This window comes from Triticum urartu, chromosome 7A (assembly GCF_056163025.1).
Source record: "Triticum urartu cultivar PI428250 chromosome 7A, HENAU_Tu73, whole genome shotgun sequence".
Classification (NCBI taxonomy): domain Eukaryota; kingdom Viridiplantae; phylum Streptophyta; class Magnoliopsida; order Poales; family Poaceae; genus Triticum; species Triticum urartu.
In genome coordinates, this window is record NC_141879.1 from 710,655,024 (window position 1) to 710,711,286 (window position 56,263).

The window sequence follows — 56,263 nt, forward strand, 5'->3', positions numbered from 1 at the left end:
AATCCTAGCACTCCTACGAACCGCTGAAGCGGGATAAATCTTCCGCTTCCACTTGCATTTGGGTTTACATTGGTCCTCCATCCGGTCCTCATAACCGGGCTCAGTGGGTCTAGCTACTGCATCCTCTAGAGTTACATCCTCTTCCTCAGACTCAGAAGTGGATGGTGCAAGATCCGCACAAAGATTATCGAGCACTCTGACCCCAACGCATCAATCTCTGCATCGTTCATGGGTTTTACCGCTGCTAGGTTTCAAATTGTTTCTAAAGCGCGTTCCGCTTCCAAATCTAGGAGATCATTAATCGAGTTGGATATTTCACTATCATTACTCCCTAGCGAAACTCCTAATTGGTTTGTATTATTAATAATCTCCTCATTAGAAAAAATGCAAGATTGAATTAGAAACGTTGACAGACATACCAGTAGTGACCTCAATGTCACGAAGCTTGGCCGCCCTCATAGCGCACCTCTGCTGCATGTCATCAACCTTCGGGTGCTCCTGGATACGACAACTCATCCGTCGCCCCGCAGAGACCGGGTCTGGGATCCCACCAAAGGCAATGACCTCCTCCCGAGTAATACCTCTCGCTGAATCCCATGAAGGGTCAGCCAGAGTTACCAGAGGAAGCGACTGTGGGCTCCCAGACCCCACAGCCGAGTGCCTTAAACTGAGGTCCTGGGCCGCCGGTATGCCAGGAGAGGGGAGCGCGGGGACCGCCTGCCCGAGCACTCATCTCGCCCCAACCCTCTGGCCAGAGGGTGACACCAGTGCCGCAGGAGACGCGGCCTTCCTGACCGCCAAAGGGGAGGGGGGTCGAGGCCACCTGCCCCAGACCACCACCCCGCGCCACTGGAGAAGTGGCCACTCCAGACGCCGCTGGCGAAGAGGGGACCGAGGACACCTACCCCGGACCGCCTCCCCCACACCCGGCCGTCGTCGACGTCGCCGGCGCCAGGATACGAGGAGAAGAAGTTGAGGCCACCTGCCCCGGACTCCCTCCTCTAGAAGCATCCTCCATAATAAACGTCATCTCCCGGAATGAGACCGCTGGGAGAGCGGGAGAAAGAGAAGCCACCTCAGACTCCACCTCCCCTCCCCCAACTAAGGTCGTCGCCGAGGAAGTCCTCACCAAGCCTTCGATCATGGGACTATCGGCAGCAACAAACTCTGACACAGGAAGTGTGCGCTCAAACACATCATCAGATTCCACCCGGTCGCTCCAGAGTCTGGGAGGGGCAGAAGCTGGCTCAAACGATCCAAACCGCAGAGAACTCATAGGCACCGAGGATGATGGTGCCGTCCCGACCCTGGGCCCATCCCCGGGCAGCTGAGCAACATGGCCCGATTCGTGGGACACCTCTTGTCCAGCCTCATCAGTCAGTGCCCCTTGGCACCCGCGCTGTCATCACCCTCGTGCATATCCATATCAGTCCCATTGATCGCCTCAGCAAACAGATCTGCATCCTCAAACTCAATCTCGAGAGGAAAAACCTCTCCCCTGTAAGTCCAGTTGACCACATCAGGGACGAATTCAATATCCAGAACGCTCACTAGAAGTCAGGCCACCCCATGAGCGTGGGTAAAGGCCATATCCACTTTCTCAGTTTTTCCAACCATAATACCCAAACTGGCCACAACTCGAGCATCCTGCATTGGCTCAGAGGGAGCCTCGGAAAACCGCAACCAAACCTGAGTAAGGGGCTTGCCCTTTGGCTCCACTTCTTCCACTAGTGAAATTCCAGAATGCATTTAGTGCCAGGAACTCTGCACAACCCAAAGCTCAGCAATCTCTGCAAATCATCCATAGTTGGGAAGTCAACCTTGAACGCATTGGCCTCAATACTGACAAGCTCCCACTGGAAGTCACATGGAGCCAGTTCCTGAAGCCTCTGCACAATCTGAGCCTCAGAAACCTCTCCCTGGATAACTTTCACAATCCCAGTGGTCAAACTTTGTGTCTCCACCGGAGTCTCTCTCGCAGCCGGGGACTCAAAGAACATCAACTCAGCACAATATACTCCATACATTGTAAGAGCCGGAACCTGATCACGCAAAAACGGGCAACCCCCCGTGGCATGTACTGGCTTACCACACGAATCGCAAAGCTCCGCCACGCACTCAGCAATGAAGTGACCCTTCTCACCACATCGATAACATGACATCTTCTCCTTCTTACGCGCCCACTTGGACGCTCTCTCTGAATCAGTCCTGTCGCCTGCCTCAGCTGTAGCCCCAATCCCAGGTATCTCCGCGTTGGCCAGTGCCGTCACGACATCCATCGCCTGGCTAGGCAGGTCAGTCGTCTGAACGGGATCGGCTGCCACGACAGAGGCCGTATGGTCAGCAACGACCAGTGGAGGAGGCTATCTGTTACGGTACCAACCACGACCACCACCATGACCACCACGGGAACCACGGTAACCACCTCTCTGCCGGTAGTCCGGGCCAGAAGCTCCCTCGACAAAATCACCCAGAGGGCCGAGAAAAGGTCTCTCAGCAGAACCATCACTCTGCCAGGCAAAACCACGACCACCTCCCGTGGATGACGAGACACGGTGTTGGGCATCCCCATATGCATCGTAGCCATCGTTCCCTCACTGTCCCCGGAGCGGATCATAAGTCTCTCCAGCAACCGAGTTCTGCCTCGTCTGTGTTGGGCCCGAACGTTTTTGCGCCGGCCTCGCGACGTAGTGAGGCGGCGGCGTGGCACGTGGCTGAACTCCGGCAGAAGCGACCTGGTTGATCACAGCCGGCCTCGGGCCGTTGGCTCCGGCCCACTGCAGCAGTAGTCGCCGTTGTAGTCGGCCCTGCCGGCCGGGGTCCAACATGCCCACCTCTACCCGCCGGTGCGACGAGCGGCCTAGCCGTCACTGGCTGGGGGCCAGGAGGCATCCCGCCCCGACCCGCAGCGGGCGTTGGAGCGGCGGCGCCACGCCCAGCGCCCGCGGGCGGCGGCGGCTCAACCCCGACACTGCCACTCGCGACCACCGCCGGGGGCTTCTTCGCAGGAGGCAGTCCCGCTCCTCGGCCCGCCATGGCAACAAGAGGGAGGATCCGTCGCGCACGTGCAGAACCGCAAGACGGGAACCCCGGCGTCCCGTTCCGATGAACCCTAGCAGTCGGCGCAACTTCGTACGTAGGGCAAAGAACGCTCTTGTCTCTGCATGTATCGATGGACGCAATCCTGGTGGGTTTCGGAATAGCCTGGGCCTCATACCCAGCTATCTCCAGCCCAGCCAGTTGCGGCCTAGAAACTGACAGATTCGGCCCATCTCGGCCTAGAATCAAATTCAAACGGATGCCCCGAGTCGCCCCGATCCCGATCCCGGGGATCGACGGCGCGGTCGCCGCCGGCGGTTGTCCGGCCACCTTCCGGGGCACTTGCCTCTTCTAATAAGCTAAAGATGAGCTAGCAGAGTCTCATATATACGCCCAGACAAGATAAGGTCCACATGCAAGAAGAGTGAATCCTAACGACATGGCACATTAATTTTTCTCTGCATGTGACATCTAGTCTAGCTAGCTATATCATCATGCAAATGAAAATTGGTCTCAAAAGCTTACGGATATGTCATATGAACTAAGCATAGATCACTAACACGGCAGTAGTAAAACGATCGAACGCGTAGGCCCCTCCAACGGCAAGCTTGTGGGTTGTGACCGGCCTTGTCGCCTCTGCCATGGCTTCCCTCCCGTCCTTTTTAGCATCATCTACTTATGCTTGATCATCATATCTATCCATACATGGTGCTTTGAATTATTGTTTTCAGTGGTAAATAATCTATATACGCGTGGTCCTCGAACAACACATATCATGTCTGTCTCGTCCTGGACATCTCAAGTGGATTAACTTGAGGGAAATGATTAGCATCCCTAGCTCGGCTTGACTTCGCTTTTCTCCACCGAAGAAGAAACATATCTCCATCGCAACGAAAAGGTTAAAAGCTATCGCAAAATGATGTCGTCTTCAATTATCAGTTTTATTTTGCGAGTACATCATGTGATCCTTGTGCGTCTCAACCATACGTAGTCCGGTCCAACAATGAAATTTTTGTCCATGATCATGTTTGTCAATGCGTTTCAAACATATCTCTGCGGATTCAAATTAAGCTTGGACACTAGATCATGTTTCATCAGGGAAGAAACAAGGTTCGGTAATGGCCTGAAAATGCGTGAAATTTGGCACTTGTTTATTTATAGCGGGTGAAAATTATTGGGCTTTCCCCCTAAACATTTGTACATGGACATGTAGATCTAAGCTTCTTTCCTTTTTTTTTTACATTTGCAAGAATATTTTCAGCGTGCAGGAGCAAATGCTCAGGTGTGCATGCTCACTCAACTAACAACCCAAATAACTATAATTAACTAAATCAAAGTACCGACCGCTGAATCATGAAAGGCCAGCACACTGCAAGTGCTCACTTGGCTTAACAACCCATGCACATCTGAGGAGCAGGCATGTGAGGAGCCACGCCCGGCATCCATGTACACAGCGATCTGCCTCAGGTCACCCTGACAGCCTCGCATTTCTTTTCCCCCATCTCCCCGCCTTCCCGCTTGCACTTTTGTCTCGTGGATTCGCTGCTGGCCGCAGATCTGCACCGTGTACGTGCGTCGTGCTGGATCTCCATCCAGCATCCAGATCCATCGCTTGTACTGCATCCACGGGATCCAAGCCCCATAAAAACACACTGTGACACTTCAAGATAGGAGTGTACGCACGCTCTGGGTGCCGGTGCTGGTCTTCTACGACCACTGCAACTAATGTGTCACGCGTTTTGTGGCAGCAGCGGCGGCTAGCAGGAGTAATCCTCTTGCCGGCATGCATGTGAGCCGAGCCGTGCAACCAACTGCGTGCCACCTCTGGTCTGGCTGGCTGTCTTCCTTTCTATAAAGATCCCACACGCACGAATCATGAGCTAGCCACAGTTACAACTTACAAGTGAGAGGAGATCGTTCGGAGAAGAAGAAGCTCGCCGTGAGGAGAGAGGTCTTAGAGTGTGTAGAGTGGCAGAGAGAGAGGGATGGACTGGTACGCGTGGCTGTCGAAGGCGGGGCTGACGCCGGCGGCGACGTACGAGTACGGGCTGCTCTTCAGCGAGAACGAGCTGGAGCCCGGGGACGCGCCGGACTTCGACCACGACCTGCTCAAGAGCATGGGCATCGCCGTCGCCAAGCACCGCCTCGAGATCCTCAAGCTCGCCAGGAAGGACGCCGCCGCCGCCGCCGCGTCCCAGTCCTCCTCCTCCGCGGCCGCCCGGCTCGCGCGCAGGGCCGGCAGGTGCATCGCCCGGTGCGCGCGCCGGCTGGGCGGTGGCGCCGGCGGTCCCGGAGGGAGGCGGTACTCCTCGTCCTCCGTCACCGTGGTGCCGAGGATCTGCAACGGCGCGGCGGGGGACGTGGTGGTCCGCGCCGGCGCCGTGCGGCGGAGGAGCAGCGTCAAGAAGATGGTGCTCATGATCACCGACGGCGGCGTCGCCAGCGGCGTTGGCGGCGGCGGCGGCGTCCGGTTCTCGGGCTCGCAGAAGGCCAGCCTCATGTTCCAGGACTGCGCGTACGAGGACGAGGAGGACGACGGCGCCGGCGAGGAGGACGAGGAGCGGTGCTCCGACGGCGGCACCGCCGGAGGCCAGAGCGAGATCAAGTGGGACTCCATGTTCCAGGACCTCAAGCCGACGTGAGCTGCGTGCGCGACGACTGACGACGCCGAGCATGTCATTTCCTCTTACTCCCTCGGTCCCTTCTCATGATCGAGATTACTGTTTTCTTTTCTTGGTGTGCTAGCGAGAGTGTGGCCTCTGGCTTTGTCTTCTGTAAACTGTAAAATGACTGCGTTTGGAGTGATGAGTGAAGATCAAGAACGATTGATCTGCGCACCACATCTGAAACTATCTGCCCGCACACCACACCAACAGACCAACTGCATGGTGAATTTCTCTTCAGAAATACTCCCTCCGTTCCTAAATATTTGTCTTTCTAGAGATTTCAAATGATCACCACATACGAATGTATATAGACATATTTTAGAGTGTAGATTTACTCATTTTACTCCGTATATAGTCACCATTTGAAATCTTTAGAAAGACAAATATTTAGAAACGGAGGGACTAATACCTATTTTGGAACGGAGGGAGTATATCTGAAACTAGCTGCGATCACAGTGGATTCGCTTCAGAGTTCAGACAGGCAGTCAACCTCCATAACTAAAAGTAGTCGAGATTAGTCAGTTAGCCTACACCGAACTCAAGTACGCAGAAAGAGCGCACAACTTCTTTTTTTGGATCAACACAAAAGTGCAGAACTTGATGAGAAGCGACAACCACATCAATCAGACGACAACCGCATCAACTTATCTATCCCGTGTGTTCAACAGAGGACGACATCGTTATGGCTCCTTTATAATTGTGTCCTACTATTCCTCCAAAATTAATTGTGTACTATAGTCCTCCAGACATAATGGTGTCCTTGCATGTCCATCCGTACACACGGACAAGGACGTCAAAGCCATTTATACAAACAATTTCTTCCATTTACAGGATATCTAAGAGCCATCAGTTGGCTATCCTTCCAATTACTCAGCTCCCTAGAAACAGAGGACTAGGGGAGAGCGCTGAAAGTTTTTTCTTCGCACTGGACACCGTCTGTGTGGGTCTGGTCAGATCCTGGGTCATGCGTGACAGTATCAGAACCAACGTTCTATTACAACACATTGAAAAAAAATCAAAACATTTTGGAATTTTACATTTTTGTGAATTTCCACAAAGGGTCACAAAGTTTGAAAACATTAACGAATTTAAAGGATAACCGTAAATTTAAAAATTCTACATGAATATGAAAAAATAGTGAATTCTTAATTTTTTTCCATGAGTTTATTATTTATAAAAATCATCATAAATTTCATGAAAGTTTAGCACATTAAAAAAATGGTAAACTGTTCCAAAAAGTCATAACATTCACGAAATTAAAGTTGTTGTGAATTTCAAAAAAGGTTTCAACTTTAAAAAAACCTCACTAATTTAATATTTTTTTGTAAATTTCAAAATTCTGCATGAATATGAAGAAAATCCATAGATTCTATATTTTTATACAATTTTTATGTTTCTTCATGATTTTAGGAAGAAAAAAAATGAATTGTAGAAATTTTCACAAATATCAACCTTTTGGTTATTTGAAACTTTTCACATATTTTTTAAAAGATCGTAATTTTCTGAAAATATATATTAGTCTGAAAATATGTCCTTAAACTGTGTTACTGAATTTTAAAAAATACCATAAACCAAAATAACTGTTTATATTGAAATGGATCTTTCCTGCTATGGCTTGGCCAGGTCATGGGTGTCGCATTATAGTATTGGACAACCATTCTATTAAAACACATTTCAAAACGGTTACAAAGATTTAGGAATTTATTTTTTTGTGAATTTTATGAAATAGTCTCAAAAGTTCATAAACATTTATGAATTTAAACATTTCATAAATTTAAATATTCTTCACAAATATGAAAAAAAATCATGATTTATAAAAAAATCAACTGCTTTTATATGTTTTCCTTCATGTTTTAAAATGATAACGAATTTTGAAATAATGTTCAGGGATTAGAAAATGTTTTTAACTTGAAAAACGTTCATGGATCTGAAAAAATGTTAGCGGATATTTAATAAAAAATTACAAATTTGAATAAAACATTTACGAATTTGGAGAAATGTCCAAGAATATATAATAATTTCCTTAATTTGAAAATATTAATAATTAAAAAAATCCTTCAAATAAAATAAAGGAAAACATATAAGTGAATAGGAAAAATAGTAAAAGAACCAGGCTGAGAAAAAAATGGAGAAAAAACCTTCCCAAAATGGAAAGGACTGGCCTACATGGCCAACCCAATAGCGCTCGTGGGGGTCCGAGTTTGCTCCACCACCTCAACGGTATGCATGAAATGTAGATTGACCCAATAACTGTTGGGAGAAAAATAGAATTAATGCCAAAACCGAAATGCGGCACAGCAAAGCGCACGTTGTCCTCTAGCATATATTAAACTCACATGTCATATAAAACAAATATTATTGAACATTTTTAAATATAATCAAACATTTAAATTGCGAGAGCGGCGTTTTGGATCCCGAGCTATTCTGTTCCCGGTAATGAACAGTAAAAAATAATAAAAAATCCAGAAATCCTGATTGTTTACGTGGAAGATTTTTGAGTGTGTGATGTTCATCTCAATTTTCAGTGTGCTTGGACATCTTAGTAGCTCTCGGCAAAATGGATAAATAGTGTGAGTAGTGACTTGACATTCCGTTATAATTGTCTCGAAAAAATAGTAAAAAAACCACAAAAGGAAAAGAACATTGACTTCATTTAAGAAAACACTTTTTGGCAAAAACTGTGTGAATTGTGACATGTAATAGCAATAATTTTTATTTTTTCTGCCCTGAAGTCAACGCTGGTTTTTTATTCGTGAAAATTTATATATTAGTGCAAAAGTAAGTCATGTTTATTCTAGAAAAATCTTTAAACTTTTTGGAATTTTTCTAAACTTTTTTGACTTTTTCTAAAAAAATCTCATATCAGGCGTGTGTACACCGGGAAGGCTGGAACCAAAGGTCTTTTCCTTTGTTTTCATGTGCTCTCTTCCTCCTTTCTCATATATAATATTTTTATCTATAGAAGCACGCAGAAAAGCTGACTCTTGCAGACAAAAGTGCCACGTGACCAGGCTTATAGCCTACTATTATACTTGCTCCAAAGCACATAATAAAACATAAATGTGTGATTAAAGAATGTCATGTACTTCCTCCGTTCATAATATAAGAGCGTTTACTCTCAAGAAATTAGATTTGGGACCTGAAAAACCCAAACGACTTTAAAAAATCATCAGAAATCATCTTATTCACACGCAGATAGCTAATTAAGACGCACACAGAGTTGGAGCTTTGATTTCCTCCACAAGCCTGGTCGAGTCGGGGAGCTCAGGGAAGCAGTAGAAGGCGTGGACGGTGCCCAGGAACTCCGCCACGTGCATGTCCTTGCCCTTCCGCCGCAGCATGTCGCCGTACCGCCATTGATGTTTTGTTGAGCTGCCAAATTTGAAGTTCATATGTTGCTTTATATGGGAGAAACAAAAAAAAGACAAACATACTTGCATGAATCGCGATGCAAAAATCAATGACAAAATAGGGGGTGTCCTAAAGCTTATGCTCTATAATATGTTTACGACGCGGCCTCGCGGGCGTCTACCGGTCGCCGAGGGAGAAGAGCCAGCGGTTGATGGTCCCGTCGCGGTGCTGCGAGAGGCCAAAGGCGGTGTCGAGCGCCAACAGCTGGAGCCTCACCGTCCACTGCAGCACCGACGGGGAGCTCTCGTCGGCAGCCGTTTCTTGGTTCTTCGCCTTGGTCTCCATTTCTTCCGACTCCCGTGTCAAATTGAGCCCGCCGGGTCGGCAGCTACTCCCGCCCGGCGTTTATATATGGAAATGCAGTGAGACCAATTGGTTGTGGTTGGTCAAACACCCAGTCTAGAGTCGAGACTATGACTGCAATGAACAAATATATTTATGCTGTAGAAAATTTTGCATGAATTTTCACGTAAGATCTTATGAATATGGCATCGGTTAAGTTTTAGTCTACTAAGATTTAATGATTTGCTATAAGTTTTTTCTCACTAAAATCGATATATCGTGGATCAATAGATACGAGAATACAACTATTTCCAATAGGAATATAGTTTCAAGTATATTCAAGATGTATTCTTCTAAAAAAATCAAATGATTTATGAACTTCAATATTCCAGTCTTTTAGATTCCTATGATTATCATTATCATGGGAAATGGTGTTTGCTTGTGTTTAAAACCCAAGTTTGGTGCTTAAAGTTTTCTCCCTTGTCCCCATGAGTGACTCCAGGAAATAGGGTTTCCCTGCCTCCCGCTGACGTCGCCATTGATCTGCCTTGCCTCATGTGGTCTTAGGGCCATGGAGGCGCGGTGGATCTAATCCCTTCCTGATGGGAGGGTTGCTACTTTATTTCATAGTTTTTTTAGTTTGTTTAGGGTTTGTGTTCTATTCAAAAAGGCGATGCAGTGACGGCTCTCTAAAGATGTAATAAAGTTCTTGCCGCCCAACCCACATCCCGACACGTCTAGAAATATAGTCCAAGTCTTCACATACCCTTCCATGCATTGGTTGAGGCATGGTGTAAGTCTTGGCTTAAAAGTCTTGCCCTTCTACCCATTGGTTGAGACATATGGTCCAAGTCTTTGATTAAGTCATGCCATTTCATCCATTTGTTGGACATTTTTCGCAAAAAAAAACCATTTATTGGACATAATACGTTCCATGTTTGATATTAAGACTTGCCCTTCAATCTATTGGTTGATACATACAGTTCAAGTCTTTGATTAAGTCTTGTCCTTCTATCCATCTGTCGGGATATAGTATAGCCCAAAGATTTGATTAAGCCTTGCCCTTTTCATGCATTGGCTGATACATATAGTCCAAGTCTTTGGTTAAGTTTTGCCCTTTCATCCTTATAAGGACCGAACCTCAAGGCAAGGTTAAGGGCACGGCACTTCACCTCCAACAGTACACTAATAGAAAAAGGGTTTAATGTAAAACGCATTAGTCCCGGTTTGTAATTGAACCGGCACTAATATGACCATTGGTGCCGGTTCCAACGGCCAGGCAGGCGGCGCTCATTAGTACCGGTTCATGGCGAACCTTTAGTACCGGTTGGCCTTTAGTACGGGTTGGTGACTCCAACCGGTACTAAAGGGGGGGGGGGGGGTCTTTAGTACCGGTTGGAGCCACCAACCGGTACTAAAGGTGGTGCACGGTACTAAAGATGGTGCGCTGCCACCCACAGTGCACAATGTTTAGTCCCACCTCACTAGTTGAGAGGAGCTCGCACCGGTTTATAAGCCCCGCCGCAGCTACCGTGTCGAGCTCCTCTCTAAGCAGGCCTTTGTGGGCCTATTGCAAGTCTTCTGCCCTGTGGGGCCTACTGGGTCGTATGGGCCTGCACCCTGGCCCAACTAGAGATTGAGTTTCTAGTCGTATGCAGGCCGTGTTGGCCTAGTAGGCGAGCTGTTTTTGCTTTATTTCAAAAATAAAAATAAAAAAAATCCTTACCAACCGGAACTAAAGGCCCCCCAGACCACGGCGCGCCTTGTGCCACGTGGTTGCCCTTTAGCACCGATTCGTGCTGAACTGGTACTAAAGAGGGAGGGGGGGAGGGGGCGGGGGGCTTTAGTGCCCACACTTTAGTGCCGGTTACCGAACCGACACTAAAGGGCCTTACGAACCGGTGCTATTGCCGGTTCTGCACTAGTGGTAGTAGCCTCTCAACCGTCCCCGCAGTGTACACAAAGTATAAGGTTTGAAACCCAACCAAAAAAAAAATCTAGACAATGGATCACAAAACTTAAGAATTTTTAGACAATTTTCTCTAAAACTCGGTACTGTGTCTATATCCTAAAAACACATTGGTTTTGTTATATATAAATAAAAATAGTCTGATTATAAAAAAACAGAATCTGACCTTTACATCGCGCACGTACGTACGTGACCTTATATAATGGTCAGACTCATCTGCCTTTTACCTCTCGACAGGTACGTACAAAAGATAACAAACCACTTTGACATGCGCCATATATTTACCATTGGTCCACTTGGTGTAGGCGGACCCCAGCAAAGAGCAGCACGCCCCAGAGCGATCGACGTACTCCTTGCGCATACCAGCTCATCTCATCGATCATCGATCGCTAAAACTATATATGTAGAGGCTAGAAGAAGTTGCCGGGGGAAGAGAAGAGGACTTCGATCTTCATCACACCACATCATAGACAGACGAAATACTTTTGACGCCCAATTACACGAATCGATTCAAGTTATTTTACAAACCAAAAGTCCAAACGTAGGCAGGGGGCGGCGGCTCGGCCAGGCTAGTCGATGCAGGAGCCGCAGAGCCCGTAGCCGCCGCTGCAGTCGGGCCCGGTGCCGTCGCAGAGGCGCTCGGCGCCGACGAAGACCTTGGTGTCCCGGCTGCCCCGACGGCCCTTCCTCCTCCTCCCGCTGCCGTCGCAGGTGAAGATGATCCACGACATGACGGACATCCACAGTATGATGGCGCAGTAGAGCGTCTCCCCGCCGTCGCTCGCGCCCAGGAACTCCACCGGCGCCAAAGCCATTCGATCCGATTGATCCCTCTCCGACGGTCCAGCCTGAACTTGCTTGTCACGGCGGTGGCGCCGGCTTTATAGCCCCGTTGTCCGGTGGGGTTCGGCCGTTCGGGTAGAGCTAGCAAGGTGACATGACGCTCAGCCGCCACGGACGGAAAGGAACCGGTCCAGTTTTTCGTGCGGGACTAATCATTTTTCTTTGAGAGAGGGTGCGGGACTAATCAATTACATTTGTACAGTATCGAGCGTGCGATTGCTGGCCAAGTCAAGCCCCGTGACGGTGACGCTCCCTCGAGAGACACCCGGAACGCTTTCTAGTGAAGTCTGAAATAAACCCTGTTGTTGTACAGCTCGACGCAAATAAACCCTTACCTTTAAAACTCTGATGTTGGTACCCTATACTTTTTAATCTCGGACTAAATAAATCTTATGACGGTTTTATGAGTGGATTTGATGATGTGACAACTAAAGGCCGGGATTGCTGACTTTGACCATAACGATTTTCTTTGCCGAGTTGTATTGCTGCCAGATCGCTGCGTTTGTCAATGGGCTCGAGCCACAGACCATCTCCTCCTGCCATGGTGCGAAGCCGGCGCCTAAGCCCATCTGGTCGCTGCACGCGTCTGGCACGGACAGCTCCTGCGTTGCCTGCGAGAAGCCGGCGAAGGTCAGCGAGGAAGAGCGGACGGTGTCTTGCTCGTTGTCCACTTTCTGCTTCTCGAGCACCCTGCAGAGCACCGAGTCCTCCTGCATAATTGAAGTGCCGTGCCATGCATCCAGATTAGGAACACCGATCGATGCAATTGCAAAGAGGAGCTAACCTGGCCGTGAGCTTCGCCTGTCTACGTGCACCCAAAGCATGATTAGCAGTGTGAGTCAGTGAAAATACATACTTCCTCTATTTCAAAATATAGTGCGCCCGCGCTTTCTGAGATCAAACTTTGACCATAAATTTAACGAACGAGGCCGACTGCGGCGGGAGAAAAAGTTACATAATTTAATACTTTTTTCGAATACGAATTCACTGATATAACTTTTGCTCCCGCCGCAATCGGTCTTGGTAGTTAAATTTACGGTCAAAGTTGAAGCACGAGGATAAAGAAAGCACTACATTATGAAATAGATGGAGTACAGTATATACCGCGCACACATGCATGCATAAGCTAGCCTTCAGATCAGGCCTCATAACGTAAGTAGCCTTCAGCACATCACACACGAAATACGTTAACTGTGTCGGTTCGTACAATTTCCAGCACACAGCCCATCCATCCCAGCCATTTCCACTGCCATCATCTAGTTCCCCGTTTGGATAGGCATATAAGGTTGAAAATGGCCGGGATTGAAAAGAACAGGGTATAAACTTCAGGGATTTAGAAATAAGGGTTTATTTGCGTCGAGCTCTACAACTACAAGGTTTATTTTAGACTTCACTCAACGTTTTCCTATGGTGGCGACAAGGCGATCGGGCGATTTTCTGACCTCTTTCGGGTGCCCTCTCTTTCGGGTGTGCTCGCTTGGGGTGATCATGGTGGGACCTACTGTCCCTGCCCATCCTTTTTCAGATTTATTATCAAAGTTCACCGAAAGTAAAAAGCAGCTCAAACATAATAAAAATCACGTCGACATTCCGAAACAACTAATGATCATTCGCACCATCTGAATGAGCCGCCGTTGTCGCCTCTCCCCCGTCGGAGTCGGCTTGACCTTGTCGATTACAGCTGAAAAGTCTTCATGCACGTGCCCCTATGGATTAGCTTCCTGTAAACGTAGTCGTTGTCCTTAAACCCTTGAATAGATATGAAACAACTAACAACAAATCTCGCCATAGGACGAGAAACCCTAACTTCACTTCTCCAAGGAGACGCAACAATCTACAACGGAGCTCCATCGACTGCGTCTAGACGAACTCAAGGAGGAACGAAGACCGGAAGACAAACTCGAAGGAGAAGTGCCGCCATCCATCTGAGCAACGCATCTTTTTTTCCCCAACCTAAACTACTAACCTGAGCGGAGGCACCGGTATTCCTCTCCCTGCCACTGGCCACTAGAGTGACAGACAGAGGGGAAGTGAATCCATCAGCTCGTCGGCGAAGCTTGAAGAGGAGAGTTTGCCCTAGATGCCAAGGGATAGAGGGAAAAGATACTTCTCGTGAGTGCAATGCCTGTATGGTGCTAGCTAGTTTCCTCCTGCCCAGACTTGTCTTTTGAAGCACTCGGCTTCTTCAGACTTCCATGTTTTAACTGCGACGGCCGGAGGCGAGATTTTAGACGGGATAGGAGGCTGAATGACAATGGCAAGTCCAAGTAAAACTGTACAAGCAGGCAAAACGCGAACAGGGAGAAGCAGCAGGTGGAAGAGATGCTGGAAAAGTTGGATTTAGCTGATAAAGAAAAGGTGAAGCTGGTGATTGATGATGAAGTCAATGAGTATGAGGAGCAACTCTGCGCATTGGTAGGCAAAGTATTGTACCATAAAATTCTGCATGTTAACACAATTGCAGAGGCTCTACACCCTGCTTTGGGCAACCCAAAAGGTATGAACTTTAGATTAATATGTGACAATGTTTTTTTGCGGGGGTATATGTGACAATGTTTGTGTGGCAAGTTTTGAAAACAAGAGGGACAGAGATCGGATCTAGGATGGCGGTCCATGGTCTTTTGGAAAGCATTGTGTATCTTTGGAGATCTTCAACATTCGCTACCGATCGTGAGAGTTGAAATTAAATCGCCTGAAAATTTGGGCTTGTTTTTTTTGAAAAGGAGATCAAACCTCCGGTCTCTGCATCAATCGATGCATACAACCATCTTTATTAATTATTTTACAAAGGTCTGGTAAGAAAATACATCAAGCCACCCGAAGCCATCACTCACGCCTACAAACTCGATAATGTGGAGTGCTCTCATCCCCCACATCTAAAACCGATGTCATCGCCGGTCCGTCCAGATAACGTATTGGGACCAACAGCCGGTGCAGCAGACCTAAAACGCGCACCACATGCACATGTTTTAGAAGCCAGAAGCCGCCATCATCCTTGGACCGCTGATCCATCTTCAGGATAGAGATCCGCATCATCCTTGCCATTCTAGACATCCGTCGACGCCACCACAGTGCCCAACGGGGCACCGCCCTACGCCCAATCATCCATACGCGAAGACTTAGAAAGATCTATCGTGCGTAGCACCTGCCGACCAGACATGACACAATGTAGCACATGTCGGTCAGGCATGACTTGACATCTCCACCGAAGCTCTGTGCAAGACTTAGCCGCTCCACCTGCTGCCTCTGTCTTCCAGCGCTGCTCCACAAACGATACTCCCAAGAGAGTAACAATGTCGTAGTACCGCCATCATTCGATCTGGATGACCAGATCTTAGGGTTTCCTCTGAAGCAGCATGAGTGGGTCGACAGAAGTTACACGACGATGCCTTCATCAACGTAACGACGCAAAAACGTCGCCATCGTCCGCCATCGGCTCAGTTTTCACCGGCAACTCTGTCTCCCCAACTCGCAGTCGGGACTAGATGCCGGATCTAGAGATCCGACCACCCAGCCTCAGGCCAACCATCTCCGGCGGAGGAGGTGGCCACCACTGCCACGCCCAGGGCCGCAGCCCCCAACATTCTCGAGTTGCGGGTCAATCCCATGGACAACAAGCCATTGATAGAACGGTACACGAGGTTGCGGCCCGCCGAAGCCTATCTGGGCCCAGATCGAGTGCCGCGCTGGACCTGCCACCGTACGCTGCCGCCTGCCTCGCCGCCGCCGCTCCGCACACTCTGCCGTAGATCTGGCCATCACGGGCCGCCGTCGTTCTGACCGAAGCGCGGGCTGAGGAGAAACGTCGCCGCCACCACTGCAGCACGCAGGGTTTGCTTGCCACGCCCCCGGCGGCGGGGGGGGGGGGGGGGGGGGGGGGAGGCGCTAGAGTGAACGGGAGGAGGCTGGCGGCGGGGAGCGGGATAGGTGTGGCTAGCTTGTTTATAATAGCTGACATCATGAATCAAATTTGGGCTTGGTAGTTAATCTTCCCTTTAATTAATCTGTTTTGCCCTCCATGGCCTAGTAAGATTGCTGACATGGTTGGGAACGTGGTGCATACAGACGCGTGTGATTATGCATGGAATCGTCGAGGACTCGTGGGTGGATTAGTGTGAAAGAACCACTCATGCAATGAGTGCAACTTGAATCAGCAAAAACGAAAAAGATGGAGTTCTTCAATATTCAGTACGAAAACCTTTGAGCGAAGAAGAAAAAAGCCCAAGTGACGGCAAATGATGTGACGGGAGCTGTGGAGCGGCCCCACCTAGCTCAATGAGTTGCTTAGCATGGAACTGTCGCAGGCTTAGGAACCCAGCAACAGCTCGATAGATTCATAGTCTCGTGAGGCTAGAAGAGTCCGCTTTGGTTGTTTGTAACGAAGATCAAAGGGAAAAGAGCACGTTATTTGACCTCGAGGCTTGGCTTTGAGGTGTGTTACTCGGTGAGTAGTGGCGGATTAAGTGGGAATTTACCCTGTTTTGGTCAAAGGAAGTAGAGGTCACATTGGCAAGTTATTCAGACCAGCACACTGAGTTAAGGTTAAGAACATTGGAGGAGATAAAAGAGTTTGGTGCTTCACTGGTTTCTATGTGAAGTCTGTGAGAAGTGACAGAGCAGCTAATTGGGAATTGAGTCGGTGGCTTAAGGCTGAGAGTGATTTACCATGGTTATGACATGACGAAGGACCAATTCTCTTCATGGCTTTTTTGGGATGCTAGAATAAGCTGGTTGATATATATTTAGAAGCCCACCCAAAAATATATTTTTAGAATCCTACTAGTCAAGTCTTAAGTAGTAGACTTCTAAATAATAAATTTAGTTGATATTATAGAATAAGCTGGGTAGGGGGCAGTTTATTTCAGCTTATCATAGAAGCCAGCAAAAGAACTGACCTGGAGGCTTTGTAAGCATGGGACCATCGAGGGATCTAGGAGCAAATGGTTTCAATGCGGGGTTTTACCAGAAACGTGGGATCAAATTAAAGATGTTGTCATTATGGCAGTGCCCGCGCTTCCTAGCTCCTACCTTGTTGATGTAATCAAATGTTTTTAAAACAATACAGATGTAATCGGATGTTAATCTCTTAATAAAGCTCCCATAGTTAGATGCAAAAAAAAATATTATTTGCATTGTCTATAAATCCAAGGTTGCTTTCCATGACCGTCTAAAAAAATTGCTTGCCATGATACAAGAACATGTATAACATTTCAGTTGCAAAAAACATGTACAAGGCGATTTCGCATTGAGAAAGATGGTGGCCATGGCAAAGCTCAAGGCTGAAGCCCACGAGGGCGTTGCGAGCAGCAGCGAGTTGTGACATCAACGGTGAGGCCGAGCCAGGACCTCGCCGGAGATGGGGATGACGCTATGAGTGGTAGCAAGTTGTGAAGTCAAAGACGAGGTCAAGGCAGGACCTCGCTGGAGATGGGGACGACACTACGAACGGTAGCGAGCAATGTAGGTTTGGGTGGGGGTGGGGGTGCAATGGCTAGCCCCAAAAAAACAGATCAACCAGGGGATGGTCGAGGGTGGCTGCAGTGAGGGAAGGGCAGGGTGGCGAGGAGGCGTGGGGGCGCTGCCGGCCTCAGGTGGAGGCGACATGCGAATCAGCGGGTGGTGATGGGCGGTTCAGAGGAGGAAGAAGGCTGGGGATGAAGATGACCCAGAGCCGTCGGTTGAAGATCCAACGGCCCAAAAGAAGTGATTTTCACCAAAAAAAATTATCAGTCCACTTATACACAAAGTAATATTTTATAAACACTTTTCCACTTCTTCCCTCGTGTCCCCGTTTCTTCTCTCAATCTCTCATCTCCGTACACCACGGCGACGGGTGGTACAGCGCGGCGAGGCGCATGGATTCATCAGCGGTTCAAGCATTCGCCAAATGGGCACTCTTTCTTCTCCATCTCATTCTTTCCTCTCCCCCGTTGCCGCCTCCACTCGCCGGCCCTGGCTCCTCATTCAAAGCAGTTCAGATCTGTGGGAGCCTAGCCGCCGCTGCCCACGCTCCCCTCCGATGCCTCCGACGGTCCCTTCCTTCCCGTCGCTGTCGAGAGCAGGCCGCCACGGCAAGCCTGCTGTGCGCGCCTCCTGCTCCCCGGGGCCGTCGGCCGTCCGTGCCTCCATCCCCGTCGGCGTCCCTCATTGGCATGAGAGAGGAAATGTGGCATTCAGTAACTGCAAGTTGGGTACTTTGATTCCGGCTGTAGAATTTCAATCCACCAGTAACACCCAACGGCAGTGGCATCGTTCTGCGATTCTTCCATGGATGGGTTTCGTGCTTGTTCGCAGTTGCACAATGAATCCCTCTGCAAGCCTTATGTCTAATGAAACTGTGTCGTGGAATTGGATATTTCGTTTCCTTGGCTTGGCCTGGGGGGTGACGAAGCATCCATGTCAAGAATGCAGTGTACAGAAAGATGGAGGTAGCAGTATGTTCCTTTCTTTTCCTTTATGGAAATGAAGTATGTGTGATGCCTGCCAGATTCGGTCTTAAAGAAGCAACGTAAAGAAGCAAGGGGAGATCGATCACCAAATGGATCGGCGGTGGCGTTGTCTGCAAGGGCAAGCAAGGAACCATGGATGCTTTGGCAAAAGGAAAGCAACGGAAGATGCCTAAAGCAGCTCGTAGCATCACCACAACACCGCCCATCTTTCTTTTGAAACATATGTACTCCCTCCGTTCCGAATTACTTGCCTTAGATTTGTCTACATATGGAGATATCTAGCACTAAAATGAGTCTAGATACATCCGTATCTAAACAAATTCAAGACAAGTAATTCGGAACGGAGGGAGTATGTGTCTGCTCTCTCTCTCTCTTGCAGTGCATTCTGTTCCAGAGCTCTACAATATGGCAAGGTGAAAAATTCTGTTGTCTAAACCAAGATGATCGAGTGATCACATATCTCCACGTTGCCTGGGACTGGATTTCTTGGAAAGTAACTCTTCTTTCCTCTGCAAGTGTTCTTCGCTCCTCCTCCACTCGACGCTCTTAGAGGTAATGCAATTGCATCTTGTAACTACATACTACCTACTCTATTATATGTAAACTTGTGGTGGTCGATGCCAGAAGCTTCTTCCCTTACACGTACCCATCTGCCACACAATTTTACTGCTCTACCTTGAACTAAATACAGTATGTTCCCAAGCTTTGCCACCGGCTATCCCCAAGTGATATATTTTTTAGTTTCAGCAAGATGATTGGGTGATATATGCATCTCTGCTCTGGGGCTAGTTTTACTGAAATAACTTTTTCCTTTCTCTGCAAGTCTTAATTAGTTGCCTCCTATACTTGATCTTCCTCCCAGCTCTAGAGGCACTGCAATCGCATCTTGTACGGTATATACCATAATCTCGTCTTGTCATATGTTTTTCACAGCATCTGATCAGAGGCATCTTGCTTTTGTAGGGGCTGGAGAAATCTGCATCGGATGGATTAGATATGTTTATCCTGGTTTTCTTCGGCTGAAATTTGTTTTCTGTGAGAAGTTCAATATGTTCAGAAGAGCCCAGTTCACCTACCTCCTGGTTCGTATCTCTTCCCGTAGCTAACCTCACGAAATAAACCAGTGGTTAAATTATATTTGTGTGTTTCGATGTTGCTTTTGTCAATCATCCTAATGTTTAGACTACCAATAATACAATTTTGGTCTGCTGCAACCCACAGTACACTTCTACACACTTATATATAGTTCCGCTCGATTTAATCTTTAAAAATAGATGCATGCCTTGCCTTATCTATATTTCATAATAGTTTTTTTTTAGAAAAAGAAGGATGACCCCCGGCCTCTGCATCTGGAAGATGCATACGGTCACTTTATTGATTATTCTCGAGGAACTTACAAAGTATTACAACAATGTGTCTGAATCCACCATCTTGGCAGCATATGCCACTACTCATATCCAAAATGATGAAGGGATGCTAGTTGGACCACTACCCAAACCACTCACCTAAGCCTAACATCAAAAGCCGGAAGCCGAAACTCATTCGAAAGCCCCAACCGAGCCACATACCGGGTCTAGGGCACAATCCGGTCAGACGCACTCGTGTGTCATCGCCGCCATCTTCCACAGGTCCGTCTTCAGATCATATTGAGGCTTCTACCTTGTCTGGCCACTCTGCCATCGACGTCACCATGCCGCCGGACAGCAACCTCCTCCTGCGCGAGTCCATCTCCGTGCATCGGACGCCGAGCCTCCACAGCGCCATGCCGCCGATATCCGCCGCCATCAATGTGTGAGATGAAGCACCGCTCCACCATCCCCCCAGCCAGCACTTACTCCAAAAAGATGCCCCCAGGAGGGAAAGCGATAAAACGCTATCATCGTCCGATCCAGAAGACCCAGATCTAGGGTTTCCCCCAGAGCATCCCGAGCCTGATGACGCAGACTGCAACGACGATGCCTCAACAAGGGAACGACATCTAAGACGCCGCCATCGTCCGCCATGACCGTAGTCGGCGCGATTTTCATCGGCAGTTGCTCCACCAGACGTGCGCCGCCGACGTCGCTGGTCCCTTCAACCGGAGCAAACTCCAAAACAATTCCCTAAAGAGGGACTACGACGCAAAAGCGTCGCCATCGTTCGATCCCAAGGAGATCTAGGGTTTCCCCCGGAGTTGCCCGCGCTGTCAAGGACCAGACAAGGGTAGAATCCCGCGGATCTGGCCAGCTGCCGACGAGTCACACCGACCACCATGCCGATGGCAGACCGGCGATCAAGGCCCACGCATGGGCATAGATCCGGCCGCGCCGCCGCGAACCGATCCGGTCACGCCGCCGTCGTCCCTGGCGGCCGCAACGCACCAGATCGCGAGACCTCTTGCCGCAGGGAAGCGAGGTCGCCAATGCGCCGCCACCACCCGCCGTGGCGACCGGCCCGCCCGCCACGCTCCGGCCCGGGGACGCTATCCCGCGCCAGCCCCACCCGAGCGAGAGGGCCCGAGTCCCCGCCGCCGTCGGCGACGGCAAGGCTTAGCCTAGCCGCGCCCTTGGGCAGCGGCGATGAAGGAGGAGGAGGAGTGGGGGAGGTCCGACCGATGGGATCTGGGCCTCCCGGTCGCCCACGCGGGGGGGGGGGGGGAGGGGGGGCTCGGGAGGGGAGGGTAGGTAGCGAGTTAAACTAGATAAAGTAGAGTTGTCGGCGCGTTCCCGAGATTTGCTATCAGACCAATTCAGAATTGCTGAGGTTGATGGTGTAGCTCGAGAGACGCTGAATGATGGTGAAAGGACGGGGGCATATTTTCATAATAGTGCAACATTTATTGCTTTAGTTCATTTACATGCAAAATTCTACTCCCTCAGTCCTACAATATAAGATGTTTTTACAAGCTGTTGCAAAAATGTCCTACAATATAAGACGTTTTTGCAAGCTGTTGCAAAAATGTCCTACAATATAAGACGTTTTTGCAATTGCAAAAACGTCTTATATTGTGCGACGGAGGTCTGGGAAAATTATAGGATGGATGAATATTGTATTATGTATTATTCTGACCCTCGTAGGGGTATATATAAAGTACATCATAGAAAAGGCTTGGAGTACAAGGCAAGATATTACGTGTTTAAACTAAGTCTATCTCTATCTCTCCTTATCTCTACGTTTATACTTCTAACATTTTCTCTCAGTCGTAGCGGGAGTGGAGCGGCTGATTACGATTGAATTTAAAGTCTTGCTCTTCTGTCGTCTTCTTCGTTGCGCCATCATCAACTGCGTCTCTGATGGGTCAGCACCTAGTGCGGTGACTGCGTCCACTTCTGGTGCCTTCCTCGTGTCTCCTATGTTCCCTCCCGCAGTCACAGCGGGAGTGGCGAGGACGCTAGTGACGGCGCGGACGCTGTTGACTAGAGTTGTTGCCGATGAGTAATTACAAGCGTAGCCCTGTATGTTGATGTCGAGGTAGTCAATCATGATGTAGCAGTGGTCGAGGTAGTCGTGGTCGATGATGTAGTCGCCGCGGATGATGAAGCCGCACAAAGCCGGAGGCGCAAAAAGATGCGCTATGACGAAGCTGCAGACGTGGACGATACACCTTGTGAATGTCAGAGGGTGTCATCGGCGATGAGTCCATTGATTTTGCCAAGACCGGAAGAAGCCCATCGAGCACACATCGATTTTGCCAGAACCGTGTGGCTGTGTAGGGGTCGTCATTGTACTGATGCCGTGTCGATGCAGTCGTGTTATCGTAGATGACGCAGTCGATGCCGTTGTCGTGACGCGGTCCTACCGTCGTCGAGGTTGCGTCTTGCAGAAAAATCTGTCAGAGGAAGCTAGTCGTCCATCATCTTGTGGATGAGGCGGCGACGGTGTGTCGATGATGATGTTGGTGAAGACTTTGGCGATGAAGTGTCGGCGTTGGCGTTGCAGCGGCATGTCGACGATGATGCATCGCTTGAAGGCGTCCCTGTGGCGATGAAGTGTCGATGTCGTGTCGTGCCGGAGAAGTCGATGAAGATTGCATTCCGTTCCACACCGACCTGGCGTGTGGATGGTGCATGTTGAGATCGCTTCCCGTAGACGTGCTCGACGAAGTATATTGGCTTGTAGCCTGGCGTAGTCGTACAGCTTGATTATGCAGTGCAGACCGGCAGGGACGGATTCGGGGGGGGGGGGGGGGGGGAGGGGGGGACGAGGGGGGCGAGACCCCCCCCTAACGATCGCATGTTACCTTAATAGCGATTAGTCTGTTGCTAATTTTTCTCGCTAGGCAACTGCCCGTGACGTGCTTCGCCCCCCACCCCCCCCCCCCCCCATGCCAAAGCCCATGCAATGTTGTCACATGTGATTGCAGGCCAAAGGCCCAAATCCCTGGAAGAGAGAAAAAGGAAAGTAGCCCACCATGGAAGAGTCACGCTAGGAAGCAGTACGCATGGATCAGCCGTTCATGTCTCCTCTAATCTAAACCTAATTGCTTGGTTCCAACATGCTAAAAAAACGAAACTGCTCCTGCGATGAACCTGCCGCCGGCCATCTGCTAGATCTTCTACCAAATCTCTTAGTCGAGAAGGAAAGAGGACAGTAAAGCCCCGTTGTCGATCCAACAACGTAATCTTGCCGGCCGGCCGCACGGATGAGCAACCAAACGGGGAAAAAGGTTAGTCTTTATTTTTTAGAATTAGATTAGGTTGTCTTTCAAACCATAGAAGGTGTCAATTAGCTCACACGATCTGGTCTCAAATTCCTAATATCGCCACCGCCGCCCCCTTGTTGCCATCAGCCACCACCAGGAAACACTATTATTTGTGATCGTTATATCTCCTCTGCATCCAAACTCAAGCAAACGGTGATACTGTAATGGCCGTTGCTGATCTCTGTTGCCGGCTTGCCATAAGCGCGCGACATGTTCCATGGCAGCAATGGATCGTTTCTTGAGGTATAAACGGAGTATTTTTTTTACATTAACATATTATTAATTTGGTCTGATACGGCAATCCCCAATGCTTTAGTTAGCAGCATATGTAGTTACATGTGTTTACTTGGTGACAGATAGAAAGAATAAAACACATTGCACTTCTCAAACTATTTCCTTGAAGTTTGAACACTTGCTAATCGTATGATTATATAGGTAATTCTAGAGCTGAATTTACACCGGCAGTTGCAAGACATGTGTTATTTTCTCATTAATCAATTATTATATTTTTGCTATTGCAAAATATACAATGTGATTTTATATGAGACGATATATATACTAAAGTGTGTGCTAGTTATCTCTTTCGCCTCCCCTATATTCAAATCCTGGCTCCGTCTCTGCAGACCGGTCGGTGTAGTTGTCCAGCTTGATGATGCGCCGAGGGTCGGTGCAGATCGCTCGATGCAGTGGATCGCGGATGTGTAGTCACCGTATCGGCACTAGGATAGCTGCAAATCTCGTGGAATCAACTCTGACGCATGAGCCTGAGGAGATCGAAATCTGCGAGAGCTACGCCCTCCCGCGATCGGTCGCGCGTACTGCTGCCTGCTGACCGCCGGGGTCGTCGTCTCCTTCTGAGGGAGAGGCCGCAGTAGATCAGTGACTGCGTCCAGAACACTTGTCGTCCAGGCGCGTGAGCGCTGCTCGTTCGGATCGAAGCAGCCACCTGTGTTGCCGTAGTCCCGCGCCTCCGTGTACGTCGACTTGATGTTGAAGCCCTTACCCGCGGAGCACAGCGGTGCGGCGCCTGCGTTGCCGGTCGACCCTGCAGAAGGGCCGTGGCTGAAGTCCACGGCTATGCACGTAAGCACAGCGACACGGCGCCAGCATTACCGGTCGAAATAGTCGTGCGCCAGTGTTGCCGGGATCGAAGCCGCCTGAAGTCGCTTGTCAGTGTTGGAGTTATAGATCTCCCGTACGCGCGTACTGGTCTCAGATGGAGCCTATACATGCACGCATGTATGGGACGTGGACGTAGTTAGCCATGAACGATCAGATCTATCGCGTGGCAGGTCATGTCAAGAACTCGGAAGGCGCTGCATGCATGGGACGTCGATGGACGCGCAGGTTCGGTGATGGAGGCGCGTGTAGTGGCCGATGCAGGTGCGCGCGGGTTCCTCCATCCAGCGACCGTGCGCTAGACGGCGATGCGAACCTGCCGGCTGGCCCAGGGCGCTCGGAGTATGGCACCGGATCCGGCGGTGTAGATGGTCACCTATGATTTTTCACCGGATGTGAGGGTCGTCGAAATTTATTCGGTTGCTAAAGAAATTCTGATCTAATAGGAATTTTGAAATTTAGATCTAAACTAATTTAAAAAACCTGAAAGTGCGTTAAGTCGACTAGAGGGGGGGTGAATAGGCAATTTTTATGAATTTTTCACTTAAGGAAAAACTACTTGCAGCGGAATAAGTATTCAGATGCAAACATAACAGAACATAAGCATGGTCATCATGATGAAATGAAAACAAGTACAGAGTACAGAAAGCATAAACACAGGATAAACAAAATGAAGACAAACAAACTGAAGAAATTGAACTGAGGAAATAAAGAAAGTCTTCAGTCAAAGTCTTCAAACAGATATGAACAAGCACACAACACAGAAATGAGGAAATGAAAGGATTGAGGAAATAGAACCAGTTAACTCGGTGAAGACAATGATTTGGTAAACCAGTTCCAACTGCTGTGACAGTTGTACGTCCGGTTAGGATGGCTAGGTATTCAAACCTGAGGACACCCAGTCCTAAACACGCAGTCTAGAACACTCAGTCCTCACCGTATTCCCCTTGAGCTAAGGTCACACAGACCTCGTCCAATCACTCGTGGTAAGTCTTCAGGTGACTTACAAACCTTCACAGACTCGGTCACTCGGCAATCCACAATTTTCTCTTGGATGCTCTAGACCATGACGCCTAACCATCTGGAAGATACACGGTCTTCAAAGGTAACAAGCGTGGAATCCACGCAGAATCAATCTCTTCAGTGATGCTCAATCACTTTGGGTTTGAAGGTGTTTGGGTTTGGGTTTTTTCCTCACTTAATGATTTTCGCTCAAAGTCCTGGGAGGATGAGATGCTCTCAAATGACAAATGTCAGTTTTTTTTCGAAGTAGCCAACCAGCTAGTGGTTATAGAGGGCGGCTATTTATAGCCTAGGGAGCAGCCCGACATGATAAGACATAAATGCCCTTCAATGATATGACCATTAGGTGGAAGGATATTTTGCGACAGCTGGCGCGTAGCACAGCAACGGTCAGAAATTTGACTAACAAATTCCTCAGGGCTATCCTGTTTCTCACTTGTAGGCAATCCGCACCGGCGAATTCCTAACTCCTCAGTCAAAACAAATTCCTCAGAGATCAGAAGAGCTTCATCTCTGTCACTGAAGAAATTGACTAAACTGTATGAGATTTCCAATGGCTTCACTCGAAGGGATTGGTAGGTGTAGGATTTTGAGTTGATCATCACTTGGAAACTTTTCCTTAGTATTTCCTCGACCCCCTTTAATAGTACGATGTTTCCTATGACTCAAGAAAGAGAAAATGAAACTATGAAAACAAAAATCTCCACGCTTCATGTTCCTCGAATGAATATCAAGTCTTGAAGATCACACCAATTTCTTCACTTTTAAAGTCTTCAGAAAGTCTTCAAAAATCCAAAGTCTTCAGTGGAAGAACTTCATTTTTAGGGGTCAACTTTCTCTGTAAATATCAAACTCCTCAGAGACTTATAGACCTATGTACACTCATAAACGCATCAGTCCCTTAACCTATAAGTCTTCAATACACCAAAATCACTAAGAGGCACTAGATGCACTTACAATCTTCCCCTTTTTGGTGATTGATGACAATATAGGTTAATTTTCAACGGGGATAAACATATGAATTGTAAATGCTGATATTGAGGAATTTGATTGCAAGATATAGAAGAACTCCCCTGAAGATGTGCATAGTGAGGAATTAGCTTTTGAAGCAATGCACACTTGAATAGTATAATCATGGAGATCTCCCCTTATATCTTGTAATCCATACACGCATTTAACATATAATATAAAGAATTTGAAATGTATGATGAAATATGGTGACTGATGTAATTCGGCATGCATGCATTAACATATATGAGGAATAAGCATGCAGAAGAACACATCAAAAGTATCAGACCACCATCGGGTTTAAGTTTACAACTCGATCCAGCAAAGTCTTCAAAAGAACAAGAGTTGTAACTTAGAAGAAAAAACACCCATATAAGTAGACCCGCTTGAAGACTAAACTCAAATTTCTCCCCCTTTGTCATCGAATGACCAAAAGGGACGAAAAATGAGGACGAACGCCCCTGAAGAATATCATCACTGAGTCGATGAAGGAGCGCCAACATTGTTGGGGTCGGTTGTTGAAGTAGGGCATGCCGCAGTGTCGTTCAGGTCTTCATGTTCATCTGTTGCGCGTGATGAAGAATATGAGCTGGCTACCAAGGAAGGAACTTTAGTCTTCTTGAATTTCTTCGCCGGTGGCGGCTGAGACCATTCAAAGTCCTGCTTGAAACTCATTTGCTTCAGATCATCTTCACCATACAGATGTGACAGAACATCCCAGGTGCGACCGAAGACTTCATGGAGGTAGTAATGGTTTTTCTTCACTGCATTGTGTGTAGCAGTCATGTTGTAAAGAATAGAACCAAACTGACGCTTAACCCATTTGTGGTTGTGATCGACCTTCTGGTGAAGACTGAGGAGAAGCTCATGATCAGTCATCACCCTTGGAGCTGTGCCTTGAGGATTTTGCTTTGAAGCATTTGTGGCAGAGTCATGAGTGGCAGAGTTATCATTGGTGGAGTAAGATGCAGCTTTGCGGAACAGACCATCCAATGGACGAATGCTTCATCAATAATTGCAGTGGCCTTGCCCTTTTCATTAGATGAGGAATATGTCCGCTTAAGGACTTCAATGTGGGGCAAGTACCTGACATGATTCTGAAAATCAACCTTGTAGTTGAGTGAAGATCTTATTCTGAGGAATCTCATAATCCAAGGAGCATAAGGCTTCAACTCAAAAGGAGAGAGTACAACATTTGCTAGAGTTCTCATGAAGAAATCATGGTAGTTGATAGGAATGCCATGTATGATATTGAATAGCAGATTCTTCATGATGCCAACAACTTCTTCATCATTTGAATCGTGGCCTTTGATTGGACTCAATGTCTTCATCGGAATGCGACAGACAATTTGAGGAACAAACAATAATTCCTTCACAAGGAATTTGGTCCTTGGGGCTTGACCGGGCTTCGGCGGCTTCATAAACACTTGCATGTAGTGAGGGGTAAGTTCAGGTTCATTATATATGCAACAAGCGCCTTCAAGGGGAGGACTGACAGGCAGGGCATGAAGCAATTCAGAGGCCGGTGCTTTGAAGTGAGTATTCTCTGTCATCCAGTCCAATACCCAAGAGTTCACATCTTCAGCATCTCCGGAGATGTGCAGCGTTGCATAGAACTGAAGAATTAGTTCTTCATTCCAATCAACAATGTCAGTGCAAAAGTTGAGCAGCCTAGCATCATGAAGAACACTTAAGACAGACGCGAAACAAGGCAGTGATTCCATGTCCACGTGAGGAATATGCTCATGGTCGAAGATTTGTCTTTATTGAAAAGCAGCGAATAATAGAAGTTTGCTTGGCTGGCAGTCCAGAAGCGCTTCCTTCTAAGACGAGCAGAGTCATAAGAGTTGTAGTCCCTGAAGAATACGTGCTCGTGGAAGAAGTCATCAGCCTTGAATTTTTGCTTCTTTGAGAAATGATCCGTTGGCTTGGGGTGAGGAGTGTCAGTCAATTGCATCACAACCTCAAGAATCGCAATCTCAGGATCCGCAGGCTGAGGAATTTCAGTTTCTTCTTCAGTGGCAGCCTGGGTCTTCAATTCTTCAGCAGCAATGTCATCAACACTAGTGGCTGGAATCTCTTCAGCGATGGACGGAGTGGGGTGTGGTTCTTCAGAACCCATTTGAACTTCAGTAGTCACTAGGGACTGAGGAATTTGTTGCAGAGGAGTGAACGAAGGAGAATTGGGGTGCTGACTTTCCCAAAAGTCATCATTCAGTACTGGCGTTGTGCACCCAATGTCCACATCCTCATCCTCTCTACTTATATCTTCAACGCCGGCCTCTTCAGTAGTGAACTAAGGCATGGGCGATGAAAAAACCGGGGTTGAAGGGATTGCATCCACTTCAATTTCTTCATCCAACTGCTCTGAAGAAGCAGCAGAAGGGATGTCTTCATCAGATTCGCTTGGGATCACGTATTCTTCATCAAAAGGAACAGGTTCCTTTGATGGCATGCATGAGACTAGAACAACATCAATCGAATTGTCAAACGAGCTGGTCAATTTCTTCATATTCTTCGGAGCTGAAGAGTTTGATGAAGTTGATGCTTTCCTTTTCTTCACAGTTGCACGCTCCGCAGCCTTGGTATTGTTAGCTTCTGATGCAGAAGGAAGAATTGGACTTGGTGCAGGTGCAAGAGGAGCAAAGGAAATTGGGTCCATGTCTTCAGGCACAACAGATGTGGTTGCCCTAGTAGAAGCAGTTTCTTCAGGCACAGCGGTTGAAGTTTTAGCTGTCCTGGCAATTTCTTCAGGTACAACACTAGAGGTTGCCCTGGCAGTTTCATAAGTGGCTGGAATGCAATCATCAGCCCTGGTACTAGTATTTTCCTCAGCATCCTGATTATCATCAGCAGTGCTGGCATTTTCTTTAGTAGGCTGACCAGATGCATCAGCCTGAGGAATTTCTTGTTGCATTGGAGCAGCAACACTGGTAGTGAACTATTCAGTTAACTTTACAATCTGACTTTGGCTCCAAGCCAATCTGCACGATACGTGTCAAATTCATCACTGAGGTTTTTGATCTCAGTCTGAGGAGCAATGAGTTCATCAGTGGTCATTTTCACAATGTTTTTCTTCAGAAGGCGCTCCTTCTTGTATTGCGCCTTCTTCAGCTGCCTGGCCTTCTCGAACTTCCATTTTTCTTCGCCAATGAAGGCAGTCAGCATATGACTTTGACCAGGAGTGAGGTTCATCTTCGGCAGAGGTGTGTTGGGGTCCTTGTGCCACAAGTCAATGAAGTCTAGGATCAACTTGGGATCCAGCATCAATGTCACATTACTGCCTTTGGCTCTAGCGGCCCTCTGTTGTCTGTCTCTGATGATTTCAGCGAGTTCTTCATCGTCAGCTTCGTCATCATCAGACGGTACTTGGAAGGCGACCTGCTTCCTTTGAGGACTTGGTCTAGTGCCTCGTCCAGCAGTGGCCTTGGTCTTCAGCAGAGTGGGGCCAGTTGAAGAATGCAGTGGAGCTAATGAATTTGCAGAGGCTCCTGAGGCAATAGAGATGCATGTTGTCCTTTGACACGAGGCGAGATGCGCAGGTGCTGAGGATTTTGAAGGAGGAGCCGAGGATTTTGTAACTTGAGGAACTGGGGCGGTTTGAGGAATAGGCCGTGAGGGCATTGCAGGAGTTGGCCGTGAGGGCATTACAGAGGAGCTTGGCCATGAGGGCATTGAAGAAGAAGAGGCACTGGGCTTGTGTGCGGGCTTCTTAGGCATGGCCTTCTCCGGCTTGCTAGCAGAGGCCTCAGTAGTGGCAGCAGCAGCAACAGAGTCTTCATTGAAGTTCCTCACTGCTTCTTTTACTACTCTGCCCAACTTAGCTTAACGCTTGGCCCATTCATCAGGATAGTCCTCACCGCGCTTGAGACTAGTGGGATCAGCTTCTTGGCCAAGTTCCAATGAGGTCTTGGGCAAGGAGGGTGAAGAGTGAATTTCTTCATATATTTTGGAGTGACATAGTGATATTCCCTCCATTCATGTGCCCATCTCCTCTCTATCCTTTGGATGTGCACTTTGCGCTCATTCTTGGTTTCCTTTCCATGAGTGGCCTCATCAGGAGTGCAATAATCCTTGTAAATGTCATCAGGTATCTCAAAAGCTGTGTTGACTTCCATCTTCTTTCCTCCCTTCTGAGGTTTCTTGCCATCTGCCATTTTCTTCAGCTGAGGGTTTTGAACTATTGAGTTCTCTGAAGAGGTATGCAACTTTTCTTCGAGGAACGCTGCAAATGAGTTAAGTTGATGAGAACCTAGAGATTCAGCAGTGGGCATGTGTACCTATGAACAGAGTATAGGTGCGAAGAATTTGGAGAGGTCATATGCGTTCTGAGAAGTTTTTGCAAAACTAACAAGTTTGAGGAATTTTACCGGATGAGTCTTGAGGAATTTCACTAAGCGTTCTTTGACTTAGGTTTCAGAGCTGTACAGATTTGAAAATCCACACAATTGAGGAACCTTAAAGAAAAATGTTGCTTAGAGAAACAGATCAAGAATCGATGATATGTGAGGTGTTTAGTGTGTGAAGAGTTGAGGAATAAACACCTTTTGAAGATTTGAAGAAAACATCAGAATCAACAAGGGCACTAAAAGTACTTTTTAATTACCCTTGACGAAGAACACGACGAACTGTGAAGTGTAGATTTAGAAGCTCGTCAGTTCAGATCTTCCACGCCGTAACTTGGCAGAGAAAGACAGCTACGGCGGCGGCGGAGTGAAGAAATCCGCAGCCGGCGCGAGTACGACGGCGACGAGGTCGAGGCAGTGAAGCTCTTCCTCACCGGCGATGATGGAAGTAGCGGCAGCGCTAGGGTTTGACAGCTCGAGCGAGGGAGTGAGATCGAGCGGAGTAAAAGAACGAAGTGAGGAAGGGGAGGGGGTATTTATAGCCGAAGTGAAAAATTGCTCGCCCGAAGAAATTGGACGAACGTGCCCCTGACCCTTCTCATTCGCGTGACATGTGTCACCTAGGTACTGTGAGGTGGAGATCGTGTGAGATCGTGGGTGAATAGATAAGTATTATCGTGGAATGTGTAACGGTTTGAGCGGCAAAAGCTGAAAATTTAGATAAGATAAGTTTAAAGTTCCGTTCGCAATTTCTTCAGCTGACAAGGACACAGTGAAGATTTTGAACGAGTTTCAAATAGAACACGCATGAAGAATTTTTGAATAGACTGGGTTGAGTTTAGCATAGAGGGGGAAGGGTCCGATCACGTTCACTTAACATAACAAGCTACTTGAAGAAATAGCAATAAGTGAATGATGTAAAAATCCTCAATCTGAGTTTTCCTCATTGAAAGAATGAAAGACAATGCAAAGTTGAAGAAAAAAAGAACAACTGAGGAATTTCAATGAGGAAAACTCAGATTGAGGATTTTCAACTTTTGGTGGTGACGTGATCCACCGTATAAGAATGATGATTTCAGACACCACGTACAATTGTCGTAGGGTTCTAAGAATCAAATTCTTTATTAATTTCTTCACACTTAGAGGGTTAGTCTTCATTGATTGAAAAAAAGTTACTTCGTGTGTTGCACATCTAAGTCATCAATTGTGCATAAGTGTTAGGATGTGTGTCCTTTTCAAAGGACATTCAAAAATTCTAAGATATTTAGCTCACACCTCACCTTGCTAAATCTTTTCTCATCCAAGGGCTTAGTGAAGATATCGGCTAGCTGTTCTTCAGTCTTCACATGTTAAATAGAGATGTCGCCCTTCAACACATGATCATGAAGAAAATGATGACGAATCTGAATGTGCTTTGTCTTCGAGTGCTGAACTAGGTTATGAGTAATCTTTTGGCACTCTCATTGTCACATTAGAGAGGCACATTCTTCATGTTGACGCCGTAGTCCTTAAGGGTTTGCTTCATCCATAGCAATTGAGCACAGCAAGAACCAGCAGCAATGTACTCAGCTTCAGCAGTAGACAGTGATACGCAGTTCTGTTTCTTCAAGGACCAACAGACCAAGGATCGTCTGAGGAAATGGCATGTCCCAAATGTTGACTTGCGGTCCACACGATCACCAGCATAGTCAGAGTCTGAATATCCAATGAGATCAAAAGCCGAGCCCTTGGGATACCATAATCCAAGTGTTGGTGTGTGAGCTAGATATCGAAGAATATGCTTCACAGCCTTATGGTGTGATTCCTTCGGTGTATCTTGAAATCGAGCACACATGCAAACACTAAGCATAATATCTGACCTAGATGCACATAAATACAATAAAGGGCCAATCATGGATCGGTATACCTTTTGATCGAAGTCAATACCATTTTCATCAGTGCATAGATGGCCATTTGTGGGCATAGGGATTTTGACTCCTTTGCAATATTGCATGTCGAATTTCCTCAGTACACCATTGAGGAATTTCTCCCGAGATATGAATATGCCATTGTGTCGTTGACGAATCTTAAGACCTAAGAAGAATTTCAATTCTCCCATCATAGACATTTGATATTATTCACTCATCATATAGGCAAATTCACCACTGTAATGTTGGTCAGTACAGCCGAAAATGATATCATCAACATATATTTGGCACACAAACAATTCACCATCATAAGATTTAGTGAAAAGAGTTGGGTCAAGTGAACCGGGTTTGAAGCCTTTCTTCATGAGAAATTCCTTCAAAGTATCATACCACGCCTGAGGGGCCTGCTTGAGGCCATAGAGGGCCTTATTGAGTCTGAAGACTTTGTCGGGATGCTTTGGATCTTCAAAACCTGGGGGTTGAGCAACATATACTTCTTCCTCAAGCTTACCATTGAGGAATGCACTTTTCACATCCATTTGATATAAGATGATATCATGATGATTAGCATAAGCAAGTAATATGCGAATAGCTTCAAGTCTAGCAACAAGTGCAAAAGTTTCATCGAAATCAATTCCTTCGACCTGTGTGTAGCCTTGAGCAACAAGTCGTGCCTTATTCCTCACCACAAGGCCATTTTCATCTTGCTTGTTGCGGTAGATCCACTTTGTGCCAATCATATTGTGCTTGCGGGGATCTGGACGTTTGACCAGTTCCCACACGTTGTTGAGCTCGAATTGATGTAATTCCTCTTGCATAGCTCGAATCCACTCAGGCTCCTGAAATACTTCATCTATCTTAGTGGGCTCTGTGATAGAGACAAAAGCAAAGTTCCCACAAAAGTTAGATAAATGTGAAGCTCTTGGGCGTGTGAGAGGACCTGGAATGTTGATGTCGCTGATGATTTTCTCAATCTGCACTTCATTTGCAACGCGAGGATGAGCTGGTTGTCGTTGAGGAATGTGATCAGCATTTTCTTCAGCACCATTTTCCTCAGGTGCATTAACATGACGTTCTTCACGTTCCGGAACAACTTCTTCAGCAGATTCTTCGGTAGGAATGACATCCTTAGTAGCCTTGAACTTGATGGATTCCTCAGGAGGTATTTCATCTGTCACAGGAGGTAAGTGCTCTCTTTGCGAGCCATTAGTTTTATCGAACCGCACATCTACAGTTTCAACAACCTTGTGGTGATAGGTGTTGAAGACTCTGTAGGTGTGCGAGTCCTTACCATAACGGAGTATAAAACCTTCATGTGCTTTCGGTGCAAATTTAGAACTATGATGAGGATCTCTAATCCAGCATTTAGCACCGAAGACTTTGAAATAACTCACATTGGGTTTCTTGTCAGTGATAAGTTCATATGCAGTCTTCTTGAAGAATTTGTAAAGATATACCCTGTTGATGATGTGGCACGCAGTATCAATTGCCTCAGGCCAGAAGCGAGTAGGCGTCTTGTACTCATCAAGCATAGTGTGAGTCATCTCAACAAGAGTCATGTTCTTGCACTCCACGACGCCATTCTGCTAAGGAGTATAAGGAGAAGATAACTCATGAGTGATACCAAGTTCATTAAGATAGTCATCAAGACCAATGTTCTTGAACTCAGTTCCATTGTCACATCTAATGTGCTTGATCTTCACACCAAAGTTGGTTGAAGCCCTCAAGGAAAATCGTCTGAAGACTTCCTGCACTTCAGTTTTGTAAGTGATGATATGCACCCATGTGTATCGAGAATAATCATCAACAATGACAAAACCATATAAAGATGCAACATTAGTAAATGCGGCATAGTGAGTAGGGCCAAAGAGATCCATGTGAGGCAATTCAAATGGACGAGTGGTAGTCATGATGGTCTTTGAGGGATGCTTGGCCTTGGTCATCTTTCCGGCTTCACAAGCTCCACACAAATGGTCCTTGAGGAATTTTACACCCTCGATGCCAATGACATGCTTCTTTGCGAGCGTGTGCAAGTTCCTCATCCCAGCATGACCAAGTAGTCGATGCCATAGCCAGCCTTCTAAAGCTTTTGCAAGTAGACATGTAGCAGGTTGTGGTCCTTACTTTTGCCTTTGTCAGTGTAGGTGATATGCTTTAGATGTGATGTAGATAATACAGAGTCCATCAATAAGCTCCTATCACCAGTCATGTGATTTGTACATGCACTATCGAGGACCCACTCAGTGGCTTTGGGTTGATCATCTGCAGATGAATTAGTGCAACTTACGAACTCATATACTTCATAAGTGAAGAATATGATATCAATTTCATTAGATCAATTTCATCAAGCAATAGAACAGATAAAAGCAGTACGATGACGTGAGAAATGAAAATTCATTTTTTCATGATTAGCTTGCGTCCTTTCAAGCATATTCAGGTCTCCAGCAAATTCTTCAAACGATTAAGTTCGTCTGGAGACCTGACCCTGCATAAGAGATTAGTTCTTTTTTTTTCACCACCCACATCTGAAGGGGTGGCAAAGAGTTCATCATTCTGCGAGCTCCATAAGAGAAAGGTGGCATAGATGCCAATCCACTTTGTTTCACATAAGAGGGATTAGGGTAAGCATAAGAGTAAGCAGAGAAATTCTTCGAGAATTTATGAACATAATGATTTGAAGAATAATGCACATATTCATAATCCTTAGATCTTCCCTGTGAAACAGATGGGTTAGCACGATGATGTTTATATGAGGACTTTGATCCTTTTGAGGAATTTGATCCACATGAGGAATTTGGTCCGTAAGAGGACTTGGATCCATATGAAGAATTTGGTCCATATGAAGAATTTGATATGGGGTTCCTATTCTTCACAGGTGGTGTCATGATGACATTCACCTGAAGACTTTCAAGGCACCTTTTGGGAACCTAGATTTTCTTCATAGGAGAACCGTTCCTGCAGTTAGTGCCAACATATCTAGCAAATACTTCACCATTCTGATTTTTGAACAGTTTATAGTTGGAGTCAATTGACTCATCAGAAGAATATGAAGATTCACATGTAAAGCCAGATAGATTAGATGGATCCACTGAAGGTCCCTTTGCAGCAACCCATGAGGTTTTGGGATATTGCTCAGGTTTCGAGTAGATCCCATCAATATTAAGTTTCCTCTCAAAGGCAATACCCTCTTTCATAGGGTTCCTGTTGAGGATCTGCTTTTTAAGCACATCACAAAGAGTCGGATGCCCTTTGAGGCTTTTGTACATGCCTGACATATACAATTCCTTCAGCCCTGCATCATCAGTGATACTAGCAATGTCCTCAGATGAGGAATTAGTGATAGCAGAGGCAGTTGAAGAATTTGCAGCAATGGAAGTATTTGAGCATTCAGGTGAAGAATTAGAAGATTCACGTTCAATGCACTTCAAACATGGAGGAATAAATTCTTCCTGAGTAGCACTGATTTGTTGAGCAAGTAATGAATCATGCTCCTTCTGAAGATCTTCATAACTCACTCTTAACTGCTCAAGATCTTGCTTCCTTTGAAGAAATTCATAAGAAAGCTTCTCATGATCAGATAGGAGAGTGTCATGATGACCTTGAAGATTGTCAAACTTGGACTGAAGTCTCTGAAGATTTTCAGTCAAAATTTTAGTGTGATCCATTTCCTCGCCCAACATATCATCGCTTTTATCTAGCATGTTTTGAACCTTTTCCAGAGCCTTTTGCAGTTTCACAGCAATCTTTACAAGTTTATAATAGCTGGGTTTAAGGTTTTCATCAGATTCATCCTCACTTGATTTAGAGGAGGGATATTTGAGTACCTTTGCACATTTTGTCATGAAGCAATAGGTGGGAGAGTAGTCATCATCGCCGTCGTCAGTGGTGTTGGAGAGGTCCTTTTCCTCAGAGTTGAAGATGGACTTGCTGACGAATGCGGCAGTGAGGGCTAGGCTCGCCACACCAGAGTCTGACTCCTCAGATTCCTCCTCTTCCTCATTTTCCTCAGATTCAGCCTCGGAGTCCATTTCCTTGCCAATGAATGCCCGAGCCTTCTTGGAGATGCTCTTCTTGTGAGATGAAGATCTTGAAGGTTTTGATGAAGAGAACTTTGAAGATTTCTTCTTCTTCTTTGAATCCTCAGAACTGTAATGCTTGCACTTCTTCTTCTTTAATTCCTTTTCCCACTAAGGACAATCTTGAATGTAGTGACCGGGTTTCTTGCATTTGTGACAGAGTTTCTTCTTGTAATCATGGGATGAGGAATCTGATCTTAAGTCACCACTTCTTGAGGATTTTCCAAAACGACCACGTCTTAAGAACTTCTGGAATTTCCTCACGAGCATTGCTAGCTCCTGGCTTAGTTCTTCAGAGTCACCAAGGCTGCTACCAGAATCTTCACCTTCTGATTCAGAAACTGCCTTGGCCTTCAGAGCTCATGGTCTGCCATAGCTTGGTCCATAGAGATCTCTCTTCTCAGCAAGCTGGAACTCATGAGTGTTTAGCCTCTCGAGGATATCAACAGGATCAAGTGACTTATAGTCTCCACGTTCTTGTATCATCAATGCCAAAGTATCAAATGAGGAATCAAGCGATCTTAGCAATTTCTTCACCACCTCATGGTCGGTGATGTCAGTGACACAAAGTGCTTGTAGCTCATTTGAGATGTCAGTGAGGCGATCGAAGGTTTGCTGAACATTTTCATTGTCGAGTCTTTTGAAGCGGTTGAAAATATTGCAAAGAACGTCGACTCGAGAGTCATGCTGTGTTGAGGCTCCTTCATTTACCTTGGACAGCCTGTCCGGGATAAGATTTGCTATTTCCAAAGCACTCACTCTACCATACTACCCTTTGCTCAGATGGCCACATATGATGTTCTTTGCTTGAGAGTCGAGTTGCTTGAATCTCTTCACATCAACAGCGTTGATGGTGGGAGTGACAGAGGGAACGCCATTCTCCACAACGTACCAGAGATCGTTGTCAATTTCCTCAAGATGCATGTGCATCTTATTCTTCCAGTAGGGGTAGTCTGTCCCATCGAAGTTAGGACACCCAGCAGAAACCTTGATCATACATGCGGTCGACATAACTAAAACTCCAGACGGTTAAATCAAAATCACACACAACAATGGAGTACCTTGCTCTAATACCAATTGAAAGTGCGTTAAGTCGACTAGAGGGGGGTGAATAGGCGATTTTTATGAATTCTTCACTGAGAAATTTCAGGATGAAGAAATTCCTGAGTGAAGAACTACTTGCAGCGGAATAAGTACTCAAATGCAAACATAACATAACATAAGCATGGTCATCATGATGAAATTAAAACAAGCACAGAGTACAGAAAGCGTAAACACATGATAAACAGAATGAAGACAAACAGACTGAAGAAATTGAACTGAGGAAATAGAGAAAGTCTTCAGTCAAAGTCTTCAAACAGATATGAACAAGAACACAACACAGAAATGAGGAAATGAAAGGGTTGAGGAAATGGAACCAGTTAGCTCGGTGAAGACAATGATTTGGTAGAACAGTTCCAACTGCTGTAACAGTTGTACGTCTGGTTAGGGCGGCTAGGTATTCAAACCTGAGGACACACAGTCCCGGACACCCAGCCCTGAACACGCAGTCCAGAACACTCAGTCCTCACCGTATTCCCCTTGAGCTAAGGTCACACAGACCTCGCCCAATCACTCATGGTAAGTCTTCAGGTGACTTCCAAACCTTCACAGACTCGGTCACTCGTCAATCCACAATTTTCTCTTTGATGCTCTAGACCATGACGTCTAACCGTTTGGAAGATGCACAGTCTTCAAATGTAACAAGCGTCGGATCCACGCAGGATCAATCTCTTAAGTGATGCTTAATCACTTTGGGTTTAAAGGTGTTTGGGTTTGGGTTTTTTCCTCACTTGATGATTTTTGCTCAAAGTCCTCGAATGACGGGATGCTCTCAAATGACAAGTGTCAGTTTCTCTTGGAGCAGCCAACCAGCTAGTGGTTGTAGGGGGAGGCTATTTATAGCCTAGGGAGCAGCCCGACATGATAAGACATAAATTCCCTTCAATGATATGACCGTTAGGTGGAAGGATATTTTGGGACAGCTGGCGTGTAGCATAGCAACGGTCGGAAATTTGACTAACAAATTCCTCAGGGCTATCATATTCCTCACTTGTAGGCAATCCGCACTGGCAAATTCCCAACTCCTCAGCCAGAACAAATTCCTTAGAGACCAGAAGAGCTTCGTCTCTGTCACTAAAGAAATTGACTGAACTGTATGAGATTTCCAATGGCTTCACTCGAAGGGATTGGTAGGTGTAGGATTTTGAGTTGAGCATCACTTGGAAACTTTTCCTTAGTATTTCCTCGACCCCCTTTAACAGTACGGTGCTTCATATGACTGAAGAAATAGAAAATGAAACTACGAAAACAAAAATCTTCATGCTTCATGTTCCTCGAATGAATACCAAGTCTTCAAGATCACACCAATTTCTTCAGTTTCAAAGTCTTCAGAAAGTCTTCAGAAATCCAAAGTCTTCAGTCGAAAAACTTCATTTTTAGGGGTCGACTTTCTCTGTAAATATCAAACTTCTCAGAGACTTATAGACCTGTGTACACTCACAAACGCATCAGTCCCTTAACCTATAAGTCTTCAATACACCAAAATCACTAAGGGGCACTAGATGCACTTACAGAACCAATCTAATGTTTGACTAGATCGGGTGTCGCGCCCTCGGGGAGAGGAGATTAATCTCCCTGGGGTGGGTGCGTTGCGGAAGTGATTGAAGGTCCTAGGATCGGCATCGTGGGACAAACCGCTCTGATACCATCTAGAAAAATTATAGGATGGATGAATATTGTATTTTCTATTGTTCTGATCCTTGCAGGGGTATATATAGAGTACAACATAGAAAAGTCTTGGAGTACAAGGCAAGATATTACGTGTTTAAGCTAAGTCTATCTCTATCTCTCCTTATCTCTACATTTATACTTCTACAGGAGGGAGTACTAATAGCATGTTTGGTTCAGGGGAATTAGAGATGGGGAATGAGAGTTGAGGGGTGATGAGATTAAAAGTCCACTTTTTGTTTAGAGGGAATGGAAGTTTAAGTGTGAAGGGAAATGTGAGTTGAGGAAGCCAATTCCCACCCATTTCTTCCAAAGGGGTACCCTGTTAATCTGTGGGCAGAGTTTTATCCCACACTAATTCCATCATATACCAAACAAGGGATGGGAGTAAAACTCTACAATGTCTAATCCCTCCACAAACACCCTTGTGGAAACTCCGATTCCCCTGCCCGAGTGGTTACCAAACAGGCTCTAATTGAAATTATAGTACCAATATATGCATTGTGTTAATCATATATAATAGCATTTAACTACTACAGGTTGTAAAGGACTTTGATGACGCTGTCAAACAATTGGTTGATCTTTTGCACAACAACGGTACTGCTGAAGGCAAACCTGAAGTATTCACCAGTTATGGCTGGGGCAAGGGTATGGGAGCATCTGGCGTCCTCAGAGCTACAGCCAAACTCGTAAACTCCATGATATGTGATGATTTCAACAAGTTAAAGCATTTTGACAGAGTTGTCTACGTGGGCTGCTCACAGTGTATAAACAAAAGGACCATGCAGAGGGCAATTGCAGAGAAGTTGAACCTCCACCATGAAATGCCCATATTTGATAAGCAGGATGAAGATGATGATTTCAGAGGGGTACACAACAGCAATAGAAAAGAGGTGTCTGGGATCGGAAGTTTGATTAATAATTCTATAAGAGATGAAAGATTTTTGATGATTATTGATTATGGAGGAGTTGAAGATATTGATCTGATAGAATGTGGCATTCCTATTTTCGGTAAAGGTATATTATTATGGACCAATTGTGGAAGATTTCTGGTCAACATGAGAGAAAGCAAGTTGATGTCCCCTTCTGCTAGTAATGATATTTTTATCAGTCTCTATCAGAATGAAGGCATAAAACAAATACATAATATACTGCACGAAGAAGCTGTCGGAGTGATTGGTGACACTTGTATGGATGGCATCAACCCAGAAATAGTTTTGGATTGCTTCCTGTACTCATTCTTCTTGACAGCACAGCTACCTAAAAACTCTATCGGTGTTGACTATGGTTGGGCTACTCATGCTTGCAACTACTGGATATGTGATGGAATCCTTGAGGATAGAGCATGGGAGATCGGTAATGCATTGTATGGAGTGATAACGCAATTTGGCTATTATTCAGAAAAATCAAGTGGCTATTTTTCAGATGAAACAAGATGTATGGCTTTGGCATCAGATTTTTATGGACAAAAAAAATCTTATGAAGGTTGGTATTCAGTGACCTTTAACAAACTAACAGCAGATGATATCTCTTATGTTCCTGGAAGTGCATCATCATATTTCCTAACTTGCCAGGGGGATGATCCAGTATATGTACATAATGATTTGTTTCAACTGGCCAGCAGCAACCTCCGTGTGTTAAAACTCTGCAATTGTTGCTTTGATTTTGCATCCCCTCCTTTTCAGTGCTGCCACAACCTAAGATTCCTTTGGCTTGACCATTGTGCAAACACAGGGAAGGAGCAAAGTGGAGGGCCAAGTTTTCCAAACCTGTTGGTGTTTGATTTACGTTTCACAGATTTTGTTTTGTTGCCTCAGATGATTGAACTGATGATCAATCTCAGAGAGCTGAATACAAAGGGAGTCTTATGGAAGGCTATAAGTCATGCATGGAAGAAGCTACAGAAGCTTCATAAGCTCCGGTTGACCGAATCTTCAGATGTGGTTATGGTGGACAATTGTTATTCTGTGGATATGATGAATCTGGAGCTCCTTGACTTATCTGGCAACACTCACATGGAATCATTGCCGACATTGTCGTCTGCAAAAAGTCTGAAGATGCTTGTTATTGATGGTTGTTCTAGCTTGAAGCATGTTGGACTGGAAGGAGCTCCTCCACTGCTTGAAAGTTTTAGCTTCGATGGTTATGGCCCAGCAGAGAATTGGACACATTCCATACACCTGCCACAAAAGGAATTGCGCCTCAAGTCTCCTTTAGCTCCTGTTGAAATAGTCAAGGTGACAAAGATCTCCCTACACGGTTGTGGTCAATTGCATAACATATTCCTTCGTGGACTGCCAAATCTGGAGGAACTGGACCTCTCTGGTACAGCCATTAAAATAATTGACCTCCATGCAATGGATGTCCCGAAACTCAAGAAGCTATTCCTACTGGGCTGTGTGGGGCTCCGTAGCCTTAATATGGCAAGGATCACCTAGACTGGAAGTTCTACATGTGGACACTCAAGGGACTAAAAGATCAGTGGTTTACTGTGGAGAACAGGGATTCTTTGGCTTTCAAGCACATATTGTTTTTACGGATGGAAGGTTCATTTGGTCATTCTCAGAGGGGCTCAATAGCCGATCACAAAATTCTGTCTCCAAGGTGTACCTCCTTATCTCTTGTATGAGCCGTAGCCAAGCGAACATCACCAAAAGTATCAAGGAGATTGGATCTACCCGGCAGGGTTTGGTATCAACAAGGCCATTTTTACCATATAGTGATACTACTCTTGCTAAAGATGTAGCATGCCCTTCTTTGGTGTGGAACTGTCGACCGCTTCAAACTTTGAATGTACATGTCGAGATTGGTGAAGGAAGCTATAATTTAGAGAGGATGCAACATGAAGGGGGTTTCCAAGATTTCACAGGAACTGTCGAATCGTTGCATGTGCATGACAATTCCTCCATCACTGCTATCCCTCCAACGAATTTTTGGTTGTGGACAAAACTAAAATGGTGTCATGTTGAGAGGTGTTCCAAGCTACACTCTCTGTTTCGTTATAGGTATGGAGATGCCAGGTTTGCAAGTATAAGGACATTTTCAGCTTCTGATCTTCTGTTGGCCTATTGCATATGGGGTAGAGGCATTAATTCTCGGGATAGTACTCGTTGTTTCCAACAACTATAGCACATATACATATACCATTGCCCCAGGCTGGTGTTCGTCCTCCCCATTTCCTTCACTTTGCCTAACTTGGAGACCCTCCAGATCGCATACTGCAGTAACCTCCAACATGTTTTCCCATTGGACGACAAGTATCCTGAGAGCATAGCATCTGGTGTCACATTTAAGAACCTGAAGGACATCAAGCTACACCATCTTCACAAGCTGGAGCAGACATGTGAGGCCAGACTGACTACACCAGCGTTGCAGATGGTCGGCATCAGGGACTGCTGGGCTCTCAGGCGTCTTCCTGCTGTAGCATGTGAAGGTCCTAAGCCGCTGGTGGACTGCAAGAAGGACTTGTGGGACAACCTCGAGTGGGATGGCCTGGATGCCGGACATCACCCGTCGCTCTTCAAAACACACCACTCGGCCTACTACAAGAAGACCCTCCTGAGGGCCTCCTATCTAAGGTTTGTCGCACATTGGTTTCTTGTATGCGATACACATGTGGATAAATAATGTTTTTTCTACGTCAAATGTTCACTAGTGAGTAGTAATATATCTGCTTTTTTGTTCTCCGTTTCTTAGGTAATTAATCTGTTGTTGCGCTACTCCGATGTGTGTTCCTCCATGGCGCAAGGAGGTTGTGGCTTACGCGAAGCATCAATTTATTGCTGCTAAAAGTCCTCATCTCACGGCTCTCGGGTGTTTCTCCAGTTGCATGTGCGTTTTTCAAATAAGTGTGTTTGTGCCGCCGCCGCCTCTGCTGCTTGCACGGCAAATAAATGGTGTGTTTCCTTCTCACCGAGCTGTCTTCATCTTCGTATATGCTGGATTGGGTTGGTGTCTTGTGTTACTACTTGGAGTAGTGTTGGCTTTCCATGGATTGGGTGTGGCATTCACAACCCAGCTGGTTTGTCTTGGTTTGATGACACTGTTTGTAATAAGAGTGTGTGTGCGCATCGGTGCGCGTCAACCCAATGCGTGTGGCATGTGAGTGTGTGACAGATGAACCTTAAATTCAGCTCGGTTTGATGTATGTTTTGTTGATCAAACAACATATCTTATACTATTGTGATGAGTTGTTGTGTGGTTTGCATCAGTTCTGATTGTTGGTTGTTGTCCACTATAGTATGTTGAGCAAGCATCCTATCACTATAGGACGAAGTTGAGCTCCTCCACCCGCTTTTGTCAGCCTTTTCTAAGCATCTGACCAACCTTGGCTTGATGCCACCAAGGATTTGGCACATTCGAACAATCCATTAGTCTGCGGGTGGTACATGAAAGTGTAGTCCAGTTTAATATTGTGTTCAATGCACCAGTCCTGGACCATGCCCGAGGTGGCATTGGACCCATTATCCGTGATGATGCTGCGGGGCAATGTGTAACGGTGAATTAGACCGGACAGGAATTTGATAACTGGCTCGGCAACATGCGTGGCAACCGGCTCAGCCTCGATCCATATTGTAAACTTGTCAACAATGACGAGCAGGTACTTATTACTAGATTCATCCTTATGAAGTGTTCTGGCCATGTTCAGCCCCCAGGTGCGAATGGCCAACTTATCGGAATTGTCTTGAGAGCCATCGCCGATAAGTGGTTGGCTTTAGCGAATAGCTGACAACTGACGCACTTGTTGACCAAATCAACATCGTCTCCCCAAATCGTGGGCCAATAAAAGTCCATACGGTAAACCTTGCTCACCAGGGTTCGAGGAGCCCGATGGTGACCGCAACTTCTGGCATGGATATCGTGTAAGATTTGTCATACCTCCTCGGGAGAAATACAACGCCGGAAGATTCAAGTGACGCTGCGCTTGTACAACTCTCCCTCATGCACCGCGTAAGCGGCAGCACGTCAGATATTCTGGCGTGACTTCGCATGGTCCTTGGAAAATTCCTTGCGTAGCAGGTAGGCGAGGGTGGGTTTGGTCCATGAGGTGATGACCGCCATGATCTCATGAACCGAGAAGGTGACCTCAACTTCCGAGCCCGAGGTCACGTCCTCTTACCAATTGAGGTTTCGCACAACTTTTTGACTAGGCCTTCAGAAAGGTATGCTTCTGTAGAAAAATTTAACACAGAAAGAGGATAGTACATATGGAATACCCCTTTCAAGGAAAAGCTAGGGGTGAACGTTTTTGGGTTTACCAAACAAGGGATTCATCAAATCACGTTAATAATGGTCGAAACAACTTATACTTTTGCATGTGATCCTAATGAGGGTAAACTAGGGGGATGAAGAGTAAAAGGCAATACCACAACTTTAAAGTGACAAACTGACGGTAATTAATTAGAGAGATCGGGAAATTTGAGCATCGAAAGGGCTATGAAAACTAGCCTAGAGAGAATGGGTGAGTAAGAGGGGAAAGAAATAAAATGCAATAAGTAAATATAAATACAATGCAAAATATTAGAAAGTCATTTTTGCTTTAAAAATAGGTTTACAAAAGCCGAGTATCATCTCAAAGGCACTAGGCTTAGATTTGGCGGGAGAGGATTTGGGCCACCTGGGTGCTCCACCCCCTATATCTATACCTTTTTATTTTTTTTATTAATAAAGTAAGGTGTGTTTCGTCAATTTTTTCATCTGTTCACCGCCGAAAAGAAACGTTTTCTATGTGAGGTGGTACTAAATTCTTATGCGTTCGTCTGCTAGAAAAAAAGGATTTCCAGAATTTCATACGTGGGCCGCGTGCTGTGGCCCGGCGAAGCCAGCAGATTTATGTTTCTGCCCACGCGGCTGGGAAAATTATATTTTCTGCACAAGGCGACAAATAGTCGGAGCTTCGCACATGACAACAAATAATTAGCTGGACCATTTTTCTTTGTTTCCGTGTTTTACTTCTATTTTTATTCTTCTTCCCCCTATTATTTTTTCCCTTCCAAGTTTATTTTTCCTATAGAATTTATTTCATAAATTCAAAATTCTCAAAAAACTTTCAGAATATTAAAAAAATCAAATTATAGAAAATGTTCAGAATTCCTCTTTTTGCTATTTGAAAAATATTCAAAACTTCAAAAGGTTTCCCATTTTTTTCAAATAGTTTTATTGTTTCTAGAATTAAAATGGCATTTTATAAAATGTTTCTAAAAATATTCTTGTTTTAGTGAATTTTTCACAATTCTAAATAATGTTATGAATTTTTCAACACATGTTCCTATTGTAAACAAATGCTCACAAATTCAAATAATGATCATTTTTTATAAGAAAATGTTGGTGTTTTCAAAAACAATGTTTCAAAAAATGTTTGTGTTTTTTTTTCTGAAAGTGTACATAATTTTAGAAACAACTTTTTAGGATTTAAAAAATGGTTCATGTTTCCTGTAATATTTAGAAATTTCAAACCTTAAAATCTCCTGGATTGAAAGGAAAAGTAGACTAAATAATTCATGGGCATTGTCTGGCATACGATGACGTAACAAAACTCTTAAATGCCCTCGATCAATGAATGAAAAAATAGCGGATTAATTGCTTCACACCCGGTGAAATCGGGAAGCTAAATGTTCCTTTTTCAGGTGCACACAGGGTTTCGCTTGCACTATAATCCTCACTAACTTTAAATGCATACTATTTTTTTCTTTCGGTGCAACGCACGGGCATATGTGCTACTGAGTATTAAATTCAAAAAACATACTAGGAAATTCAAAAAATCTGAATCTTTGGGATATCAAACCAGTGTGCCCAACCTATTCTCATGTGAAGTTTTGTGAAAACATACCAGGAAATGTATTCTCAGTTAAAGAAATCCTATGTATAAAAGAAACTGTTTGGATGGATCATAAGTTGGATTGTATTTTTTTTCACCATGGATATGCGTTTCCTGATGTATTTTCACGAAACTTCACACGGAAGTAGATTGAGCACACATGTTTGATATTCCCAAATTTCAGTTTTTTTTTAACTTTTCGGTTATTTTAATTTAATATTTATATAGGGGGCGGAGCACCCAGTTGCTCCTGTGCATTTCCCCATATTTGGCATACTTTTAGAAGTAAAATAATTCACTAAAGTAAGCCGAGAACCTTCTGGCACACACTCGGCTTATAATCTACTCCTTCACAAGGCCGTCAACCACCTTTGTGATAGTCATGTGGTAGGGGAACGTTGCCGAGGCTCGACTGTAAGCCGAGCGCTAGCTTTTTTCTATATGGCAAGTTGTTTTTATAAGTTGAGCATGTATTTTTTTTCTCTCACAATCGGCCTATGAGCAATTAAGTCGAGTTCTGATTCTTTACCGTGCATTCTTCAGTCAGTACTCGGCTTACGAGAAAGTAAGTCGACTGAGTGCTTGTATTTTTACACTCGGCTTATATTTGACCGCACGGGATATGTGTCATTTCCAGTGTGTGGGGGCATCAGAGAGGAAAGGGAGGACAGTTTCAGCAGAGCGGGGATATAATATATTTACTACTTCATCCTTCACAAATATAAATATAAGATGTTTCAATTCTTTTGTGAATTGGATGCGTATAGATATGTTTTAGTGCGTTTGTTTACTTATTTCCAGTCCATGTGTAATCTATATACCCCCTCCGTTCCTAAATATTTGTCTTTCTAGAGATTTCAATAAGTGACTACATACGGAGCAAAATGAGTGAATCTAGACTCTAAAATATGTCTATATACATCCGTATGTGATAGTCCATTTAAGATCTCTAAAAAGACAAGTATTTAGAAACAGAGGGAGTAGAAAACATTGTTGACAGAGGGAGGGGTGCCAGCAATGAACGCTTTTCCCATTCTTCTCTCACGGTTGCCGCCTCCACTCGCCGGCCCTGGCTCCCGCTTCAAAGCAGATCTGGTCTGGGGGAGCCTACACGCTGCCCACCGATGCCTCCCTCGGCCCTTCCCTGCCCGTCGCTGCCGAGAGCACGCCGCGACGGCAAGCCTGCTGGCCGCGGCCGTCCGTGCCGTGCTCCCTCCATCCCCGTTGGCTTGCCTCCCTCATTTGGCATGAGAGACGAAATGTGGCAGTCAGCACTTGCAAGCTGTGTATGTTAATTCCAGCTTTATTCCAATCCACCAGTAACAGTGTAACACCCAACGGCAATGGCATTCTTCTGCTCTGGATGGGTTCGTGCTTGTTGGCCATTGCACGATGAATCCCTCTGCCTTAATCATGTTATGTCTGATGAAACTGCGCCGTGGAATTGGATATCGTTACCTTTATGGAAGGATTGGACCGTAAAGAAAAGATGGAGCCAGCAGTATGTTCCTTTCTTTTCCTTTATGGAAATAATGAAGTGTATCAGCAAGACAGCAACAACAACAGCAAAAGAAAAGTTCACCAAAGTGGATGAGCATTGGCATTGCCTGCAAGTGCAAGCAAGGAACCATGGATGCATGCTTTGGCACAGAAGGAAAGCAACATCGAGATGCCAAAAGCAGGTCCCTCCATTACACCACCCACCTTCTGAAACATACACGTCTGCTAGCTGTGGCATTCTGTTCCAGAGCTCTACCAAAGCTCAGCTCGTGCCACCAACGAAGCGCGATCTTTTTTCTTTAACCAAAATGATCGAGTGATTACATATCTTTGCCTCGGACTGGATTTATTGGGGATAACTCTCTATTCTCTGCAAGTGTTCTTTGCTCCTCCACCGCTCGATTCGCTCGCACTTGACGCATATAGACAGGTACTGCAGCTCCATCCTGTCCATACATATGTAATCTATAATCTTGTCTTGTCATAGGTTTTCACAGAGTGTGATAAGGAATTTATGCATCCTGATATTGTAGGGAGTGGAGAAATCTGCAGCCCATGGGTTAGATATGATTATCCACGTCTTCTACTTCTGCTGCTGCTGTTAGCTTCCTGTCAACATGTTCGTGTCCAAATACCAAAGCGAATTCAACCTGGTTGGTGCCTCTTCTCCTAACTAATAACCTCATGAAGTAGTACAGCGCTTGATTTATATTTGTGTGTTTCCACATTGCTTTTGTTAATCATCCGACATTATTTTGGACTGAAGCAACCGATGGTATGAACAGGCATTGTGTATGCTTCTATATAGTTCCACTTCATTTAAGCTTTGTCACACTGGATGCATCACGTGTTGCATTAGATTAGCACTAATTTAAATTTTGTACAGTAAACTAGGCGTGGATATATATGGGTGGAACTGGTATTTTGTACACATAGGAAGTTCTAATCTATTTGAACTTTCAAACTAGATGCATCATTTGTTGCTCTAGTTTATTCATACGCAAGATAGCTATTTATTGAAATTGTAGTGCCAATATATGTATTGTGGCAGTCATATATAATTGCAAGTAATTACTACAGGTAGTAAAGGATTTTGATGACGGCGTCAAACAATTGGCTGATTTTTTGCGCAAAAGCGATGGTATAGAAGGCAAAACCAAAGCATTCTTCTTTCGTGGCTGGAGCCGCGTGGCTCTGGGAGCATCTGCTGTTCTTAGAGATGTAGCAAAACTACTAAAATACACAATATGTGATGATTCTGACATGACAAAGCATTTTAACAGAATTGTCCATGTGGACTGTTCCCTATGGAAAAATAGAAGGACCATGCAGAGGGCAATCGCAAAGGAGTTGAACCTTCGCCACGTAATGCCCATATTTGATAGGCAGGATGAAGAAGATGATTTCGTAGGGGTAGATGTCAGCTCTAGAAAAGAGATTGCAAGTATTGGAAGTTTGATTAATCGGTCTCTAGCAAATGAAAGATTTCTGATCATTTTTCATTATGGAGGAGATGAAGACATTGATCTGATAGAGTGTGGCATTCCTGCTTTTGGTAAAGGTAAATTGGTATGGACCAGTGGTGGAAGATTTTTTCAGGTCAAAGTCAAACCGGGAGAAGTCAAGTTGTCTGCTTTTGCTAATTTTGTAGTTACCTTGGAGTCCCTTTGGTATGGAGATCCAGATTACAGCACAAAAATCCATCATATATTGCACGAAGTTGCTATTAGAGTGATTGGTGACACCGGTATGGATGGCATCAACCCAGAAACAGTTTTGGATTGCTTCTTGTACTCATTGTTCCTGACAGCACAGTTACCTCAAAACTCTACTGGTGTTGGCTATGGTTGGGCTACTCATGCTTGCAATTATTGGATTTGTGATGGAATGCGTGGAGAGGACAAGGCTTGGGAGATTGGCTATATGTTGTATGGAGTGATACCATTGGACGAATGTTCTTCATCTGAAACGGCACAAAGAAGATATTTGGCACACTTTCTGCCTAGGCTGGGTAAAGGCTGGTATTCAGTCACCTCCAATAATGGAGGAACAAATCATATATCTAATGTTCCTGCTGATGCATCATCATATTTCCTAACATTCCACGGTAATGATCCAGTATATGTATGTAATGATCTGTTTCAGCTAGCCAGCAACAACCTTCGTGTGCTAAAACTCTGCAACTGCAGCTTCGATTTTGCATCCCCTCCTTTCCAGTGCTGCAGCAACCTAAGATTCCTTTGGCTTGAACATTGTGCAAACACATGGAAGGAGCAAAGTGGGGCGCCAATTTTTCCGAACCTGCTGGTGTTTGACCTACGTTTCACAGATTATGTTTTGCTGCCTCAGATGATTGAACTGATGACCAATCTCAGGGAGCTAAATACAAAGGGAATACCATGGAAGACTATCAGTGCTATTTGGAAAAAGTTGAAGAAGCTTCAGAAGCTCCGATTAACAGAATCTTCAGATGTGGTCGCGGTGGACAGATGCTCTTCTGTAGATATGATGAACCTGGAGCTCCTTGACTTGTCCGGAAACACTCACCTGGAATCATTGCCAACATTGTCATCCGCAAGAAGCCTGAAGATTCTTGTTCTTGACGGATGTTCCAGCTTGGACCAGGTTGCACTTGCCGTGGAAAGAGCTCCTCCACTGCTTGAAAGTTTTTGCTTCGATGGTTATGGCCCAGCAAAGGATTGGACACATTCCATACACCTGCCACAAAAGGAATTGCGCCTCAAGTCTCCTTTAGCTCCAGTTGAAATAGTCAAGGTGACAAAGATCTCCCTACATGGTTGTGGTCGATTGCAAAACATATTCCTGCGTGCACTGCCCAATCTGGAGGAACTAGACCTCTCTGGTACAGCCATTAAAATAATTGACCTCGATGCAATGGATGTCCCGAAACTCAAGAAGTTGTTCCTATTGGGTTGTGAGCGGCTCTGTAGCCTAATCTGGCAAGGATCACCTAGACTGGAAGTTCTACATGTGGACACTCAAGGGACGAAAAGATCAGTGGTCTACTGTGGAGAACAGGGATCCTTTGGCTTTCAGGCACATGTTGTTTTTACGGATGGAAGGTTCATTTGGTCATTCTCAGATGGGCTCCATAGCCGATCAGAAAAATCTGTCTCCAAGATGTACCTCCTTATCTCTTGTACAAGCCGTAGCCAAGCCAACATCACCAAAAGTATCAAGGAGATGTGGATCTAACCGACGGGGTTTGGTTCCAACAAGCCGGTTATTACCGTATAATGATATTGCCTTGGCTAAAGATGTTACATGCTCGCTGTTGGTGTGGAACTGTCGACAGCTCCAAACTTTGAACGTGCACATCGAGATTGGTAAAGGAAGCTATAATTTAGAGAGTATGCAAGATGAAGGGTATTTTGGACATTTCGCAAAATATATTGAATCATTGCATGTGCATGACAATTGCTCCATCACTACTATCCCCCCAATGTATTGGTCACACTGGCAGAGACTAAAATGATGTCATGTTGAGAGGTGCCCCAAGCCTCAGGGATTGCTGGGGTCTCAGGCGCCTTTCGGTTGTAGCACGTGAAGGCCCTAAGCCAGTGGTAGACTGCGAGAAGGACTTGTGGGACAGCCTCGAGTGGGATGGCCTGGATGCCAGACATCACCCGTCGCTCTTCGAGACGCACCACTCGGCCTACTACAAGAAGACCCTCCCGTGGGGCTCCTATCTAAGGTCCGTCGCACATTGATTCCAAATATCCATATGCATAAGTACTCAAGTTCATTTGAAGGACGAATTTCATTAGCTAAGTTGTAATGTCTCTGTTTTCGTTCTTCATTTCTCAGGTAATCTGCTTTTGTGCTGACATGGCGTGTGTTGCTCCACTGTGCGAGGAGGTTTTCTCACGGCTCTGTCTCCAACTGCATGTGTGTTTGCTAATTGAGTGTGTTTTGTGCCGCTGTTGCTGCTTGCACGGTGAATAAAGGGTGTGTTTCTTTTTCACCGAGTTGCCTTCATCTTGGCATTTGGAGTGGATTGGATTGGTGTGCTGTGCTGCTATTTGGAGTGCTGGCTTTCCACAGCTTAGTGTGGTGTTCACAACCTGGCTGATTTGATGTTGGTTTGATGACTGTTTGTAATAAGAGGGTGTGTGCGCATTGGTGCGCATCAACCGAGCGTGGTGTGTGACTGACGATCCTTAAATTCAGCTTGGCTTGATGTATGTTTGGCTGATGAAACAACATATCTTATATTATTGTGATGAGTTGTTATGTGATTTGCATGAGTTTTGATTGGTTCTTGCCTACTACTTCCTCCGTTCCTAAATACTCCCTCCGTCCCAAAATTCTTGTCTTACACTTGTCTAGATACAGATGTACCAAGTCATGTTTTAGTATTAGATACATCCGTATCTAGACAATTTAAAGACAAGAATTTTGGGACGGAGAGAGTATAAGTCTTTTTAGAGATTCCAATATGGACTACATACAGAGCAAAATGAGTGAATCTACACTTTAAAATATGTCTATATACATCCATATGTAGTTCGTATTGAAATCTCTAAAAGGGCTTATATTTAGAAACGGAGGGAGTATAATATATGTTGAGCTAACAATCCTGTCCTTTGAGCTAGTACTCCATCCGGTCCTTTTTAGTCTGCATATTAGAATTCTCTGAAGTCAACCGTATTTATATGGAAAAATATCAATATCTGCCATGCTAAAGTTATATAATATGAAACTTTAAGCCATGACACATCTAGTGGTATTGATTTCAGATTGTAAATGTTGGCACTTTTTTCTACAAAGTTGGTCAAACTTTACGAGGCCTGACTTCAGTCAAATCTTATATGCGAACTAAAAAGGACCCGAGGGAGTATATATGTTGAAGATATGAAACCGAAATCGATGTTTACATACCTGTAAATAAGAAGATAGCTAGAATCCTTCACCAAAAGTAGCATATTCTTAAGTTTGGATTTGTCTTCAGCTATGGTAGTCGCCTCCTTGGGTTGTGAAAACACAATACACCCTAACAAATGTTATTGCCCAAGAGGTTGTCTGCATAAACATGTCATAGTTTACAGAAATCCAGTGCATAATGTTTTTATTGGCAAATAAAACGAAATAAAATACATGCTTCACCAAGATTACCTCTTGAGTAAAACGTCATCATAGTTGTCATCCATTATGTGGAGGACACACGGTTGATTCGGACTCAGTGGCGGAGGCACGCGGGGGGGGGGGGGGGGGGGGCAGCCAGGGTCCGGGCCCTCCCCAACATCCTAATTTCCTTGGTAATGTGCATATGAACAGTGACATCTTTTTACTGTTATATGCAGCCGGCCCTCCCTAACGTCCAATTATATGCATTCCTGCCTCCGCCACTGGAATGATTCGGTTGATGTATATTCTGAGATAACCTTATTAGTTTGCAGAAAGTTAGGGGCCATGATGGCACAAGCATTTAAACAGCCGATACAAAATCACAGAAAACAACGCACAAGCATTTTCCTAGTAGTCAAGCAAAGAGCAGCCTTTTCCCAAGAAAATAAAGAGAATTAGCTTCTAAATACCTCTGATAAATGAAACACACTGATCAGTTATTACTGCAGTTTCCAACGTATATATTGCATTTGCTGTTTGAGTTGTTACTTTTTTTCTTTCCCATATTTCTCGTTGAGTCAACTCAGCCAAATGCTAGACCTTTTTACAGAAAAATGGAAACAGATGCTTCATGTGTAGTACTCCCTCCGTCCGGAAAAACTTGCCTCACATTTGTTCCTCAAATATATGTATCTAGCATTAATTTGATGTTAGATACATCCATTTAAGGGACAAGTTTTTTCGGACGGAGGTAGTATAATTTATGCACAAATTGCTACCGGGAACCGTTATGCACAAATTGCTAGTAAGGCAGTGGTTGCTTGGCTGCTCATTACAACTAGTTTCACTTGACCAAAATGATAACAGAGAGATAATAGCAACCAGTTTAGAAAACATTGTAATAAGAATGGTAACTAGTTTGAAGAAAATTGTAGATAAGAATCGAACTAGGTTCAAGAACATCATAAACAAAGACACATTTAAAAATAAATTGGGGAAAGCAGTGCCAAAGCAGTACTGCAGTAGTGATCTAAATATAAGATCGTTTAGATCATTGATTTTATATTTCTTTACAAAGGGAGTATCAAGTTTTTCTAACAGATATTTCTCAGAGATTGTAGAACCCTTTTGTTTCTCGGAAACATGGTACTCAGCTCTTAGAGAAACATTCATCTCATTTCCCGCTAGAAACAACTTTACAGTTGGCTTTTCTTCTTCTTCTTCTTCTTCTTCTTCTTCTTCTTCTTCTTCTTCTTCTTCTTCTTCTTCTTCTTCTTCTTCTTCTTCTGTTGACTAGCTTTAGGTTTATTCTAATCCCTATTTCCCAGGCGCACACTACTCGTGTTTTTTCAGTCAGCTAATTGGTAATGAGTAACGTACAACCCCCTCCCCAAAACACATCAACGGAGGAGATCTGTCCATACCCCTTCATAATAAAGGGTATGATAGTCTTTTTTTCAAAATACGCCAACGACAATTATTCCTTTTGAGACAGCCCGCGAAAATAAACAGCGGCTAACAATATCCTGGGCCGGCCCAACAGCAAGTCGTCTATCTGAAATGGAGATCTCTCCATACCCCTTCATAATAAAGGGTATGATGGTCTTTTTTTCAAAATACACCAGCGACATTTTTTTGAGACAACCCGCGAAAATAAACAGCGGCTAACAGTGTGCATGCGACAGGTATTGATATCCTAAAAAAAACCACTACACTGACCCAACTATAATGACAAAGGAGCAGCGCGGTGTGTTAAGACTATTAACAGCGACATAGCTGAACAATTTTTTAGCATTTTGAACTTGACTTTTTTGAACGCAAAAGAATTTCAAAATTGATTTTTTAACATGCATACAAATTTTTCGAAAACTAGAACAGATTTCAAACTCTGAATAAATTTTTAAAACCGAGATTTTTTTAAAAAAAATCCGAATAATATTTGAAAACACAAAAAAAATTAAAAATCTGATTTTTTTTCTGAAAATGCGACCATTTTTTGATATTTTCAAACTTTTTTGAAAAATATGAATAAATAAATAATATGCTGCACATTTTGTAACATTGCGATTTTCAAAAAAAAAAACGAGTAACCTTCTAAAAGGTTCCAACTGGGAAACCGGCCTGGTATCAATAGTTAGGGAATTCTTTTCAAATCATAGTTCTCGCCACCCTTTGTGCCATCAGGTGTGTGCACGTCATCGTAAGGGAATATTTTTTAGGAAATCTATCATCGCACGTCATCATAAGGGAAATCTTTTTTAGGAAATCTATCAACGAAAATCCATCTCTGTACCTGAGCTCATCTGCACCCCTGCTGACGAAAAAAATCAAAACAAATACTAGAAAAATTCATAAAATTCCAAAAAAAAATGTGTGGTAGAAATTTTGATGCGTGAGGTCCCCTCCAATTTTTAAATCATTTGGACATCTGAGGATCTCTCAGCAAAAAAGACAAATTGAGAGTCTGTAAAAATGTTTAGTGTTCATGTACTGTTTTGGCCCGATTTGTCTTTTTTGCTGAGAGCTGCTCAGATATCCAAATGACTTGAAATTTGTAGCGGGCCTCACAGATCAAATTTTCTACCACACAAAAAAATTTGGAAGTTTTTGAATTTCTTTCTATTTTTTTACGAATTTTTTTCTAACCGGGTGCAGATGAGTCTGGGCACCGAAATGCCCTACTCATCTATCAACACATTCTCTTCATAATTTTATTTCATGTTACTGGGTTTGTATGACACACCGGCTCTATTCAATTTCTTTATTACTCTCTACGTTGTTGAATGTGTAAAAAAGTGCTATGGGACAGACTCATCCGACTTAATCGAAACCTCTATGTTGTACATGACGTACTTGTGGACTTTCATTAAATATACTCAAATTTTGCAGGCAAATGGGCATTGTCATCCTAGCACTCCATGCAAAATTTGAATGAATTCAGACACGAAACACACGTTGGGTCACGTCCGATCAGTATTTTAGGGATTATTCACCGGGAAAACCCTAGAAAATATGTGAAATGTCAAAAATAGATGAAACTTGGTTTGGATGCTTTCCATGAAGATAGAATGATGTGGAAAAAATTTGGGTCCATTTGATGAATATGTAAAATAAAAGTGCTATGGGACGGACTCTTCCGACTTAACCGAAACCCCTACGTTGTACATGATGTACTTGTGGACTTTCATAATATATACCCAATTTTTTTAGGTTGATGGGCATGGTCATCCTAGTACTCCACACAAAATTTGGACGAATTTATACACAACA

At 45.1% G+C, this 56,263-nt stretch overlaps 3 protein-coding genes and 1 pseudogene across 4 annotated transcripts; 3 read left to right on the top strand and 1 right to left on the bottom strand.

Moving 5' to 3' along the window:
• The first annotated feature begins 4,537 nt into the window (after positions 1-4,537).
• LOC125521709 (uncharacterized) lies at positions 4,538-5,866 on the top strand. The gene has a single exon (XM_048686767.2). It carries the CDS (start codon positions 5,025-5,027, stop codon positions 5,679-5,681), a length of 657 nt encoding a protein of 218 aa, XP_048542724.1. The 5' UTR covers positions 4,538-5,024; the 3' UTR covers positions 5,682-5,866.
• A 5,612-nt stretch (positions 5,867-11,478) lies between these two features.
• LOC125527056 (uncharacterized) lies at positions 11,479-12,325 on the bottom strand. The gene has a single exon (XM_048688528.2). The coding sequence runs from the start codon at positions 12,180-12,182 to the stop codon at positions 11,937-11,939; it is 246 nt and encodes an 81-aa protein (XP_048544485.1). The 5' UTR covers positions 12,183-12,325; the 3' UTR covers positions 11,479-11,936.
• A 7,301-nt stretch (positions 12,326-19,626) lies between these two features.
• LOC125523745 (uncharacterized) lies at positions 19,627-43,714 on the top strand (annotated as a pseudogene). The gene is made up of 3 exons (XR_015610664.1): positions 19,627-19,741; positions 40,128-43,166; positions 43,285-43,714. The product of XR_015610664.1 is annotated as an uncharacterized LOC125523745 (transcript).
• Positions 43,715-48,122: 4,408 nt separating this feature from the next.
• On the top strand, positions 48,123-51,256 carry LOC125522279 (uncharacterized). The gene is made up of 3 exons (XM_048687353.2): positions 48,123-48,335; positions 48,439-48,558; positions 48,986-51,256. Exons 2-3 carry the CDS (start codon positions 48,523-48,525, stop codon positions 51,119-51,121), a joined length of 2,172 nt encoding a protein of 723 aa, XP_048543310.1. The 5' UTR covers positions 48,123-48,335; positions 48,439-48,522; the 3' UTR covers positions 51,122-51,256.
• The last annotated feature ends 5,007 nt before the right edge of the window (positions 51,257-56,263 follow it).

Coding starts and splice junctions, on each gene's coding strand:
- LOC125521709 (XM_048686767.2), top strand. CDS start 5,025: ATGGACTGGTACGCGTGGCTGTCGAAGGCGGGGCTGACGCCGGCGGCG.
- LOC125527056 (XM_048688528.2), bottom strand. CDS start 12,182: ATGGCTTTGGCGCCGGTGGAGTTCCTGGGCGCGAGCGACGGCGGGGAG.
- LOC125522279 (XM_048687353.2), top strand. CDS start 48,523: ATGTTCGTGTCCAAATACCAAAGCGAATTCAACCTG. Junction 48,559..48,985: donor ACCAAAGCGAATTCAACCTG/GTTGGTGCCTCT, acceptor TAATTACTACAG/GTAGTAAAGGATTTTGATGA.